The sequence below is a fragment of the Impatiens glandulifera genome, chromosome 9, assembly GCF_907164915.1.
Source record: "Impatiens glandulifera chromosome 9, dImpGla2.1, whole genome shotgun sequence".
Taxonomy (NCBI): domain Eukaryota; kingdom Viridiplantae; phylum Streptophyta; class Magnoliopsida; order Ericales; family Balsaminaceae; genus Impatiens; species Impatiens glandulifera.
Window position 1 is genome coordinate 15,256,801 of NC_061870.1, and position 72,089 is coordinate 15,328,889.

Sequence of the window (72,089 nt, forward strand, 5' to 3'; positions counted from 1 at the left end):
TCACTGCTACTTCTTCCGTTACTACACCTACATATTTTACCAAAGCTAATAAGGATCACAATGACGTCTTGCCATGACAAAAGAATATAATGCTCTTATTCAGAATAAAACATGGTATTTTATTCCTCGTACACCATCTCATAATCTTGTTGAATGTAAATGAGTTTAAAACTCAAGCATAAAGTTGATGTGTCTGTCTATTGATCGACATAAAGCACGTCTTGTGGCTAAATGATTCCATCAATAACAATATATTGATTATGAAGAGACATTTAGTCATGTAGAAAAACCCACTACTATTCATGTTATTCTTTGTTTGGAAATATCTTATCAATGGTTCATTCATCAACTTGATATTAGTAATGCATTTCTTCATGGGTCTCTACAAAAAGAAGTTTACATAACACAACCACCCGGTTTTGTCCATTCAGATTTTCCTAATCATATATGCAAACTTCATAAAGAAATTTATGGTCTTAAATAGTCTCCTCGTGCTTGGTATGCTACTCTCCGAACTACTCTACTATCTCTTGATTTCATATAATCAAAATCTGACACGGCTCTCTTCACGTATATGCACCTCAAATAACCGCATACTTTTTAGTATATGTGAACAATATTATTCTCATAGACAACTCTAAATTATTTTTAACAAAAATTATACTTCAATTAAATAAACTATTCCATATTAAAGATTTATGTCAATTACATTACTTTCTTGGAATGAAAGTCACTCGTACCAAAGATGGCTTATTTCTTTGTCAATACAAGTATTTTGATGATATTTTTACTCGAGCTGATATGCTTTAAGAAAATCCATTACACACTCCCGTCTCTACTGGCTCCTCTCTTTCTAAACATGATGGTGATCCTTTATCTGATATGTTTCTCTATAAGAGTATAGTAGGGGCTCTACAATATCTTACACTCACTCGTCCTCAGTTAGTCTTTGTTGTCATCGAGTTTGTCAATTCATGCAAACTCTCACCTCTTCTCATTGGAGAGCACTTAAACGTATTCTTTGATATTTTCGTCATACTCCTCGTCATGGGATCATTCTTCTTCCAATTTCACAATTCACTCTTGCTACCTACTTTGATGTTGACTGAGTAGGATATCCTGATGACCGTCGTTCAACAACTGAATTTTTGTATTTTTTTTAGGTGAAAACCTCATTTCTTGGATATCTAAGAAACAACAAGTAGTTGTTTGCTCTAGTACTGAATCTAAATATCGTGTTCTTACATATACAACTGTTGATCTTTGTTGGATTCAATCTCTACTTAGTGAACTTCGAGTTTCACTTTTTTCTTCCCTAGTTCTATGGTGTGTTAATATTGGTGTCACATACTTATCAGCAAACCCGGTATTTCATGCTCGCACAAAATATATTAAAATCGATTTTCACTTTGTTCGAGAAAAAGTTACTCGTAAACAACTACTTATCTAGTACATTCCTACTGAAGATCAAGTGACTAATATCTTTACCAAAGGTCTTACTTCTCATTGATTTTCTCTTTTATGTAGGAAGCTCACGGTTTGTGTCTCTCCTTTTCGCTTGAAGTGAGATGATAAAGTATTAAAAACCTCTCATTTTCGCTTGAAATGAGATGATAAAGTATTAAAAAAAAATAAAAAAATGATTGATTTATCTCATATTAATTAGGTTCAATATATTAACTAATTTACCAATTTTCTCATATTAGTTATCTTTTATATTATTATTATAAATAAATAAATTATGGTAAAAATTATTTGTTCAATCAATTATATTATTTCAAATTTTCTTTTCAAAAACTCTTTCAGAAACTCGATCAAATAATAATTTTTTTTATATTATAAATAATTAAATAAATTAAAAGAAATCTCTCTATATTATAAATTCTTAAATAAACTAAAAGAAATCTCTCTTAATCAAAAGATGTACATTAATCATGAAAGTTCAAAATTTCATTAAGATTGAAAATTCTGATTTTGAATTTTGATTATGTCAGATTTTTTTTTGTAATGTTTTTATTTATTTATCTTACCATTAATACATTTTATTATCGTTTGTTTAGATATAGTTATATTTATGGAAATGCATTTGCTTTCCTTTAAAGGGAATGCAAAATCATTTTAGAAGTTTTAAAATCTTCCAATTTTGTTTTATTTTTATTCTGCGAATGAAAAGTAAAATATATTACAATATATTGTATTCTAAGACTGTGTTAGATACAAGGTAAAAAAAAAGTGCAGGGTGTTAATTGTTTACAAAAAGATAGTATATTTATGAGTAAAATAATATTTTGTACAGGTTTGAAACTATTTTATAAAATATTGCAAAAAAATTACACAGAAAAACCTAAAAAAATTAAAACCAAGTTATAATATATTTTCTCAAAATTAATCAAATAAAATAAAACGATAAAATCATTTAATATAATAGTGCTCGTCAGAGCCGACCTGAGATTTAGGTTGCCCCATTCCCGTAAAAAAATGTCATATTATTTTTGTTGCTCTAGATCTAGTTTAAAAAATTAATGAAAAAATAATATTATGTGAGATCGATTTAAAATCATAACCAAATAAAAATTATAAATTTTATCTTAAACTATTATGTACAACATTTTATATTTAAAATTATAATATATTTGACTAAATATCTTAAACTACCACGGCACAACATTTTATATTTAAAATTATAATAGATTTGACTAAATATGTTAGTATTTTAATAAATGGGTTGCTTTAAGAAGGAATGAGCTGCCTAACCCAAGTGGCTTGTTGGGCTTACCTCAGAGTCGGGCCCGTGCTCATTTCACAAAAAATTATGGTTGGATTTGTCTAAAAACTAATCGAACATTATTTCACTTCTTTCTTCGTCTACCAAATTATTCAATTCATTAATAAAAATATTATATTATATTTTAATTTATTATTATATATTAATATTTTTTTTTATAAAAAATAAAATAAAATAATAATAATTCACATTCTCCTTAGAATCATCCCAAACCATTCACATCTCTCCTAGTATGATTCTCTCCTAATATGATGCAACACAAATATTATGGAAGATGACCTAAAATTAATGAATATATAAAATAAATAAATAAATTACACTATACCAAACTAAACAAAAGACCGAATTAAGATGATATAATTCCAAGTTCCAAAACCACAAAATCATCTGGAAGACCAACAAGGGTGACGACACATGCATGCAATATCTATATCCAATGTAATATTTGTTGAATAGCCTGACCTGACCCGGCATCTAAAAAAGGAAAAAAAAAATTACTGGACCCGCAATTTTCTGATGGATATTTGCAAATCTTGTTTTTATATTATTTAATCTTTATAGTTTGTTTTCATTCTTATTATATGAAAAAAATCTTACTATATTTTGACATTTTCTCTCATTGAAACTATTGATAGAAATTTACATTACTTCACATTCTTGTTTTAATGGTAGTTTTAATGTTATTTTATGTTGGAATATATGGAAAAAAATAGAGCCCTCTTTATTTGATAAAAGTTTTTAACTGTAGTGTATCACTAACAGCGTTGGCCGATTCTGGAGTGCAATTTAATTAAAATAATGTTTGAGACTACTTTAATGACATAAAGATGAGGATTTTTACATAAACTAATTCAAGAATTAAAATTAAGGTGGACTTGAAAAACAAAATGATTTTTTTTAGGATTGACTTTATAAAATGAAAAAAATATATATAATACTATGTAATTGGAGATAACAGAATTTAAAATTTTGTTACATTAATCAATATGCAACTAATATAATCTTCGTTAAAATTTTGTTACATAAAACTTAATTTTTTATAATACTCGAAAGTATATCTCACGTACATAAAACTATCAAAGGACAAACTCATTATAACAAAAAAGAAATGAAATATAAAAAAAATATTCTAACACTTTTAAATGTATAAATAGATAAGTTAGTTAAATATTCTACATCTAATGACAAGTATAAAATTATGGGATAAATAATTGTTTTTTGTATCTCAAATATTATATACATAACTTTTATAACAAAATATTTATCTCTTCATTAACCTCCTAATACATCCTCTATGTGACAAAAACATATTTACACAATTTATCTTTAAACCTCGTCTTAATCTAATAGACATAAAAAAATTAAATAATAACTTTATATTTTTTTTTCAAATAGGCCTTCAAAATTTCAATGATAGATTTTGACCTCAGTAGAAAAATTGAAATATAAATATCATATTTAATAAATTGATATATATTTAGAAAAAAAAGACAAAAATTGGGTATATATATATATATATGATGAGATTGGGGTGGGCTTAAGCTTAACCCATCTCTAAGCTGCATATCTGGATGTTTCGGGATTACATGGGTAATAGTCTTTGACCATAACTTTATATGTTTTAACTTGGTTGTAGCTGAGGTCAAAGCAATCATTCAAGCGATGTGGTGTGATGTCAATGACACAATCATTTTGGAATCAAACGCGAAGTGTCTTTTAACTTCTTGATACACTTTGTAGTTGTTAGAACTTCTGTTAATATACAACACTAGTAAATTAATTATGTTTTTGCTATCATCACTTTAAAATTCAATTCATCAATCACAAAACAATGTTAAATTTTTATTTTTTGCTATCATCACTTTAAAATTCAATTCACCAATCACAAAACAATGTTAAATTTTTATTTTTTACTGTCATTTTTTTCTTTCTGTTCTAGCATCACTATAAAGACAGGTAAATGATGTGACATTATATTTTGAAAAAAAACTCACTTAAACGTATGTACTTGTACAACTAGTTTCAGGGCCGGTCTATTGGCTTTGCAAGATGTACACTTGCACAGGGCAAAAAAAAAAATGTAGGGCTACCAAAAAAATTATATACATATATATATAAAAAAAATTAAATACATATAGGATATATATTAAAAAAAATGAGGCTCAACCCTAGGGCCGGCTAGCTAAACCCATCCACTCCAACACCACACACCCAAGCGGCAAGCACCCAATTTGTGAATTGTGACCAGCTTATCTTCAAAGTCCAACCCCGTCCTCTCTCCAAACTCCGACGTTCGACTATCGTCTCATCTCCTCAATTGTTGGTAATCTTTACTTCTTGGATTTTAGCTTTAATCATTGCAATTTTAAAAATAAATTCATTATTCTTCCATCATAATTTATTTTATTGTCATTGTCATTTGTCAACTATGTTTATTAATGTGATGAAATTTGAAATGTTAGAATGGCTCATATAACTATAAGAAAACATGAATCGGGTAGTTCCAAACGCAAAAGAATAAAGGAACGAGACAAATTTATTCAAACTCAATCAAGGGCTATGAATAAATTTGTTTTCAATAAAGAGAACGAAACACAATGTTCAGGGGATATAGGGGTAGATGTAGACATTAATGTTGGTGTAGAAGAAAATGTGGAGCAATCAATGGAGACTCAAACATTTTCTGAGGAAGATGTTGATATTGGCCTAGAAGAAAATATAGAGAATCAAATGGAGGAACCTTTTGAAGTAGATATTGATGTTAATATAGAAGAAACTATGGAGCCTGGTTTGGAAGGGAATGATGATATTCCCAACATCTTTGATCCTAAAATTTGGGATAATCTTGCTCCTAAATTGAGGGATTTATTGGTGAAAAAGGTCCTCTAAGAGATGTGTTGACAGGAAAAAGTCCGAAAAATGGATTAAATAACAGGCGTTTCACATCTGAATTCTATACTATGCACTTATCAAATGGGCAGAAGCATCATCGAGATTGGCTTGTGTATTGCAAGGATCTTGATAGAGTATTCTGCTTATGATGTAAAGTCTTCAAGACCAAACGACAACTTTCTCAGTTAGCACATGATGGAATTAGGGATTGGGGGCACCTTTCTCACAGTTTGATGGAACATGAACGAAATTCAGACAATATAACTTTATACTTGATTTGGGTTAAGTTACGTGAACGACTAGAAACTAGAAAAGTTTTTAAGAAAAAACATTTTGATGAGATTGACTCTGAAAATCAGTCATCTGAACCACCTATCGAAGAATCAAGTCAAGAATCCTTCAGCATTCATTACTTTTTGACCAAATGAGCTTGATTCAACCAGTGCAATCCTAAATTTCTTGAAAAGAGCTAATTGTTATCCTACTAGTTGTATTGCATATAGAATTATGTTAAGAGTTCCAGTGACAGTAGCATCAGCTGAAAGAAGCTTTTCAAAGCTAAAAATATTGAAATCTTACTTGAGTTTGACCATGTCACAAGAAAGACTAAATGCTTTGGCTTTGATTTCTATTGAACATGAGTTCTTGGAAAAGCTTGACTATGATAGGTTAATTGTTGATTTCGCATCTAAGAGTGCAAGAAGATCAATTTTCATAAAATAGTATTGCATTAGCTGATTCAAATTGGTAAAATTATAGTAGAATTGTATTACATGTCGTGTCTTTGTAATAGATTTCAGACTTTTGGTCATTCCTTTTGAAGACAATGTAACAAGAGCATTTGTTATTGAAGTAAATTCAATAAACTTTACCATAAAATTTGCCTTGATTTTTTTATCTTTTTGTTGTTGTGATCTTAATTGTTGGTATGCGTAGAAATTTATTTGTGATATTATGTTTGTAGTTTTGCTATTTTTCTTTTTTAAGAGTACTTAGGGCCGCATTTGATATCTCGCACGAGGCCTTCTAACATATTGAGCCGGCACTGACTAACTCACTTAGACGTATGTACTAATAAAAGGTCATTTAAACGTACTTACTATCAAAAAATTGGCTCATTTAGCCTCTTTTAGTAAATCATGATTAATTTTTATTTTTTAATTTATATATTTAATAATTAAATATTAATATATTTTCTCTCTCCTTCCTTTTCATTTATTACTAATAATAAATGAACTCTCTATTTTTTTTTTTATAATTTTTTATTATTTTTATATGAGTATTTATTATTGATTATTTTAATTTAATTATATATATATATAAGCGTTCATCATCGTTAATTATTTTAACTTTATATTTTTTCTTCTTTTTTATATTTTTTTCTTATATTTATATTAATTATTTTCAAATTGTTTGGTCCCAATTATTGAATATAACCATGAAATTTTTTTCAACAATAAAAATTCTTCAACACAAAAATAAATTAATTAATAATTAAGAATTGGATAATAATAAAAACTTATTCATCAAATACCAAAGGAGTAATAATCAAATATTAGACAAAATAATATACTTACTACTATTATAAGTTGAATAAAAATTAAATAAAAACTTATTATTTTCATTTTTATTTATATTAAATTAAATAAAAAAAACCTTTTAAAAAAATATTACAGTAAAATATAAAATTCATAAATAAGTTGTTAACTTTTAAAAAAAATGAGAATTTAAGAAATATGAGAAATAAAAACTAATAAAAAAAATGAAATATAAAAAAAAATTAATATTAAAATAATAAAAAATTTAAAATTAAAATAAATTATCTGATTTAATTAATGAAAAAGAAGAAAAGAGAAAATATATTAATATTTAATTAATAAATATTTAAATTTAAAAATAAAAGTTAATCATAGTTATTAAAAGAGGCTAAATGAGCCAATATTTTGATAATAGATATGTTTAAATGATTTTTTATTAATACATATGTTGTTTAAGTGAGCTAATTGTACAAACATACATGTAAAAGTGAGTTTTTTTTCTTTATATTATTTAAATTATTGAAAAATAATTTATCCAAAAATAAAATCTTATTTTTTATTAATATTTTTTTACTACACCAGTCCAGTTTTTATTCAATTTGAGCGTATTTTAGAATTTTTTATTTTTTTTCTATTTCTATTTCTATTTTTATTGGGCTAGTTTATGTGAGTTTTTTTAAATTAATTTTTTATTACATCGTTATCGTTTTAAATATCAAAATATTATTTTATTAATTAAAATATATTTATTTTATTTTTATAAATTTAAATTTTAAATACAAAACGATATAATTAAATCAATTAAAAACTTAAATAACCTATTTTATATCCAACATTAATTAATTTTGAACAAAATCTCAAACTACAAACATCAAATAAGCTCTTCAAGAAACTCCTTATATTTTGGGAATTTTTTCTTACAGTCTTCCTTACTTAATCAAACTCTTCTAAATCTACTTTTTTGTTACATATTTTTATTTATTAATATAAAAGTGAGAATTAAGCATAAGAATTGTTGGTCGGTATCTTATCCAAATGAATAACATCTTACAATAAAGAGAAAATGCCAGTTAGTAAAATAAAACGATAAAAAAATATAAAAGAGTAAATAAATATTGATGAATGAATTGTAGAACGGACCTCAGAAAACTTTAGAGTTACGAAAATTGATATCGGTCTAATGTGAGTTGATAAATTTCTTATTATACAATCATTGTTGTGAACAAATTAAAAATAAAGCAAAATTTTATCTGATTTGAATTCCAAACATACATATCTACCATTTATAAAATAAAAATAAAAAAGTAAAACTTTTCTTTTCAGATAATGGTTTTATACTTTTATAAATATAACGATACATACATACTATTTTATGCTTTATGTTTGGGATATAAAAGATACATGAAAAAATACAAACAAAATGGTGGAGAGTGAGTCAATAATTAAAAGAAAAAAGAAATAAGTGTTGGACCAGAATAAAAGGTTTGGCCTTATCCAAAATGAAAGGTGAACAATATTCAATTATACAACATTAATATCCATTTGTTTCATATACAACTTTTCAATGACCTAACCAAATCAATCAACAAAAAATAGGTAGAGACATGCCTATTTTTAAAAAAAAATAATTACAATTTATTAATACCTAATTTAACTATTATTTATATAGATTATTTTTTTTTAAAAATTTGAGCTATTTTTATTAATCTTATTATATATATAATAATGTAAATATTCTCCTTAAACAGTGACTAGACATAATAGACAAAATAACTAATTATAATTATAATTTTAAATTTGTATTTATCTCTTATATTAATTAATAATTTCTCTCTTCATTTCAATAATAATTTATTTTTTTTATCTCTTTAATCTTTATTAATAATTTATTTTAAATATTAATAGAGAAATAATAAATCAAATAAAAAATAACAAAATATATAATTTTAAATATATATTATATTTGATAAATATATATTTAAAATAATAAAAAATTAAATATAATTTTTTAAAAATTAATTATTTCTCTTCCTTTCTAATTTTGTTTTCAAATTTTATTTTCTTATAAGATGTATTATAAATTCAATTAATCAACTCAAAATGTTATATATTATCTCCTTTTATATTATCATATTAGTTCTTTTAATAGTTGATAGTTTGAGTTATATTTATTTTGAATATTAGTATGTATAATTTTAGTTATATCATTTTAAGTTATATATTTTTGATCAATTCTTATTTTTTATATTAAAATTCATTTTAAAAATAAATGAATAAATAAATTATTAATATATATATATATATATATTATTAATAGAAGAGAGAAATAATTAATTAAAAAATTAAGAATTTTTATATTTATTTTATTATTCTCTTAAATATATATTTGAATTTTTTTTTTGTTATTTATTTATTTAATTTATGATTTCCTATTATTATTTTAAATTTATTTAAAATAAATAAGTTAAATAATAAAATATATAAACATATATTTACAAATTAATAATATTAATAAATTATTAATAAAGATTTAAGAGATAAAAAAATAAATTATTAATGAAGTGATGAGAGAGAAATTATTAATGAATATGAGAGATAAATAAATATTTAAAATTATACTTCTCCTATCATTACTCTTATATTTCAAAAATAATCATTATCTTTTCAAAATCATCTTTTCATCATTAATTTTTCTCTCTCTTAATTTTTTAAAAAACTCACTTATAAACAAGGTTGAGTCTTAAAATAAATTAGTGTAAGTTACAAAATAAAAATTAAAAGTTAGATAATGTATTAGTTAATTAAAATTATAAATTAGTTTTATTATTATATAAAAAAATTAAAATATTGATAAAATTAATTTTTAAATTAAAATAAGAGAGTGATAGTGAGAGAAAAATTGTGAAGAAAAGTGAAAAGGGAATGACCTTAGTTAAGTCTTTGACAGAAAAAGTGTTGGAAGAGAAAATAGATAGATTTTTATATTTTTTAGTCAATAAGATTTGTCACCATAATATTTTTTATCTGATTTTCTCTATTAAATTCTCTCACTCTATTATTTCTCTTAAAATAATTAGTTAAGGTATTTTAGAACATTAAGATAAGAAACGATATAAAATATTTATTAAAAATATAAAATTATATTTTAAAATTTTAAAATTTTAAAATAACATATTACAAATATTTGAAAGATATTAAAATATAAGACAAAATAGTATAATAGTCTTGTTATAACAAGTTATTATTGGCATTTAATTAGTCACACATTTTTTTTAATACCATTTCAGCCCAATTTTTTTTTAGCAGGACAACATTAATAAAATAATTTTTTAAAAAATAAATAAAATTTTATAAACAAATTTTATATTATTATAAAAAAAATAAACTTATTACTCTTATAAAATATAATGAATAAATAAATATATTGGTGATTTAATATATTTAATTATATATATAGTGTTTAAGGCAGAATCGGAGTGAGATCGGGGCGGGGGACACAAATACATACTTTGTTCCATCCATGTTCAATTTTAGGGAAAAATCGTCCCAAATGGGACAATTCAGTTCGGTTTTTATAGGGCAGTTTCAAATTGTCATCCTTAGGCACAATACATCTTAGATGAACATCTTGAAAGAGCGAAAGAACTACCTGACTATCATTCTTGAAGAATACGAGCATGTGAGGAAAAATGATAGAGGCAACGAAATTGTAATGAAAGTAAGACCACAAATGTGTAGGAGAGAAAAAAAAATGAAATGAAAAAAAAATTGCACGCCTCTTCGTCTTCTCTTTTGTTTTATGAAAATTATATATTTTTTTCAAAAAACATTTCATGTTCAGCGCCAATATTTTGCATGTTCAATGCCTTTTTAGTTAAAAACTTCATGTTCAGCGTCATTGAACTGCATGTTCATCGCGAATGAACTGCATGTTCAACACATTTTTCAGTTAAAAAACTTAGTTTTTTTCAATTTTTTTAATGTTTAGCGACATTGAACTACAAGTTCAGTGCGAATTAACTGTTTGTTCAGCGCGAATGAACTGCATGTTTAACACTTTTTTCAGTTAAAAAATTTAGTTATTTTTCAAATATTTTTTCATGTTCAGCGCTAATAACTACATATTCAACGCGAATCAACTATATGTTCAACGCCTTTTTAAGTTAAAAAAATTGATTTTTTTTCAAATTTTTTCATTTCAAATTTTGTTTTTTTCTTTTCTTTTCTTTCTCTTACATATGTGGTAGACAACATAAGATTTGTGGTCTTGATTTCATTACAATTTTGTCTCATTTATCATAATGATCAAGAACTTTAAAAGACACCTCCTTAACAATAAATAAATAAATAAATTTTAATATTAATATAGTCGGGTATCGAGTTTGAGTTTGACACTGTCTCTATTCCCGACCCGAACCCAATCAGGTAACCTTTACTCTTCCCATCCCCGACATTGAACCCAATCCCGACCATCGGGTACCCATGAATATCGGGTATACATGTACCCATTATCATCATTAGTCGTATCAATCGAATTCTAAATTAATTAAATTCCAAACTATTTTAAAACTAAACCAAACCAGTATATAAATAAAAGACTAAATAAATAAGATAAATAAAAGAAATTTTAATATTGATATTGTGTTTATTTTTTAAGAAATAAATAATAAAATAAAACATACCACTATTACATACGGCACGACACGGACAAGGGCGAATTCATGATTTTTTTCTTGGGCTATCAAGATTATATGTTTTACACTATTACATATAATAAGTGAGCATATTAATCGAACTTATCCACGAATATTCCTACTAAAATAAAATAAATATACAAGATCTTAAAGGTGATGAGAATACCCAATTTAAACAACGAACTTTATATATATATATATATATAATTGTATCTCGTATTATTACAAATATTAAAATAAGACAAGAAAATCTATAAAATTTAACAAACTTTTACCTATTATTTAAGTTGCAACCTTCTATTATTTGTGGAATAAAATTCATCTATTATAAAATTTGAATCAATATTTTCAATAAACTCTCATTCAATATAAACAAAAACATAGAATCAGAATGAGAATATACACAATTTATAAAATATTATATCATAATAAAAAATCGAGAAACTAAAGGTAAAAAAAACTAACCGAGAGATTCAAGAGAGAGACAAAGAATAGTTGAAGATAAATTAAATCAAAGAAACGTAAGAAGTTAAATTAATTAAATTTTAAATAATTGAAAGTTGTAAACATAAAAATTTGACTTACCCTATTTTCAAATAATATTAAAATAATATTTTGAATTTTTATATTCAGATTAACTTAAAAAAAGAATGAAAACCTAATTAAGGGTTAATTATTGTAGTAATTAAACCCTAGTTAAGAAAATTGTTCAAACTCTAAAAATAATTTGAGGATAAAATATTGTATTTATTTTAACCAAATTAGACCAAAGAAAAGGTTAAAAACATTTAATTGTGATTTAATCATGAAATATGTTTAATTTATGACTTAAACCAATTAAGTAAAATACCTCAAAATTCCCCCAAAAAATAAAATATGAACATAATTGTCATTATGTTGATAGAAATATTTTTTTATAGAATTTTTGGTGAGAAAATGAGTAAAAAGGGATTAAAAATCGATTTTTAATAAAAATAAAATTTGATAATCTTGTGTAGTAGAAGTTATTTTTAATTTTGCAGCAGGATTCTAGACCATCAGATCAATCTGGATTTTCATCTAGTGCTCAAAAATGTGCCACACAGCCGGCTGTAGCCAAGCTCGCGTGCGCCTATCACACCAGATCAACTAACGGGATGAACTAACCCCATTAGTCAAGACCGTTGACCGCGGAAGAAACACGAACGACGTTAGACGAAACAACGTCGGTTCGGTCTTCTTCTTCGTTTGGATCGCGACGCTCGCCAAAAACGCGAATCGTCGGCGTGCGATCTTCCAAAAGGGACAACTCACTCCACATGCGTCCTTATCCCTTCAAATTTTGGCAACGTCTTCGCCTTATCTCCTCCATCAATAGCGGTAGCCCTATATCTAGAAGGGACACCTTCCTCTAGAAGTAGGCTACCACAACTAAGGATTAGGCTAGAGATAAGATCACCGAAATTCAATTTTGACTTGAATTGGTTTATCCAACTGACCTTCTTCGACTATAAATACTTCCCTTGGTTTGTAAACCAAATCATCAAACAAACATCAATCAATCACTACCTATATAAAAGGTTTGATGATTCCGGCGAATTATTTTTTTGAAAAACTACTTCGACGATCCAAGCATTGATTCGGGCCTTAGGATAACTTCCAACACACCCCAAAAGTGTTCTCTATTTGTTGGTATGCATCCATGTCATTTGTATCATGATCTGTCATTAAATAATTTGAATTATTTTTCAAATTTTATTGTTTGATCTGTTCTTGAGCTTGATTGTATGATTTATTTGTTTAGATCATTATATATATATATATATATATATATATATATATATATATTATGTATTAACTTTATGTTAAAAGAAATCAGATCAAATCACCCCAAACCCCAAACCCCAAACCCTAAACCCTAAACCCTAAACCATATTTTTTTTAAAAATCTCAAGTTCTTTAGTTTAATACAAATTTTTTGATTCAGTTAGTTGTTATACATGTTTGTTAACATGTTATAATGATTTTAAGAAACTGTAACAATGTTTTTGATTATGTTTGATCAAAATAAGGTTTCTAAAAATTAAGCTTAAAATTGGATTTTTGAAAATTTTGTATTCTTGGTTTTAATATGGATTATTTTATCCTATTAATTGTTATACATGTTTGTTGACATGTTAGAATGATTTCCAAGCAATCGTAATATCGATTTGATCATGTTTGATCAAATTGTGTTTATGAAATTTTTTGTATTTTGATTCAATCTTCAAAAACTATTTTAATGTTTGAATGATATTCTTATTTTAGTTGAGTTTAACTATATTCATCATTTTAAAGCTAATGGAATAAAAATTAGGCATTGAAATGGCCTAATTTGAAAAATCTCAAAAATTGACCTAGAAATGGTGTTTTAAAACTGAACTTTGTAAGGATCTTGAAATCGTGATTTTTGTTAGGACTTTTGTTCTTCATGATCATATGAACAAATTATAGCTTACAAATCATGATTATATGATCTGTATCAAAAGTTATGGACTTCTGAAATTTTAACCAAAATGAGAACACCTCGATCCTAAGGTTTTAGCCTAGGATCGGTTATCCTCGGTCCTATTCTTCAACCGTGACCGAGAAAACCTAACCTTTGACTAAGGACCAGGATTGGTGTTCCTCAAGTCCAACCGAGGACCAAGACCGGTGTTTTTCAACTCCGATCGAGGATTAGGACCGGTGTTCCCGAGGAAGGACCGAGCCCCACGATCGATGGTTTTAACCTATGACTGAGGAACCCGGCCGAGTTTTTTTTTAACTTAGAACCGAGTTCTCCCCTTAGCCTAGGACCGATTTTTCGAACCTAGAACCGAGGAACCCAACGGAGCTTTTAAACTTATGACCGAGCCTTAAGACCGATGTTTCTGATATATGAATGAGCATCTCCTTTAGTCTATGACCGATGTTTCTAACCCCTAGGACCGAGCCCTCTCTTAGCCTAGGATCGGTAAACCTAACCCTAACCCTAGACTTAAGACCAAGGACCACGACCGACGAACTTGACCTAGGACCAAGCCTCCTAGGTCTAGGACCGAGTAGACCGAGTTTAGGACAGTGCCTCCCGAACCCAGGACCGATCCCTAGACCCATGCGACTAAGCCCTAGTCCAAACCACTCCGGTCTTGACCGAGCCCGATGAGCCTAGATCGGCCAAACCGGACCCATACTCCAGGACTCTAGTCCTAAGGCCTGTTTGGTTCCACTTTTTTAAATCCAAAATTATTTTGTAATTTTGGAACTCGAATCCATTTTTAAATAATCTTGAAAAGTCAAAAAATGATATTTTAATATTTTCGGGATACTTAAAAAACCAATGTTTTGGCTAAGATCTTGTTTGGAATTTATTTTTAAATTCTAACACCTTTTCTGATATTTTCAGGATTTTTACTCAAATATATATCAACGCAATCGTATGTATGCCCTTCTAAATAATTTTGTACAATTATTTTTAAACCTAAGTCTATCCTCGTTTAGGACCTCAGACTACTAATTGAAGAAAATAAATATTATAAATAAATTTTTAATAATTATAGTATTTTAAAAAATAAAAAGATGTTGTCCTTTGACGGGCGCGGAGGACATAACACGAAAGCCCTTTTCTGAGCGTAATCGAAACACAAACATTTTTTTTCAAAATTTATAGTATAAATACGTTTATACAATTATCATTTTCTTGATTTTCATAAAATCACTTGGCGACTCTGATTTCAAATAAATAATTTTTTAATTAATTATGTTTTATTAATTTAAACCGGTTTTGGTTAAATTGTTATTTAGTCTCCAGATTATTAAAGTTTGAACAAAGAATTAATTATTTTTACATAATTAATTTCTTATCGTTCTAGGTATTATCAAAATCTTAAAAACTAAATGTTTCATTTTAAAATATGTTTGGCACGCAAACTAAGGTCGAAACATATCGAACTCGAGCCTCCCCGTGATATTCCCCCCATATTGCTACGCGTTCGCCTCACCTCGGCGCGTGATAAGCTATGGGATGGGAGATAGATCATGGGGTTACAAAAGTTAACTATATAAATAAAAAAATATAAAAATTTAAGTAAGAGTATATGAAAATATAATAATATATATAATAGATAAATATGTTATTATTTAATTATAGATATCATAATAATCTAGCCCGACAAGTGGCTCCTCCCTTGGACACGGAAAGGGGTGAGCAAACGGGTACACCTAATCCGTATTACTCAATCCATATTCAACTAAAATTTAATTTACCTAACCCATAACCCAACCCATATTATTTAATAATATGAGTTGGGTATGGGTTGGGTAACCCAATTTTTTTTCCTTTCATTTAACATATATTTGACTAATTTAACACATTTTTATTCGTTTAACACGTTTTTGATATATTTAATACGTTTTCCATATTTTCCCACATTTTTAGCATGTTTTGACACGTTTAACACATTTTTGATACGTTTTACACGATTTTCACATTTTGACACATTTAATACGTTTTTCACATGTTTAACACGTTTTTGGCACGTTTAACACATTTTGACACGTTGAACATGTTTTCATGTTTTTGGCATGTTTTAACACGTTTTTAACACGTTTAACATGTTTTTGACATGTTTGAAACGTTTTTCACGATTATAACACAATTAACACATTTTAACACGTTTTCACATTTTGGCACGTTTAACACGTTTTGAAACTTTTAACATGTTTTTCACGTTTTTCATATTCTTGACACGTTTAACAAGTTTTAAACACGTTTTCACACGTTTTTCCACGTTTAACACGTTTTGACACGTTTAACACATTTTCCACATTTTCCACATTTACCACGTTTTCCACATTTTCCCCATTTTTTTGCACGTTTAACACGTTTTTGACACATTACACATGTTTCTCATATTTTTGACACGTTTGATACGTTTTTCACATGTTTAACGTGATAAAATGTGAAAACATATTAAATGTGCCAAAAACGTGAAAATATGTTAAAAAGCCAAAAACGTGTTAAACATGTCAAAATCGTGTTAAAACTTGTCAAAATGTGTTATCGTGCAAAAAATATACTAAACATGTCAAAACTATGTTAAATGTGCAAAAACGTGTTAAACGTGCAAAAATATGAAAACGTGTTAAATGTGCTAAAAATGTGTTAAATGAGTCAAAAATGTGTTGAACGTGTTTAACATATCAAAACTGTGTTAAACGTGCCAAAAATGTGAAAAACGTATTAACGTTTGAAGAACATGTCAAATATGTCAAAATGTGTTGAACATGCCAAAAACGTGAAAAATATGTTAAACGTGTGAAAATGTGTTAAACATATCAAAAACGTATTAAACGTGTTAAAATGTCAAAAACATGTTAAACATGCCAAAAACGTGTTAAACACGCCAAAAACGTGAAAGATGTGTTAAACTTATCAAAAGCGTTTTAATGTGTTAAATATGTCAAAAATGTATTAAACTTGTCAAAAACGTGAAAAACATGTTAAACTTGTCAAAAACGTGTTAAACGTATTAAACATGTCAAAAATGTGTTAAACGTGAAAAAAAACGTGAAAAATATGTTATTAGTGTGAAAACATGTTAAACATGTCAAAAATGTGTTAAACATGCCAAAAACGTGTTAAACATGCCAAAAACGTGAAAACGTGTTAAATGTGTGATAAACGTGTTATAAGTGTGAAAACATGTTTAAAATGTTTAAAACGTGTTAAACGTGTGAAAAACGTGTTAAATGTGTAAAAAACTTGTTAAACATGTCTAAAATGTGTTCGACTTAAAGTTGGAAGATGATTAGTTTATATTGGATTAACAATAGAAAATTAAATTAAATTTATATAATTTGGGTAACCATATCCCAACCTAAATTAAACTCAACCCAAATTAACCAACCCAAATTAATATTTTGGGTTTCGGTTAGGGTTGAGTTTGGGTAAACCCAAATTATGTTCACCTCTAAACACGAATGACATTCACGACACAAACGACATTGACGATGTATATGACAATCCCAAAATAATGATAGGAATGACACCAACATCACAAATGAGCAGAAAATTTTTTGTAGGAAACAATAATCTAAGTTGGTGAGAAAGCTTTAAGTCTTCAACGGCATACGTAATCTATTTTGGGTTTGGAAGTTTCAACTCACCATTAAACTCATACGCATATTTTTTACTTTGTATTTTATTTTAACATATTTTTTAACCTTTTTTTATTTAATTAATTATTATAAATTTAAGATATATAAGAAAATGTATAAGTAAAAATAATTAAATATATATAAATAAATAAATAAATTATAAAAATATATATAAAAACAAAATTAATATATTAAAATATTATATAAAAAATAAAATAAATTATATAAATAAGATTAATATAAAAATAAATTATATAAAAAATAAAATCAAACCTATAACTTTAAACTTAGTTTGTAAATATTAAAATATATTAAGGATTAAAATATATATAAAATAGTTTTTTAGATGACATTACAACTACAAATTAAAAATAAAATATATTTTAGACTACATTAATATTGATAAATATTTGAAGATTAAAATAATCGATTTTAAGATTTTTAATTAAATAAAAAAATATTAGGGTTTAATTTGTAAAATTTATAAACATGTATATAATATTAAAATATTAAAAAATTGATAAGAAAAATAATTTTATATGAATATTTTTTTTAGTTTGAAAATGAGTGTTTAATTTGAAAATGAATTACAATTTGATAGAAGTTTACTGAATTTTGGGTTTGAAAATTAGATTAGGGTCAAATATGACCTTAGACCATCTCTGACAGAGCGGTAAATGCAAACTCAAAATGGGTATATGAACTTCAACCCTCCCATTCGCAAACCCATTTTGTGTATTCTACTATTTTCTCTTTCATAAAACGCATGCATTTTTACTGTCATAAAACTCAAACTTTTTTAAAAGTTATAATTTGGTCCTAATTTATATATTTAGTTAATTTTTTATATGATTTATATATTTTGTTAATTTATATATGATTTATATATTTATAAATTTAATTTTTTATATAATTTATTTATATATATAATTTTTTGAGCGTTGATAGAGGGAGGTAAAATGGTAAAGGAAAAAACAAGGAATGATCTGGTAGTCTATGTGACCATACACCTCAACAGATGACTCATCTGCTTCAGTTTAATTAAAATAATAATAATAAATGAAAAAGGAAAGAAAGAACCGAACGAAACAAATAAAAAACCAATATCTTTCTTTCAAATTTACTGTTTGTTTCTTCCTCAATAAAAACCTAAATCTTAGGGAATAAAATACTCGTCATTCGTCATTGTCGTTGTTCTTGCACATCAGATCTAGCTCAGTAATCTGATTTATATTTCTCTGATCTAGGTCGCTCAGTATCCCGGTTTATATTCCTCCAATCTAGGTCGCTTAGCTTATTCTAGGGCCATCTTCCGCCCTTTCTTCATCGCAGGTGTCGTCGCAGGTGCGTTCTATTATCATATTCCTTTCCTTTTATGTTTATGGTTATACGCATTTTCGTAGCAACACTCGGTCGTTTTCGATGATTAGGATAGGATCCCACATACAAACGCTGATATAGAGAATTTTATCTCTGAGGTTACGATACTTGTTCAAAACTATTTATTCTTTGTCACTCTCGCAAGAAATAACTGAAATGTGTGTTTCTTTTGTCAAACTGATAATGAAATTTCTACATTTTCTATATATAAGTAAATAGATATGGGATGTGGATCAGAGGATTCAAATAAAACTATTGTTGTACAATGACGAAAAGTTCAGAGTATTTTAGTGAACATAATGGACTTTTGATTGCCATTTATTTCTAAGAGGTGAGATGAGATCAACTGTAATTTCTAACCCAACTAGTTGGAAGCTTATTGAACAATATAGGTGAACCTGGTTCAGAAATCGGTTTATGTTTGCATCTATCACTTATAATGAGTTATAGAACTGTAGTGGATGAAGATGATAGTTTCTCTATTTTCAGAAACAACGATTCTGATATGTTTTGATTATTACGTCCTTCTCAAAGCTATAAATGCGAAAACGAAACTTAAAAAGTAACATTATGTAAAATTTCCAATATTTTAGTAGGTAGAAGTAAATTATTATGGGTTGAGCTGATATTTGACATATTGTGTGTATTTATTAATAGGCACCACTATCTGTTATTGATTAATCAGTGGCAGAATACTGGAACTAGCAAAGATGGAGCAGAAAAGTTTTGTTTCAAAGAGTTTAAAGATGCTATACATGAAGTGACATTTATGCTCTGAAAGCACCTAAATATGGAGCTTAAAGCTCTCATGATGATGATCGTGTAGCTAATATAATAGAATAAAACACTTTGAATGAGAAGAAGAAGAACAAACAAGAAGAATGTTATGATTATCTTACTCTTAAATGATTTCAATTCTTTCTTCTTAATGTTAAGTTGTTGTTATTTAAAGAATATTCTCAACAAAGTCAGTCTTTTTATTGTAATATTTCTCATTCATTATGTGTCTAAAATAGCACAATTAATAGTTTATTGTTTTATTATTTATGTATAGTTATGACTTATATCTTGGTAGAGTGCTATAATACAGGTCTTGAATTGGAATTCATATATTGAAGTCTTAAATTTGAGTATTAGACCAACTATCTCCTAATAGTTAGAAAGACATGTAAGATTCAGTATAATTTTGGTGAATTATTTTCATAACAAATTGACTATTAAATAATATTTAAGAGAGAATAAAGAATTGACACAGAATACTGAAAAAAATTTACACTCCAATTCATCATAGAATTTTGTAAAAAGATCAACCTTGATTTGAATTAACCCATTCTAAAATGCAGTTTTACAAATTAAAATAAAAATACTTCAAATATTGTATTTTACATGCACTATACCATCGAGGCATCAATATTAAATATGTTATAACAATGGAACAATAACTTGCATGTAAGGTCCAGAAATTATGCTTTTGTCATCAATTTTTTGAGTTTTGGAGAGGTCAAAATTATATTATACAATTACGAAGCTGCAAAACTTCCCAAAATACCTCTCACACAGACAAACAAAAGTATAGTCTTATCACACAACTACTACCCTAACAATTTCTATCAAGCATTTCTTAACTTTAATTAACAGACATAACTAGGAAATTAGGATAGATGACAACCAGGTTCTTCCTTCAAATCACTTAGACTCTCATTTCTTTGACTGAAGAATAACACACATCTTGATCCAGCAGCAACCACTATTACTATTATATACTTCTTTTAACCACAACAAACATTTCCTCAAGCACCACTCATAAATAACCCTATAAATATTAGATAAAATATCATAGAACATTCATTAAGTTATAATCTAGAGCTTTTAAAAGTTAATTGTTAGTTTTACCTTATGGACAAACAAAACGACTTCTGAGAAAACACCACAAGCATATTTCAACTACAAAAATACCAATACATCACATCAATACAACAAAATACTCCAGAAGTCATATGAGAATCACATACTTTGCTCCAAAGCGTTCAAAAGACTAGAATTTCTAACATTTGGTCGGCCAACTATTGCTATCTACAACATGAAATAATTTAACATATCAAAATTTAATGTTATATAAAGAATATGCTCAACAAAGTCAGTCTTAAAATTACAAACATTATTAAAATTGAAGCTTAAAAACTATGAAATACATATATATTTCAGAAAAGGTTGAATGGTAACCTGGTTCTGCAAACCTATCCACAACTTCTAGACAAACCTTAAGTGTGTAGCGTAGTCACACATCAGTACTGTGACATTGCAATTAACACATCAAAACTCAAAAATAGATTTCAGAATCAATTCTAACAATCAAGACTTTGGAAACTTTGGATGCTTTCGGGTATTGTTGTACGTTCCTATACACGTTATTCCTAGGAATATTTCTCAATAGTGCAGTTCGAGGTTTTGTTACTTGTAACAGAATCTTGACAAATGATATTATTATCTGTTCATGTATTTCTTTATTAGTATAGATGAGTGATTTGTGAAATCAACTAATTAACTTTAAAATTGTCTTGTTGATTGAGAGAATAAACCTTGTTGAGCAATTGCAATAGTTTTAGTTGATTGTGAATATTGCAGATAAGAACTTCCAGTTTGCATTGCCTGATGTGGTGAATGATGTAGATAAAAACCTCCAGCTTATATCGCTTGATGTGGGGATGTCATCTGTCACAAAAGTAGGTAAGTTAGATATTTAAAAACATTTTATGAAGCTTAAATACAAAATACTTATGAATATGTGTGCTATAAACATTTCAAAATATGTGTTGTTGATACATATATTGGTGATTATTGGGAAGACAGTGTTATTAACTGTCGTGGTTGAACATATGCTAGGTACATTATACTTCTTACCCTTTTTCGAGATTGTGTCGCCATTTTTTTTACAATTTTCTCAACTTTTGACTGTTTTCTTTTTGTTGGTAGACGTCCACGAGACCTTACTTTCAATGGACTATATAATTTCTTCTTCCCAGCCATTGCCTCCATATGTGCTATGTTGTAACTTTGATCATCATCCAACGATACAATAAGGTTATTATCCATTAGCCTTTGTTTTAATTCTTCCAATGTTTGTGTTACAACAAAGTAACTCTCGTCATCTTTTGACCCAAGATATGAGACTTCATGTAACAATAGTTGAAGATTGTTTTTTCTTTGTCTTTCTTCCTTATTACAACATGAGTCATCATAAATATTGGTCATTCCTTGATACCTACGCTTGATTTTTTTCTCCATCGATCTAAAATATACTTTTCAGGAACTGTATGGACATCTAATTGGAACAAAACGGAAATCAAATGTCTGCACAAGATTCCTCGAAACTCAAAGAGACGACACAAGCACTCCATCTCACATTGTGACTCACTATAGTGTACATGAAAGGTAATGTCTATGTAGAAAAATAAAGAAAAGAGAGAATATTTTATTGCTTTTGTATTTTTGTTGTCTTCTTACATAAGACTGTCTAGTGCTTAAATAGTAAGATTACATTAGCAGAAAAGGAAATAATTAAATAGTAAAATCATGTAATTGATAATCAACGGCCAATTAGCAAATCAAGCAAATCAATTAGTCTAATTGATTGCTTTACAAATCAATTAATCTAATTGCTTGATTTGCTGCTGACTTTCTCAACATTCCATTCTTGGAATTATTTTTTTCTTCAAGGATAATTCTACACTCCCCCTCAAGTTGGGTAGTAGATGTTGAGACTGCCCAACTTGCCACATGCTTCCTCGAGTCGGCTTGGTGAGTATGTCAACCACCTGATTGCGGAATGTAACGTAGAGGAGTGTAATAGAGCCTTGGCAGAGATTGAAGAGGGTGTTGTCGATGTATTGTTGATGACATTCTTTCAATTTGACTAATTCAAAAATCATTATTCACTTAGTTAGAGGAGTGGCTCTTGGCTCTTGCCTCTTGGCTCTTGGCTCTTGGCTCTTGGCTCTTGGCTCAGCTCTTTAAGTAAAAAGTGACAATTTTTGAACAGATGAAATGTTGGAAGAAATCTGTCGAGACATGAAGACGATGCTTGCCAAAAAAAAGGAGAAAAATTAAATCTATCGAGACACGAAGACGATGCTCGATACAGATTTGACTAAACTATAAAAAAACGCACTAGGATTTTTGATAAATAATTTTAGAGAAATATAAGATTATAGAATCATTTGAGTTCTCCTCCAATGGCTATTTCTACCATTGGAGGAGGCAGCGGAAAATTGTGAGTCGGTTTCTTCAAGATAAAAAAACCCGCTCTGATACCATGTAGAAAAATAAAGAAGAGAGAGAAATTTTATTGATTTGTGTTTTTGTTGTCTTCTTACATAAGACTGTTTAGTTCTTAAATAGTAAGATTACATTAGCAGAAAAGGAAATAATTAAATAGTAAAATCATGTAATTTATAATCAACGGCCAATTAGCAAATCAAGCAAATCAATTAGTCTAATTGATTGATTTACAAATCAATTAATCTAATTGCTTGATTTGCTGCTGACTTTCTCAACACTCCATTCTTGGAATTATTTTTTTCTTCAAGGATAATTCTACACTCCCCCCTCAAGTTGGGTAGTAGATGTTGAGACTGCCCAACTTGCCACATGTTTCCTCGAGTCGGCTTGGTGAGTATGTCAACCACTTGATTGCGGAATGTAACGTAGAGAGTGTAATAGAGCCTTGGCAGAGATTGAAGAGGGTGTTGTCGATGTATTGTTGATGACATTCTTTCAATTTGACTGATTCAAAAATCATTATTCACTTAGTTAGAGGAGTGGCTCTTCGCTCTTGGCTCTTGGATCAGCTCTTGAAGTGAAAAGTAATAATTTTTGAACAGATGAAATGTTGGAAGAAATCTGTCGAGACATGAAGACGATGTTTGCCAAAAAAAAGGAGAAAAATTAAATCTGTCGAGACACGAAGACGATGCTCGATACAGATTCGACTAAACTATAAAAAAAACGCACTGGGATTTTTGATAAATAATTTTAGAGAAATATAAGATTATAGAATCATCTAATTGCTTGATTTGCTGCTGACTTTCTCAATATTCCATTCTTGGAATTATTTTTTTCTTCAAGGATAATTCTACAGTCTATTTTACTAGTTTCATCTTTCCCAAATACCTTTTCTACCACATTAAACACATAAGTGGAGCCCTCTTGCTTCACTAATGAAGTGTTACAATACATCAAGCCTCTCATTTCATTCTGAAACATCTTAAAGATCTTATTTGTGTACGCAGCTTAAAACTGCTTCTCAATTAGATGAACACTAATGGTTGAAAAACAATAATTAAAAGATGCAAAATCTGAATTAGTTTTCTTTTCAATCTTTCTTTTCATGGCACTATCATATTGTTCAACAAATTGTTTTAATGTTGTCTTTGAATGCATATAATCATCAAAAAAATGAATTCATACTTTCACTTCTTTGACTAGTTGACATCCCAGCCCAAAATTTATCTTTCACAAACGCAGGCAACCACTTATGACGAATCTTATACAAATAATTCAACCAATCATTTTCCTCCAAATTAATTCATCAATAAATCTCTTCCACTTACTATCACATTCTTCAGCTGTCAATGAATTGTACACAATATTTTTCAAGTTCTTCTTTATGAGCTTATAATTAGCATAACTACTAAATTTGACTGGGATTTTTTTGTGATATGCCAAAGACATAAGCGATGATGAGAATATGAAAATACTTCACCAATTACAATTTCCATGGCTTTGCATTGATCAGTAATAATACCTTGTGGAGCTCGGCCTCCCATGCATGTCAACCAGGTTTTAAATAACCAAATAAAAGTTTCAGAATCTTCTTTAGAAATCAAACCACAACCAAGTAGCATAGACTCATCATGATGATTTACTCCAATAAACGGAGTAAATGGCATATCATAAGAATTAGTCAAATAAGTAGTATCAAATGTAACAACATCATAAAAATACTCATACGTAGCTCTACATCTTCCATCAGCCCAAAATATATTTTTTATACGACCAATGTCATCTACATCAATCATATAAAAGAAATTTTCATTTCTACTTTGCATACGACAAAAGTAATTATTTAGAGCTTCTGTATCACCATTCCCAAGTCTTAGTCGTTGTGCCTCAACCACATAGTTCCGGCATTTTCTCTCATCAAACGACAAATTTTCAAAACCACCAGCTTCAACAACAAATGATTTAAAACTTTTACTCAAAGTAATTCTAGATTGATCATTCAACTCTAATTTTCTCTTTGTTTGAGAATTCAACACTTTATAACATCTGAAATGTCGTGACTTTGTTGGACTTAATGCATGATTATGTTCAAGTTGCATACTTGTAATTTGAAAAAATCCATCGTTCTTAACTATAATATTAATCTTTGCTTTGCAATTCTTTCTACTAGAAAGTCTATGATTAAAAGAATTATTTCTTTTAGAAACAAGCTTACCTTCTTTGGCGCATCCAAAACATAAATACTTTGGCTGCCCGTCATCTCTATTTTTGGAACTCTGCTTTTTAATGCTAAAACCAAGATTTTGGGCATATGACTGATAAAAAGCACGAACTTCTTCTTCGGATGAAAAAAACATTCCCAATTGTGGTATATTAACGCTTTTGGAGGTTGACGAATCACACAACAATTGCAACCCACTTGAATTGTCATTTGTTTCCTGCGTCATAGTTTTCAGATCTTTAATTCAATCAATGTATTGTTGCTGCAAAAAAAATTGATATAATAGACATAAACTAACTACATATTCTACATGATTAGTGTACTGATATAAACTAACTCAATTTACACTCATTCAAACAAATTTTGCAAAAAAATTGACCTTACATATCAATAAACATAAATAATATATAACATTGTCACATAAGACTAAGTATTGAAAGGAACTCACCTGCGACGGATAAAGGGTGAGAGGTGGCTCTAGAGGTTTTGGAGCTTCCGCCTTATTCGCCTTCATTGACATCTACAATCTATATTCAGATAAAAGAAATAACATCCAAAACTACCATAGACATTTCAGATAAGGACTAAATATTTAATTGAAACACACCTGCTACGAAAAAATGCGAAAGATAACCCTAGAATAAACTTATACGATTCAAGATTCAGAGTGAATATCAAATCGAGATACTGAGCGAACTCGACCTAGATCTGAGGTGCAAGAACAACGACGAGAATCTCATTCACTAAGATTTAGGGTTTTCATTGAATAAGAAACCAACAGTAAAATTTAGGATTAGAAGAAGTTTCTGGGTTTCTAGTTTCTTATTTGCTTCCCTCTGTCCGGTTCTTTCTTTTTATTTTTTTATTTTTTTAATTAAACTAGAGGGAAAGAGCAAATGAGTCATCTGCTGAGATGTATGCCACCTAGACTGTCAGATCATTCCCTCATTTTTTTTCCTCACTATTTTCCCTCCCCTAATTATTTCCCTAATTTTTTTATCTTATATATTTTAGAGGACTCTATATTTTATAATATGTTTTTACCTATCATACATTTAAAATAATAAACATAATTGATAAAAATTTAAAAATTTAAAAAAAAATTTTTTGTTAAAATAAAAAAAAATAATTAATTGGTCTATAATTAATTTTATTATAATTTTCTTCAATTAATATGTGTTTAAAAAATATTAGAGTTTAATTTGTAAAGTTAATAAATATATAGATAATTATTAAAAAAAAGTTAAAAACTTAGTGTAAAGAAAAATATTATATATATATTTTTTTAAATTTGAAAATGAGTTTTTGTGTTGAAAATGAATTATTATTTTATACTTAATTTTGAATTAGAGATAGTCTTATGTTTAATTTAAATATGATTCAAATTTGTTTCTTATAAAAATAGCAAGTGCTTAGAGAGAGAATTGAGAGAATGAAGAACTCGACAGGGAAGAAAAACAAAGAAGAGTTTGCTGAATAATTTTTCAAATTTGTAAATTTTTCTAAGCTCATAGGAAGTTGCCTTGAGCTGTTAGGAACGGTTCTTGAGTCATTGTAAGTTCCAATTCAACTTGTAACCGAGGTATTGAATAAAGATTGTTTGAAATATATTTGAGTTATTAATTAGTTGTGTTATTGGTTATTTTCCAATTTGATTGTATAATGATGATTGTGTGATGATTTAGAAACTTTTTAGTGGAACATAATTTAATAATTCGCCTAATTTTAAATTAAAATTTTAAAAATATTAGATTATCATACAGATTCTAGGTAAGTCCAATAAGCCAAAAGTCTAGTGCAGCCCATTTCTAAGGCAACATATTTAATAAAAAATATTTAGTTAAATTTACTATTATTTTTTAAAAAAGGGTTTAACTTATTGATTGAAGATGTAAATTGATAACTTTTAGTTATCTCACATATATTATAAACTAGAACTTGCACATATAGTTTTTTCCCATATTTTTCTACATGCATGCTAAACATTTTAAATATGATTTTATTATTTTTCTAATGCCATAACCAAGAAAAAAAAATTAAGAATTGATCCAATAGATTCTAGGTAAGATAATGAAGATTCTTTAGATATAGGTTGATAGGATGAAGACGATCAATAAATTAAATTGTAAACATAACGTTTTCTTTAAATTGGCCAATTCATTCAAAAGCAGAGAATGTCCATTTTGAAATATGCATGTGAGACATAACATTATGTTATTTTCCATATTCTCTAAGACCGAGCTAGAATACATAATCTCTACATTTTTTCATAGCTTTTGAGGAAACAAACTAGTTAACTACTCATAATAGAAAAAAAAATTCGAACAATCCCAATATTTTGTGTTTAACTCGAATAAACAAATTTAGTTAAAATTTTTGTGTCAAATTTGTTACTGCTTTTGAAAAATTTTGCTACCTTATAATGTTTTGAAAGCTTTTTAGTCTAGAATTTGCAGAAAAAAATAGTATCACAAAACTTCTTTATTATATATAATTTTTTATTTCAATAAAAATAATGACAATCTGAGTTAAAAACATGTATATAAAAGTGTTCTCAATTTGATAGTAAAATTAAAACTAAATAATATTTTAATAGTTAACTCTATATTTTAAATTATAAAAAATTCACCACTATTTGTTAAATTTATTATTATGGGCTAATGAAATGGAAGGCTCACTAAGAACTGGATCGGTAAGACAACTAGTGGAGACTGAAAGAAGATAGGCCCAAATAATTGGTTGAAAGCCTTATATAAATATGGAAAAACCCTAATCTTTCAGTCTTCGTTATCTTATTGAAGCATTTCGCCTACGATTTTGACAGAGACTGAAAAATGAAGTACAACCCTAGAGTTACTAGCTCTCGCCGGAAGAACAGGAAGGCCCATTTCACGGCGCCTTCCAGCGTCCGAAGGGTCCTGATGAGCGCACCGCTATCATCAGACCTCAGGACGAAGTACAACGTCCGATCTATGCCCGTTCGTAAGGATGACGAGGTTCAAATCGTTAGAGGAACATTCAAGGGTCGAGAGGGAAAGATCGTGCAGGTTTACCGGAGGAAATGGGTTATCCACATCGAAAGAATCACAAGGGAGAAGGTAAACGGATCGACTGTTAACGTTGGTATCAATCCGTCCAAGGTTCTCATCACTAAGCTCCGCCTCGACAAGGACCGTAAGTCTCTTCTTGACCGCAAGGCAAAGGGTCGCGCTGCTGCTGATAAGGACAAGGGCACCAAGTTCACAGCTGAAGATGTCATGCAGAACATTGACTAAATTTGACCTTCCGGTTGAGGTTCTTTCTTCTAGCTTGTTTATTTTTTATCTCAAAATTAGCAGAAACCCTAATGAGTCTTTGATTTTATTTTTGTTATTTTGATAAGAAACGACTGTACTTTCAGATTTTGGGTTCATTTGTCTCAGAGTTTTTATATTTCATATATGTTTCTTACTTATTTCTTATTGTTTATCTGATCATGAGTCTTTACTTGAATTTGTTTTGGGTATTCATTTCACAAGAATGATTATATGATCCTGACATTTATGAAGTTGGTATGGAGCTTATCTTGAAGTAAATAGGGTGCATTCATTATTAAAAATATCAAACTGAAATCTAAGTCATTGTAATTGGATGTTGATGTAATAGTTTCAGTTCTCATTTTGTTGTGCTAGCTATCAAATAAGTCAGTATTAAAGCTTTGAGAAATATATTGAAGTAAATGATCCTTTAGAATCCTCAATTGGCATGCATTTTGAATATCTATTGTTGTGTCCCTTGAACAAGAATGTTAATCGCAACTAGAATCAACAAGAAGGAAGATTTATGGTAGGTAGAAGACAAGAAATATATTAGAGATTGATTGAATCTGAATTGGGTAGAGCAACCGACTTCTCCCCAAGAGCCTTCCAAGGAATCCCCGGGTTTCTGTTGAGCTCCTAATAGCTCTCTTTGATTCATTTTAAAACAGACTTTTCAAGTACTTAAATATTATTTAACGAACCATGATCCATGTAGTAACTTTTGAGTCCATTCAATTTGAATCGGTATTTTATCCATTACTTTTTGGACAGTTTATTTGTGAAAATTTATTTGTGAAAATGTATGTAAAGCCAAAAAATGAGTTACATTTTAAATTGGGTTAAGTTCTAATTGTTCAAGTTAGCTAAGCCCTATCTGGCCACCGCAGGAGCAACGGTTCATGGCCGTTAACTTTTTTAGGAGTTAGCATTCAGAATCTGAATTGATCTTTGAGGAACATTCTTCCTTAGAAATCAGAAATTATTACTCATATTTACCTGTCTGTTACTCTAATCATGTAAAGTTATATATGGTTATCTAATTAACCATTCACTACTACCAACTTAAATTACCAACTTGCAGAAGCTTTTATAATCCCTGTGTATATGCATTGTGGGTAGGGTTTATCTCTTCTATAAGTCAATCCAAATCCAATTTAGCAACTCATAGAGGGATTTTAAATTTTTTTTGAGTCTCTTTAATTTGATTTTATGATTGTGTTTATTTTTTTAATGCAACGACACTATATCTGTTTTGAATTGATAAAATAGATCAGAGAATGCAGTAGAGTGTTCTATTCATGGTTTTAAACACTAAATTGTTAATGATGATGAACAAGTTTGCTTAAATGTCAGAAAACAAGGTTGTAGCATTTGAAAATTAATTTGAGTTTCTATAATTCTTTCTTGCAAGGATTATTCTCTATTCTAGTAAATAGACAAGGGAAAAAAACTTTGCAGTTTGCACATATCTCGTAATCGGCCACAATCTGTTTTTTTTTAATTTTAATTTTAATTTCGATTGGGTTCATTAATTAATAGTAAAAAGGTGCCCTACTTATTTTTATTTTGGAGATCCACATTTCTGATTTGGTTATTTATTATTTTTATTACCAATTATTAGGGGTGTTTATCGGTTTTCGAGTTTTCGGTTCGAATTCTTCGAATTTTTATTTTTTTTAATTAAATTCGAAAACTGAACCGATTTGAATAAATTCGAATTCGGTCGGATATTCGGTTTAGATCAAATATAGAACATCACTTACCCATAAAAGAGTTAACAAAATAAATAAGTTGTTAAAGAGATCTTATCTACTTAAATTATAAAAAAATATATATAAATCACGCAAGCCTAGCTTAGTGACTAACGCTAATATATATTCGAGAAATGAACGACGAAAGTAAAACAGTGTCGACGACAACAATATATGACGGTTAAAAGGTGTGGACAGCTAGAGAAAGCGGAAAATGAACGAGGGATTATGGATTCAGTGTAGGGATCTAGTAAGAGACCCTGATAATTTAATATGTAATATGTTATATATTATATAATAAAAATAAATAATAAAAATGAATTCGGTTTTCGGTTTGGTTTTCGAGTTGAAACATAAACTCGAAAATTAAACCGAAAACCTTATTTGAATTCGAATCGGTTTAAAATTCGATTCGAAAACTGAAAATATAATTCGAATTCGGTGAATTTGAATTCGGTCGGATATTCGGTTCAGACCAAATAGAACACCTTATCAATTATTAATTAATCCATCTTCATCTACAATTATGATTTTCTAGCTTATTTCATGTTTTTTTTTGTTTTTTTAAGATTTTGTTTGATAAAAATATAATTTATTTGAGTTTTTAATTATTGAAATGATTTTTTAATTTAAAATTTAAATTTAATAAAAATTAAGTAAGGGTATTTTTTTTTAATACTTAAAATAAGTAATTTAATAATTATAATAATATAACAATTAATTTACAATCAGTTTTGTCCATCTAAACTTTCTTAATCAATATATGCATACATAATTAGGACAATATATGGTTTAAAAAGTGTCATCTTCTTGTTGCCATTGATTTTCACAGAAGTGAAACATGCTGCTTTACTATCTATAGATTTCGGAATTGAAATCTGATATCACCGCAACTCTAAATTATTTTTGACTAACATTATAATTCAATTAAATAAATATTTAAATGTTAAGTATTTAGATTAAATACATTAATTTAGTTTTGACAAGGAAGTCACTCACATCAAAGATGGTTTATTTTTGTCAATTCAAATACATTGATGATATTCACCCATCTTAAGTTCAAAGTAAAACTATTAAACAATATTGTCTCTTTTGACTCCTCTTCTTTAAACATTTTAAACTTGATGACCATCAATTGTCTAATCCGTTTATCTGTCGGAGTTTCTACAATGTCTCAGGTTAGTTTTTACTGTCAATTCATGCAAATGTTCTAATCGGAAGCATTTAAGGTATTCTTAGATATTTTCAACATATCCTTCATAATGGAATTTTCTTCTTCCAAATTCTCACCACTTTCGTTGCCTACTCTGAGGTTGACTAGACAAGATATTTTAATAATTGTTGTTCAACATTGTTGGTGCAATAGGGAAAGACAATAATCATCGACGGGGAGAACTGCACAACAGTGGGCATGGCCACTTCCCACGTTACTTAGGAAGTCGAGCTCAACGGCTTCTAGATCAATACCATCGAGGTTTAAGGTACTTATCTTTTAGAACCTGATTTTTGCATTTACGGGCCACCCATAATAAATTTGATGAACAAAATGCATTACAATTGGAGAATGGGCCTAGACTTATACGGGATAGGTACTAAGACCCCTATATCTCTAGGCGGTCAAAACAATACAACGGGATTAGGATATGTCCATACCCAGGGGCCAGGGAAGAGGAAATATACACAATCATTCTCGCACCCCCTTCAAAGCCACACTAGTACTAAATGGTCCATTCATTAAAACAGCCGAGAATGTATTGTTATGTGGATTTCCAAAACATTTTTCTCTGCCCAACAACCCGCAAGTGCCTCCATGGCCTTGAAATATTTTATGATTGCTCGTTTAAATCTGACGTTCCTATTTCTATTAATAGGCAAGTAGGAGAAGCAGAGTACGAGCTCACTAAAGAACTTGGAGAACTATTCCGAGAGTAGGACAAGCCCGAGCAGCTCAAGAAGCCAACATCAAGCATCCTTCGATCTTGCTCCCAGGAAGCCGTCCCAGACTTGCTAATCTTCTCGGACTCTAATAATTTGAGTGACAAAGATGACACGTTCACATCCAAACGAGTCGCTCGATCTACCAAAGCCCAAACTATTAACACGGAAAAGACTATAATCGAAGAGGTTGTGTCTGAGCGATTCACGGAAGAAGGACATCCAACTTCTTCTTCTACTGCTTCTATCAATTTTCTCATGACCATGTGAGGCATCGATTGAGAGATTGTCCAGCATCATATTCTGTTTTAGACCTGTAAGATCAGCTAATGACCGAAAGTCCTTAACACCTTGACCGAGAGGCTCCGGTACTCAGATTGAGAGCTCTCGAGACTAGGCCGAGGGTCTTTGAACCCGACCGATAAAATGAGACCCAAACCTTAGGACTACGACCCTAAGGCTTGTTTGGTTCCACTTTTCAAAATTCAAAATTATTTTTGTAATTTTGGGACTCCAAAATATTTTCTAAAAATCCCAAACAATTATAAAATGTATTTTAAATATTTTTGAGATATTTCCATAAATCTTTTTTAACAAGGGCTTGTTTGGTGTTTATTTCTATACACCAACGCCTTAAAAAATGCCTAATATTCTTTAGGTATTTCCACCCTAATTATCATCCACAACAGGTATCCGCATTTAAATATTGATGTTTCAGTTTTTTTTTTTAGGGAAAAAGGATTTAGCGTCATTTCATTAAAAATTCCCAAAAATGGGAAAAAAACTCAGGAGTTTAAGAGATCATTCTAGACAGGCCTAAAATGATTTTGAAGTCGTAACATTCTGAATAAAAGCTAAAAAGCTAAAAACGTAAATGAATTATCTAATTACATTGTTTTCAATTCTAGTGAGTTTAAAAAACGGTAAATTCCAGTTTTTACAAATATTATAGTTCTGCTCCGTGCTTGGAATTCTTGTCCACGTTCCCATGAGGGCGCTGCAATCCGATACAATATCTTTCCATAACTCTTCAACGCTCCTTTAAATAAACACTAAACATAATTTAAATAACACTAAACATAGAAGAATGACTAGGACTAAAAGAATAATTGGTTAAAACTCAAACGTTATACAACCGATTTTCAAAAATTCAATTTTATAAGTAGAGACCGTTTTCAGACGGGTACGGAGGACGAAACGCGAAAACTCTTTCCCGAGTATCACCAAACTTCGAACTAGAAACGAAACTCTGGTATAAAATACGTTTGTACATGTACATCTTTTTATTAATTTTTCTAAAATCAATTGTTGACTCTGTCTTCAAATAAATAATATTTCTTAAATTAATTAATTTAAAAAACGGATTTCAAATTAAATCGTCCTTTGATTATAACAAATCCCTAGATTATTAAAGTTTGAATAAAATTAATTATTTTTACATAATTAATTTTAAAAGCTGACAAATACTATCAAAATCTTTTCAAATAATGTTTTATTTTAAAAGATATCTAACACGCAAATCAATGTTGAAACCATCGAACCTAAGCCACCCCAGTTCTCCCGTATTGCCACGTATTACTTTTCTACTTACATAATCTTTAGTTATAGACAATAAAATTAAGATCATTATCTAGACTTGCAAACATAAAGTAATATACATCATCATCAACAAATAAGGATATTGTTGGAATTAAACTAATTCCATTATTTAAATTAAAATGATATTTTGGAAAATGAAATTCACACGAAATTCAAATGTGAATTATTGGTAAAATTTAATTTAAATGAAATTCACACCAAATTCAAATATGAAGTAATTGTGAAATTTAATCCAAATGAAATTCATACCAAATTCAAATGTAAAATAATGTGAAATTAATTCAAAAGAAATTCACACCAAATTCAAATGTGAATTAAGGTAAAATTAATTCAAATGAAATTCACATCAAATTCATTGTGAATTAAGGTAAAATTTTATTTTTTTGGGAAAATTATTTAAGGTGAAATTTAATTCAAATGTAAATGAATTTTGCGAATTGTTACGATTAACATTAATGTATTGAATGATGAAATGAACAAATGGTTTTAATTGCTATTGTAACTACAAAATACTTATTGTTGGATGTAACTTGCAAAGATGATGAAAAGGCAAACAAGGATAATCGTTGGATGGATGGATGATGGATTAGTGGTCGTTGGATTAAATAATTGATTATGAGTTTAATTTTCAACTATAAATATCCCTTCACCCTGTATTCCTCTCCACACATTATCTTATCACTTATCACTCTAGAATTCTAAACGTCTTTCCTTGTTCCTTTGAGTGTTCTTGAGTGTGTTCTTGAAGTTTCTTGACTCGACCATTTCTGTGCGAAACCCGGTGATTGTGATTCGGGTAATTATTCTAGTTCGTTGTTGTAGTAGTTTTTCTGTGCTAAATTATTGTAAGTTCCTTTGTACCCTAGAAAGCAGCCACCGACGAAACTCTCCAACACAAACGGGATACGTTAAAACTGTTTTAAGGGAACTGTGATTTCACAGGCCTCAGAGCAAACAATAAGACTTTTTCTTCACCTCATTAAATAATTTATTGTATTTATTCTATTATCAATGTATTGTATTTATATAATATTTAAGTGTAATTGTTACGAGATAAGATTACCAACAGATATAAGATAATATGTAAAGAGAGGTGATTGAAGATAATTACCGTCGTTGTAGCGCTTGACCACGTATTGCTCCATCTGTAAATCGTAGTTATTCATTCCGAGATGGACTTCAGCTGCCAACATAGAATAAGTTAGATAAAAAAGATGGGTAGGAGAATGGAGGCTTTGAAGCAAGAAGTCAAATTAGAGACTAAGAGTCTAAGTTAGGATCCCTACCTCACAACATTCCCTAAATCAAACAAATCAGTCAGATCAGAAAGTTAGACAATCTGGTCATTATTACACTACCACGATGAATACTTGAACAAATCACTGAAATTCATTTTCCTCAACTCTTTCAACTAATTAATTCTTTCAAATAAAAGAAATCACAAATCATAATATATAACATCATACTTGAATGGAAAATTTCAATCCATTGATTGTCTTTCCATTTTCATTTAGTAATGTCGTTATTGCATAAACCACTACTCATCTTGTCGCAGCCTCCCTGCCCAATGATCCCCAAATCCTAATAATAATATCATATTGGAATACCTTATTTTTGTAAGATGACAATTGAAAATAAATACAATCAAAATATTAAACATTAAAATCAAGAGATTTGTGATAAACAAAAGAATGTCGTTGTTTATCACAAATCTCTTGTCTGAAGGAGTGTATGATATCATCTAAATATTTTTGTTTGAAAAATACTCTGATGGCTACATCCTGCCAGAGAAGGATGAATCAGTTTCTGTAAGGGAGAATTTGTAGAAATTGAATGACCCGTTACTTTTAACATTGAAAAAAAGAGAGAACAATTAAACATGTATGAAGATAAAAATGAGGATTGAAATGGAGCTAGACAAACATACTAATCCATTTCACAAAGCATGGTAGACAGTGCCACAAGAACCTGCAATAATGTTTATTTTCATATTAGTACCAATAAGAATAATATATGAACAATTATCCCAACTTACTAATATGCTATATTACTATCATGTGCAACTAAAATCAATATATTGAAACCTCTAACCATTGACTCACAAATTTTGGCTTTTAGAATGAGCACATACACACATAAGTAAACTAATTTTTATTTTTATTTTATATAGTTCAACTTAGGATGTTCTTAGTGGGAATCGAACCGGTGACCTTTGGTCTTTTAGATAAGCCTCTTGATACTTGAATTACTCCAACTAATCTATATATATATATATATAATGATGCTTAATTTTTAAAGTGTCCGGATTGCCGGGTCGAGAGATGTGGTTAATTTGGATATATGTGAGAGTAAATAGATACTTGAGTCGGATTGTGGGTTGACCCGCCCATAAACTTAAAACGGTTAAAAAAATTTTAAAAATGATATAGGTATGGTTCGAACTTACAACCTAACAAAACAAGTACAACTTTTTAACAAACTAGGCTAATAACACTTTATATTTTAAATTCAACCCAAATTTTGATAAACGCGTGACATTTTAACAATATAAGTTCAACTTTTTAACTAACTAATCTATATATATATAATGATGCTTAATTTTTAAAGTGTCTATATTGCGGGTCAAGAGCTATGGTTAATTTGGATATATGTGAGAGTAAATGGATACTTGGGTCGGATTGTAGGTTGACCCGCCCATAAACTTAAAACAGTTAAAAATAAAATTAAAAATATTATAGGTATGGTTTGAACTTGCAACCTAACAAAACAAGTACAACCTTTTAACCAACTAAGCTAATAACATTTTATATTTTAAATTCAACCCAAAATTTGATAAACGCGTGACATTTTAACAATATAAGTTCAACTTTTTAACTAACTAATCTATATATATAATAATGCTTAATTTTTAAATTATCCGGAGTGCCGGGTCGAGAGCTGTGGTGAATTTGGATATATGTGAGAGTAAATGGATACTTGGGTCGGATTGTGGGTTGACCCGCCCATACAATTTTTACCGTAATATTTTTTTCACGATTTTTTATATTATTACTAGTGCAAATGCACGGGATACATGCTAGTTTAAATTATAATTGTTCTCTCGAATTTGGACTTATTTCCTACAAGTATGTTGTTTTAAGAAACCCTCCATTTCAATTGGTATTTTTTCATGAAAGGAAGACATGAGATAATAATATAGTCTTTCACTAAGATTTTGAATAGCGGTCCCGAATTCAAGTTGATTCTATTTTGCATCTTCCCCAACGAAAGACGATCAAACAATTTTCAATCATGGTCTTTGCGGATAGGAGCATCCATATGATATACAAAAAGAAACTCCAGATATTTGAGATCTTTCTGTTTGAATAAAATCTCAATTCCAACGACGGTTTCATTAGATATCTTACAACTAGAATTCCTCCTTTTTCCGATTCAATTCCTCCACCACCGCGAACCCTAGTTAGAGTCAGACATGCTACACTTTTTAGTTATTAGGAAAATCCAAGTACTCTCTTCCGGATTCAAGAAACAACTCTCGAAGATCTTTTTTCCTTTTGGGAGATACATAAGCGAAACAATCATTAACATTACAGGACGAAGACCAAGACCCGAATGCATCATTTATTGGCTGGTCTATTACCCTAATCACACTATTAAGATAATAACATGTTGTTTGGTCATTCTCTAGGTCCTTATTTAACCATGTCCATATAAAACGTGCGGTTTTATTCATTGATGAACCTTCTTACTGATTGTTCCCTTTCCACGGCCAAGAGAGTCCTTTTTTACCTATCCAACCTTTGACTCTTGATGTAATGATCTTCTGAATCCCAGATTCCCCTACAAAATATGGAACAAAATATATTTCAACTTAAAATTATGGGACAAAAATGAATATTGAAAATATGTGTTTACTAAAGTATACATACATTTACATAATAAATACATTTATATTATCAATACTTCTTTTACTAGAAAATATTATATCACCATTTATTATTATTATCATACCTTTTTTTTTAATTAAATTTTCTCTAGTTAGTTATTCCACTAGTTTTTCATTTGTAATGTTTAAATTTAATAATTAAAAAAATTAAAATGATTTAAAATAGATTTATCAATTAATATAAGTATAAAAACTTTAAAAAGACAATACTGAATAGTAAGGATGATATTTATACCATTATAAATGACTATTAAGATAATAAATGTTGTGGTAATTTATATGATTAAATTTATTTATAATAGTGGACCTTTCTTTTATTTTAAACCCATTAAAAAGTTTAAGTTTATGTAGTTTAGAGTTGGACTGGACACTTATTTTCAGATATGGGATTAATAATTTTGGGCCGGGCCAAGGAGAGTACGCTGAGAGAGAGAAGCTGACTTCTTTTGCAAGAGAAGTGTTTCTTCTTTTAGGGTTTGTTGGTAAATAGTTCATACGACGGACGAAGGTAAGTGAGCATAATGGAATTTGTTCTTGAGGAAGGCAAAACTCTCCCATGGGGGATTCTTCTTCTTCTCTGATTCTGGTTTGTTCCTTTGAAATTTCATTATTCCTCTGCTAGTTTCTTTCATTTTTTCTCGTTGTTTGCGAGTCTTTATACGGAATCAGAGGGAGGCGTTAGAACTCCGCCTCCAACACCAGATCTGAGATTCTTTAACTTCATCCCCAGCCATCTTTCATCAAAATAACCAAAATCTCTTGATTATATCTCTTTCTGTTACATGCAGGTAAATGGGTACATGGGAGAGGATCAGCTTAAGGAAGCACTAGAAGGATCTGATGTAGTTATTCCAGCTGGTGTGCCGAGAAAACCTGGAATTACTTGAGATGATCTGTTCAATATCAATGTCGGCATTGTTAAAACTCTGTGTACTGCTATTGCAAAGTACTGCCCGAATGTGAGTGTAGAGATTTGTCAGATATTGTAATAATAACTTGTTTTGAGGGTAAATCTTGATTTGTGTTATTTAGGCTATTGTGAATATGATTAGCAATCCTGTTAATTCTACTGTCTCCATTGCTGCTGTCATTGTTCTTTATTTACACTAAACTATTTACATACCATAGGACTTTTCATCTTTAAGTAAGATGAATGTTGATGTTCTATATTTTTTTTTTGTGTGTAGAACAATATAATTATGACTAGATTTTTGATTTTTGATTTGCAAAGCTTTGTATCACTAAGAATGTTGTAGATTTATATTTTATTTTTTCTACCTTAGAGCTTAGTTTATATTGTAAGGAAATATTTAACATACTACAAGAATGAAAAACTTACATATAATTGAATAAATGTGCAGATCCAACTGATAGGGAACTTGCAGCCCTAACTGGTAGGCTCATACCTTCTTCAACCTTGGGACAAGTAGTTCCAACCGGAATGATAATGGTTAGTGATCAATGGAAACGAATGCAAAACTAAAAACATGTTTTAACTATTTTTTCCTATGTTGATGGAAAGATGTGTTTTTCATTAGAAATTCTTTGATGGATCTTGATGTTAATTATATGTTAATTATATGTTAATTATATGTTAATTATCATGAATATAATGTTAAAAATTTTCTCTAGTGGTCACCATATTGGAATAATAGTGGCTTGATGGCAAGTATATATATGATATGAATGAGAGATTGATTAACCTTGTTCATTATAGGCAATATGTAATGTTCTTTTAAGATATACATGATGCTGTAGACGAGAAGCTTCTTAATAAGAAAGATTATCTTTTTCAAAAAATACTCTGTTTTAGAGACTGTAGAGTTAGAAGTATATTTATACAATATTGAAGAGGTTAGTCGACTGAAAATAAAGGGTTTCATTCGCCGAAATCTGACATTAATGATTTCTACGATTATATCAAAAAGTCATTTCATAGATGCTAACAAGAGTCAAATTCAGAAAAAATAAGGAGATTAAAAAAAGTATATAAATCTCATGAAAGATTTGTCTGATACTTTTTTTAGCCTCTTTATTTTTTCATTTATTTGACTCTGATTATGTCATTGAAAGCATTCATGTCTGCAGAAGCGGGATGAACCCCTCTATATTCGTCGTATTCGACAAATTTCTTCAATATTGTATATATATGCTCATCACTCAACAATCTTTGAAACATTGGTTTTTTTGAAATTTTTTTTTTCATTTTTATTTTCTTGCAGTCATTATTGTTGTATTATTTTTATTAAGTGCTTTTTCTACATTGATCAAGAAAATTGAATTGAATAGAGTGATGAATCTAATAATTTGACAATGAAATGAGGGTTGCATTGCTTATTAGTTGAGTTTAGAGACAGTTAGAAGAAACATGATTCTTTTGTTTTGTTTGTGTTTTGCTGCTTCCATAGTTGAAACACACTAAGGCTTTGTCATCTACATGTTGAAGTTAAAAATCTTGTTTGTCAAGGTAATAATTGTTGATTGGTGCATCATTGGGGCTTGTTTCTGATCTAGATGATTATATTGAATGCTTCAAGAATTCAACTAAGTTGATATAGTTTAGGCAATGGAAACTAATGCAAAATTATAAACATGTTTTATTTTGACATTTATTAACTATCTTTTCCTATGTTGGTGGCAAGATTTGATTTTCATTAGAAATCCTTTGATTGATCTTGAGATGAACAAAATGATGTTTGTTTCTATGTTTATTATCATGAATATAATGTTAAAGATTTTCTCTAGTGGTCACCATATTGGAATAATAGTGGCTTGATGGCAGGTATATATATATATATATGATATGAATGAGAGATTGATTAACCTCGTTCATTATAGGCAATATGTAATGTTTTTTTAAGATATACATGATGCTGTAGACGAGAAACTTCTTAATAAGTGGCTTGATGGCAGGTATATATATATATATATATATATATGATATTGGAATAATAGTGGCTTGATGGCAGGTATATATATATATATATATATATATATATATATATATATATATATGATATGAATGAGAGATTGATTAACCTCGTTCATTATAGGCAATATGTAATGTTTTTTTAAGATATACATGATGCTGTAGACGAGAAACTTCTTAATAAGAAAGACAATCTTTTTCAAAAAATACTCTGTTTTAGAGATTGTAGAGTTAGAAGTATATATATACAATATTGAAGAGATTAGTCTACTGAAAATAAAGGGTTTCATCCGCTGAAATCTGACATTAATGATTTTTACGATTATATCACAAAGTCATTTCATAGATGCTAACAAAAGTCAAATTCAGAAAAAATAAGGAGATTAAAAAAAGTGTCAGATAAATTTCATGAAAGATTCATAAGATTTGTCTTGATGCTTTTTTTAGCCTCCTTATTTTTTCATTTATTTGACTCTGATTATGTTATTGAAAGCTTTCATGTCTGCAGAAGCGGGATGAACCCCTCTATATTCGTCGTATTTGAAAAATCTCTTCAATATTGTATATATATATATATATATATATATATGCTCCACACCAAAATATTTGAAATAGAGTTTATTTTTGAAAAAAAATTGTCATTTTTATAGTATTATTTTTATTAAGTGCTTTTTCTACATTGATCAAGAAAATTTAATTGAATAGAGTGATGAATCTAATAATTTGACGATGAAGTGAGGATTTAGTAGTTGAGTTTAGAGACAGTTAGAAGAAACATGATTCTTTTGTTTTGTTTGTGTTTTCTGCTTCCATAGTTGAAACACACTAAGGCTTTGTCATCTACATGCTGCAGTTAAAAATCTTGTTTGTCAAGGTAATAATTGTTTATTGGTGCATCATTGGGGCTTGTTTCTGATCTAGATGATGATATTGAATGCTTTCAAAAATTCAATTAAGTTGATATAGTTTAGGCAAATTAGAATAAATAACTTTATTACCTTTTCATAACCCCAAACAAACAATTAGGTTATTTGAAATAATAAAGTGACCAAGGCTGTATTCTTAGGTTTTATCTGATTGCAGTTGTTATATATTTTCAAGATCTATATTGAATGCTTTAAGAATTAAACTCAGATGATATAGTTTAGGAAAATTAAAATAAATAACTTAATTACCTTTTCATAACCCCAAACAAACAATTGGGTTATTTGAAATAATAAAGTGACAAGGCTGTATTCTTAGGTTTTATCTGTTTGCAGCTGTTATATATTTTCAAGATATATATTGTTGAAACTCACATATTTTTCTTCAAATAAGTGACTAGTGTAAGATTCTATGTTTACACAGATCATGAGCAGGCCACCAAGAGATGGAATCCATAAGCATAAGGGTTTAATTTACCAGTTGTTTTTGGTGTTATAAAATGTTGGGAGCACATATCATTATAGTGTAACATCTTATTTTGTTATAAAATGATGGTGGAAGTATATAATGTCTAACTCAACATTATAATTATAATGATGTTCTTTTGTTATTTTAAGTAAAATCTTAGGATAGGTAGATAATGACTTTTTAAATGAAAAAGTATATATATATATATATATATATAACAATAACACCAACACCAACATCGCTTAAGTTTAAAAAGTTCTAGATTAACGGATCCCAACAAAAACGCTTAAGTTTAAAAAGTTTTAGATTAACAGATCCCAACCTAACGCATATGCCCATTTTATGAGACAAGATCGGATTAAATAATTTGTTAACTCGCAAATTATTTCAGCAGGTTATAAAATTATATGAATAGTTACCAAATAATAAATTAAAGGAGATGAAAAGTCTTTTTAGATTATTAGTTTCTATATTTATTAATTTTATTTTAAAATAATTTTATTTTAAAATAATTTTATTTTGATTAAAATATATATTTTTATTTTCTCTATATTAATTATATACATTGTTATTTTATCTCTTTTTTAATTTAATTTAATTATGTATTAGAATTTTAAAATATTTTTATTTTAGCCTTTAATTAAAATTTTTAAATAATTTATTAATAAAATAATTTTATACCTTATAGAGTTAATTAGTTTTTTTTATTCATAGTCTATCTATTCTTCCATTATTTAACATTTTTTTGATTAATTTAATATAATTATATATTAGATTTTAAAAATATTTTTTTGTTTAGTTTTAATTCTAATTTTTAAATAATTTATTAAAAATTTATTTTAAAATATTATTTTCATATTTTTTTTATTATATAATTAATTAATTTTCTTTTATTCAATGTATTTTTATATATTATTCATTATATATTTTATATATTATTTATTAACAATGATTAAATATATATATAATTTTAATTCTCTTCTTCTTTTAATGAGTTCGAGTCCGTCAGGTGACAAGTTCGGCGCTTAGTTAAATAATTATGTGTTTGTTGGCTACATATTTAAGTTATATTTTTTATATAAAATTTTAAATTAAATTCAACAATTATGCAAATTTATAAATAATAAATCGAAAGTGATAGTGCATTTGGGTGTGAATTGCAAATTTAAAAGATGAGAGAATAATTGTTGTTATTTGAGAGTGAAATGTATATGAGACCACATTTTAAATGCTTTATGAATTTGTGGTAGATGGAAATGAACCTCACTTTAAATATTGTTCAAATATTGTTAAATATTAACATTTAAGTATTTTAGAATTTTAATATTTAAGCATTATTTTATATATTGTATGTATTTTATTCATTTATAATTATTATTAAAAACATTATAAGCAACATAAATTTTCAAAATATATATATATATATATATAAACGCTTAAGTTTAAAAAAGCTCTAGATTAGCGGGTCTTTTCACCCAAGACTCAACTTATGAGACAAAACGGATCAAATTAAAGAATTCATTAACACACTAAGGATACCAACGAGTTATGAAATAATATGAAGAGTCATCAACTAAAAAATTAAAATAAAAGTGATGTTTTTTTTAGATTATTAGTCTCCATATTTATTAAATTTATTTTTAAAATATTTTTTATTTTGGTTTAATTTTTTTTCTCTACATATTTATTGTATACACCATTATTTTAACTCATTTTTTATTTAATATAATCATATATTAAATTCATAAATATTTTTACTTTAGACTTTTATTAAAATTTATAATAATTTATTAAAAAAATAATTTCATACATTATATAATTAATTAATTTTCTTTTATTAATTAGATCTATTCTTCTATTATTTTTTTTATTAATTTAATATAATTATATATTAGATTTTAAAAATAATTTTAGTTTAATTTTTAATTTATATTTTCAAATAATTTATTAAAAAATAATTTTTATATATTCCTTATATATTTATTATTTATACAATTAATTTATTTTATTTTATTCGTTATATATTCTATATATTATTCATTAACAATGATTATATATATATATATATATATATATATATAAATATATCATTTTAAATTAATTTCAACAATATAGTGGTTAAGTATTTACATTTTATATTTGAGACCATAATTCGAATTATACTGAAAAGTGATGGTGCATGTGGGTGTGAATTGCAAAGTTGTATGAATTTGTGGTCGATGGAAAACCAAAAGTAAGTATAAGATGAAATATGTGAGTTCTACGTAAATGTGTGTGAGAATTTGTGGTTGATGGAGAAGGTCAAAAGTAAGGATAAAATGAAATATGTGAATCCCTACACGAATGCGAATGCGTGTGTGAACTTGTGGTTGATTGGAAAAGTCAAAAGTATTTGTAAAAATTATTCGAATGAATGTCTATAATGAGAGATCAATTAGATAATTCTTAAAATAAGGTAACAATATTAGTAAGTCGAAGTATATTTTTTGGTGGAATATTTTTATTTTTTAATTAAAATTTTAAATATATTTTATTTAGTGTTAGTTATGAAATTAATAATATGAGAGGTCGATTGGGAAATGCCAAAAATAAGGGTAAGATTAGTACAAAATTATTGAAGTGAAGCCTAATGAGAGATTAATTAGAGAATGCTTATAATGTTACAATATTAATAAGTTAGAAATTTATTTCGGTAGAATATTAGTTGTTTTTAAATTAAAAATTGAACTATATTTTTATTTAACCATTATCAATATTATCTTTTTAAGATAAGATATAATAGTACGTGTGAGTCAGAATTTGAGAGATGAGAGAATTATGGTTCGAAATGAGAGAGTGAGTGTTAGTCATGAGATTAATAATACGAGAGATCGATTGGGGAATGTCAAAAATTAGGATAAAATCGGTATAAAATGCTCAAAGTGAAGTCTAATGAGAGATACTTAGAGATTGTTGTTTAAACTTTAAAGTAAGGTCACAAATAAGTCGAGGTATTTTTTTATGAATTATTATTTTTTTAAATTAAAAATTTAACTATATTTTTATTTAATCATATTATTATTATTCTTTTTTTTATAAAATGGTAAGATATTTTATAATAAAAAATTATGAATTAACTCACATTTTAAAGAACTTGGATATTAGCAATGAATGAGGGTAAAATGTCACTACAAAATACTCGAAGTGAAATAACGAGTAATATGAGATTAATTGAGAAATATTTGAAGTGATTTCACAAAATTAGTAAATCTTGAATTTATTTTGGGTGGTAAAAAAAATGAAATTATCATTTTTTAAAGTTAAATGAATATTAGTTTTTTTTACAAATTCTTTCTAATATAAAAGATTTAACTATTTTTTTTATCTAACCAATATTTATATTATTTTTTTTCATAACATGATAATATATTTATAATAAAAATTTAATAGGTAAAATAAATTTTTAAATAACTAAAAAATTATTAATGAGATATGGTAAGAGTCCTCACAAAATGTTCTAAAGTAAAAATAAGCTAACGAATGTAATAATAAGGTCAATTAGAGAATATTTGAAGTAAGATCATAAAATTAGTATGTGAAACTTAATTTTGGTGACTAAAAAATGATCAATTAATTTTTAAATACGAATGAATATTAATTATTTTTAAATAGAAATTTAACTATTTTTTTATTTAATCATTAATAATTTTTTTTTTATCATATTATAAGGTATTTTATAATAAAAATCCACTAAATAAAACGATATTATAAAGGACCCAAAGATTAATAATAAACAATGATAAAAGTTCAATATAAAATAGTCAAAAGAAAAAGAAAAAGTAACGATATTAATAATCAAAGGTCAATTGGGGATTGGTTTTAGTTATATCATACAATTATAATTAATAAGTCTAAATTTATTTCTGGTGAAAAAAAAATCAATATTAGTTAAAAAAGTATATTAGTTTTTTAATAATTAAAATTATTTATTTTTTTTATTTAAATATTATATCTTTTAGTTTTTCAAAACACAACCAAATAATATTTTTATAAAATAATTATAAGTAAAATTGCATCTTAAAGAATAATATGAATATTTTTAATGTATATATGTCCACTAGACACGTGCTAAGTTACGGAGATGGATTTCCTGGGGTTACAACTTTTTTAGCGACTCTGATAGGGAATAAAATGTTTAACTCGAAAACATAAACTTGGCTTTTAAAAATGTTTGAATCACTTTTACACACTTAATATACTTGTCTTACAAAATACAACACCTTAGATGACACATATGTTTTACCCTATTTAAAACTTTTATCCTTTATGTGTAAAGGGTATGTGGAAAAAATAAAGAGAAGAGAGAAATTTTATTACTTGTGTTTTTGTTGTGTTTCTTACATAAGAAGTCTAATGCTTAAATAGTGAAAATTATATTTATAGAAAATGAAATAATAATAAAATCATATAATTGATTTGACAATCAACGACCAATTAACAAATCAATTTGTCTAATTATTTGATTTGCAAGTCTAATTGATTGATTTGCTACTAACTTTCTCAACATTCTATTCTTGGAATTATTTTCTTCCAAGATAATTCTATACTCCCCTCAAGTTGGGTAGTAGATGTTGAGACTGCCCAACTTGCCACATACTTCCTCGAATCGACTTGGTGAATATGTCAGCCACCTAATCGCGTGATGTAACGTAGAGGGGTGTAATAGAGCCTTGGGTAGAGATTGAAGAGGATGTTGCCAATGAAATGTGAGTGACACCAAGTTGGCTTGAAACTCCGAAGTGTCGTTATATGGCAGTGAAAAGGCTTGAAACACCGGAGTTTCACTGGAATTTGATGACAACGAGTTGACTTGAAACGTCGGAGTGTCGCTGGATGGCAGTGAAAAGGCTTGAAACGCCGGAGTTTCACAGGAATTTGATGACAGCGAGTTGACTTGAAATGCCGGAGTGTCGCTGGATGGTAGTGAAAAGGCTTTGAATTGTCGAAGTGTCACTGGAATTTGATGACAGCGAGTTGGCTTGAAACGCCGAAGTTTTGCCGGATGTTGATGACATTCTTTCAATTTGTCTTATTCTAATCCATGATTCACTTAGTTAGAGGAGTAACACTTGGGTCTTGGCTCTTGGCTCTTGGCTCTTGGCACTAGGCTCTTGGCTCAGCTCTTGAAGTGAAAAGTGATAATATAAAATTCAATTTTGAAATGACGTCTCACTTGTTTAACATAGTGGGTAATAAAATAAAGAAAAATAAAAATTAAGAAATATAAAATAATATAATCATTTGAGCTCTCCTCCAATGGCTATTTCCACCATTGGAGGAGACAGCGGAAGTTGTGAACACGTTCCTTCAAGATGGAAAAACCTGTTCTGATACAAAGTAGAAATTTAAAGGAAAAAGAGAGAAATTTATTGCTAGTTTATTGGTTGTGTTTCTTACATAAGAAGTCCAATGCTTAAATAGTGAAAATTACATTTGCAGAAAAGGAAATGATTTAAACAATAAAATCATATAATTGATTTGACAATCAACGGTCAATTAGCAAATCAATTAGTCTAATTGATTGATTTGCTACTGACATCCTCAACACTCCATCTCAGTTAATTAACAACTCAATTAGTCTAGTTTATTGATTTACTATTGACTTTCCATATTTAATATAATTCTACATGTAGAATCATCTTGGAAGAAAATAATTCCAAGAATGGAATGTTGAGAAAGTCAGTAGGAAATTAATCAATTAGACTAATTGATTTGCAATCAATCAATTAGACAAATTGATTTACTAATTGGTCGTTGATTGTCAAATCAATTACATGATTTTATTATTATTTCTTTTTTTGTAAATGTAATTTTCACTATTTAAACACTAGACTCCTTATGTAAGAAACACAACAAAAACACAAGTAATAAAATTTCTCTATTCTCTTTATTTTTTGTACATAGTATTAGAGAAGGTTTTTCCATCTTGAAGAAACCTGTTCACAATTTTCCGCTGCCTCCTTCAATTGTGGAAGTAGCCATTGGAGGAGAACTCAAATGATTCTATAATCTCATATTTCTCTAAATATTATTTATCACAAATCCATGTGCGTTTTTTTTCCATAGTTCAGTCGAATATGTATCGTGCATTGTCTTCGTGTCGCGACAAATTTATTTTTTCTCCTTTTTTTGGTAAGCATCGGCTTCTTTCTCGAAAAATTTCTTCCAACATTTTATTTCTTCAAAAATTATCACTTTTCACTTCAAGAGCTGAGCCAAGAGCCAATAGTCAATAGCCAAGTGTCAAGAGCCAAAAGTCACTCCTCTAACTAAGTGAATCATGAATTTGAATCAGTCAAATTGAAATAATGTCATCAACATTTCCATCTCCTCGACAACATCCTCTCCACTCTCATAGCTGCCCAAGGCCTTTCCTATTAGGTGACTAACATTCTCATCAAATCTCTTCCAAGTCAATTTAAGGAAGTATGTGGAAAGTTGGGCAATCTCAACATCTATTACCCAACTTGAGAAGAAATATAGAATTATCTCAAATATGAAAAATCAGTAACAAATCAATCAACTAGACTAATTAAGTTGCTAATTGACCGAGAATGGAATGTTGAGAAAGTAAGTAGCAAATCAATCAATTAGACTAATGGATTTGTTAATTTGCTAATAAAATAAAGAAAAATAAAACTTAAGAAATATAAAATAATATAATCATTTGAGCTCTCCTCCAATAGCTATTTCCACCATTGGAGGAGGCAGCGGAAGTTGTGAACACGTTCCTTCAAGATGGAAAAACCTGTTCTGATACAAAGTAGAAATTTAAAGGAAAAAGAGAGAAATTTATTGCTAGTTTATTGGTTGTGTTTCTTACATAAGAAGTCCAATGCTTAAATAGTGAAAATTACATTTGCAGAAAAGGAAATGATTTAAACAATAAAATCATATAATTGACTTGACAATCAAAGGTCAATTAGCAAATCAATTAGTCTAATTGATTGATTTGCTACTGACATTCTCAACACTCCATCTCAGTTAATTAACAACTCAATTAGTCTAGTTTATTGATTTACTATTGACTTTCCATATTTAATATAATTCTACATGTAGAATTATCTTGGAAGAAAATAATTCCAAGAATGGAATGTTGAGAAAGTTAGTAAGAAATTAATCAATTAGACTAATTGATTTGCAATCAATCAAATAGACAAATTGATTTACTAATTGATCGTTGATTGTCAAATCAATTACATGATTTTATTATTATTTCTTTTTTTGCAAATGTAATTTTCACTATTTAAACACTAGACTCCTTCTGTAAGAAACACAACAAAAACACAAGTAATAAAATTTATCTATTCTCTTTATTTTTTGTACATAGTATTAGAGAAGGTTTTTCCATCTTGAAGAAACCTGTTCACAATTTTCCGCTGCCTCCTCCAATTGTGGAAGTAGCCATTGGAGGAGAACTCAAATGATTCTATAATCTCATATTTCTCTAAATATTATTTATCACAAATCCCAGTGCATTTTTTTTCCATAGTTCAGTCGAATATGTATCGAGCATTGTCTTCGTGTCTCGACAAATTTATTTTTTCTCCTTTTTTGGTAAGCATCGGCTTCTTTCTCGAAAAATTTCTTCCAACATTTTATTTCTTCAAAAATTATCACTTTTAACTTCAAGAGCTGAGCCAAGAGCCAATAGCCAATAGCCAAGTGTCAAGAGCCAAAAGTCACTCCTCTAACTAAGTGAATCATGAATTTGAATTAGTCAAATTGAAATAATGTCATCAACATTTCCATCTCCTCGACAACATCCTCTCCACTCTCATAGCTGCCCAAGGCCTTTCCTATTAGGTGACTAACATTCTCATCAAATCTCTTCCAAATCAATTTAAGGAAGTATGTGGAAAGTTGGGCAATCTCAACATCTATTACCCAACTTGAGAGGAAATGTAGAATTATCTCAAATATGAAAAATCAGTAACAAATCAATCAACTAGACTAATTAAGTTGCTAATTGACAGAGAATGGAATGTTGAGAAAGTCAGTAGCAAATCAATCAATTAGACTAATGGATTTGCTAATTTGCTAATAAAATAAAGTAAAATAAAACTTAAGAAATATAAAATAATATAATCATTTGAGCTCTCCTCCAATGTCTATTTCCACCATTGGAGGAGGCAGCGGAAGTTGTGAACATGTTCCTTCAAGATGGAAAAACCTGTTCTGATACAAAGTAGAAATTTAAAGGAAAAAGAGAGAAATTTATTGCTAGTTTATTGGTTGTGTTTCTTACATAAGAAATCCAATGCTTAAATAGTGAAAATTACATTTACAGAAAAGGAAATGATTTAAACAATAAAATCATATAATTGATTTGACAATCAACGGTCAATTAGCAAATCAATTAGTCTAATTGATTGATTTGCTACTGACATTCTCAACACTCCATCTCAGTTAATTAACAACTCAATTAGTCTAGTTTATTGATTTACTATTGACTTTCCATATTTAATATAATTCTACATGTAGAATTATCTTGGAAGAAAATAATTCCAAGAATGGAATGTTGAGAAAGTCAGTAGGAAATTAATCAATTAGACAATTGATTTGCAATCAATCAATTAGACAAATTGATTTACTAATTGGTCGTTGATTGTCAAATCAATTACATGATTTTATTATTATTTCTTTTTTTGCAAATGTAATTTTCACTATTTAAACACTAGACTCCTTATGTAAGAAACACAACAAAAACACAAGTAATAAAATTTCTCTATTCTCTTTATTTTTTGTACATAGTATTAGAGAAGGTTTTTCCATCTTGAAGAAATCTGTTCACAATTTTTCGCTGCCTCCTCCAATTGTGGAAGTATCCATTGGAGGGGAACTCAAATGATTCTATAATCTCATATTTCTCTAAATATTATTTATCATAAATCCCAGTGCGTTTTTTTTCCATAGTTCAGTCGAATATGTATCGAGCATTGTCTTCGTGTCTCGACAAATTTATTTTTTCTCCTTTTTTTGGTAAGCATCGGCTTCTTTCTCGAAAAATTTCTTCCAACATTTTATTTCTTAAAAAATTATCACTTTTCACTTCAAGAGCTGAGCCAAGAGCCAATAGCCAATAGCCAAGTGTCAAGAGCCAAAAATCACTCCTCTAACTAAGTGAATCGTGAATTTGAATCAGTCAAATTGAAATAATGTCATCAACATTTCCATCTCCTCGACAACATCCTCTCCACTCTCATAGCTGCCCAAGGCCTTTCCTATTAGGTGACTAACATTCTCATCAAATCTCTTCCAAGTCAATTTAAGGAAGTATGTGGAAAGTTGGACAATCTCAACATCTATTACCCAACTTGAGAGGAAATGTAGAATTATCTCAAATATGAAAAATCAGTAACAAATCAATCAACTAGACTAATTAAGTTGCTAATTGACCGAGAATGGAATGTTGAGAAAGTCAGTAGCAAATCAATCAATTAGACTAATGGATTTGCTAATTGGTCATTGATTGTCAAATCAATTATATGATTTTATTGTTTAAATCAATTTCTTTTCTGTAAATGTAATTTTCACTATTTAAGTACTGAACTTCTTATGTAAGAAACATAACCAAAAAAACAAATCAATAAAATATTCTCTCTTAAATTTCTACCGGGTACATCACCTTTTTCTTGCATAGAAGTACTCAATCGGGATCAACACTTCTACACTTACATACACAATTTGTCAATGTGGAATGACAACTTGTTACAAACCGAGTGATGACAAGAGGAAAAACTAAGTAACCGGGATTGACCCACCCTTTGGCGATGAGTCGTCCGATATGACACATGCATTGTGGAGGTTGGAGTAAATTCCCAATTGAGTTGTTATTCTCTAGTTTATGGCGGGGGTTTACCCTTTTCACTATCGGTGAATGAGACTCTCTTACCCATTCTACCCTTAGAACAACAAATATGGTTATTATCACCAAGCTGGTTGTTTGTCGTGCCAAACAACCAAAAGACCTCATCACTACAACCCTTATGTGACTACTCTATAGATATTATGTGTATGCATGTATAGTATAAGTGAGTATTTTTAGCATGTTCCTTCATTGTCAAAACAAACACATGTTTGTAAATGTTTTGAATATACAGTTACAAACGATGTCCATGCCGACAGATGTCGCACTGGTTCCCTTTATCGATAACTTCCACGCAAATGAATAGAATTATCGATCTTATGGGCTCATTCCTATCATGGGGTTCATAAACTTCAAACTGAACTCCACCTTCATGATGGAAATACAACGAAGGTGGAATCCTGTCAAACAAACTAACTAGCTTCCTTGGTAAAAGGTCTATGTGGACAACCATAGAGGAATTCTGGGCTATTCTTATGACGGATAATAAAACTGTTTTACATTTAAGGCCATTTGTAGACTCAATGCCCATCGAAAAACTCTTACAAGAGGAGTATGGATACTCCAAAGTCACATCCGATACTATCCCCGCAAGGACGTAACTTGGACTTAGATGGAAATAAGAAATTGAGATTTCCATCTGACGCTAGGATCATATCCATGATAACGATGTCTATGCTTTTGGCTCATTTCTTTCTAGCACTATAAAACGGTAAGCCCTCTTCGAGAATCATTGAGGTAGCACAAAGATTCCTCTTGTGTTATTCTAGCGGAAGAAGATGCTAGTATCGGAACAAGTTACAATTCGACCTAAATCCTTTGATCTCCATCATGCACTTTTTCCCTTTTAGACTCTCGTTGTAAAATATCAACATGAGAGTCTTGTCTGTAACAAACTTTGTGAGTATGTTTATATTCAACTCTATGTTTGTTTAATCAAATCATAAAAAGAGATTCTTATTCTCTAGGATTCATTTTATATGCATATGCATTTCATTTGTACTTTGTTACATCTTCAAACCCTCACCTGTTCTCTTCGCAATAGTCCACAACTACGACAAGCCGACATGGCCCCAAGAAAGAGAGATAAAAAAATCGGACGTTTTATACACCACCAGATGGCTAAAGAACCCTCCGTACCTTAATCGGTCTCAGCGACCGAGTTTAGAGAAATAAAGGAAACTCTGCAACATGTAACAAAGCAACTCACGTTGATCACAACTTCTTTAGATAATTAGCAAATTCCGTCTACATCCTAGAACATCCATCATTCTTCTCGTTTTTCTAGCTAGTCAATCCCGGTTATGTTCACTCCCATTAACCTCCGTCCCAAACAAACAACCGTCATCACAACCTCTAATTCATATTTACAATTTGACTTTGAAATTTTTATATTTCAAATTGCATAATCTTGTATGCTTGATGTTTATGATATTTTATGGTTGAGATTCATCCCTAGATGATTTAGAAACTATATGGATAAAAAAGAACCAATCAATCATATAAATAACAAAAACCCAAATTTGAATTTCAATAACCAAAAAAATGGGTTTGTTGTTCTTGGGTTAATTTGATTGAATCACAGCCCGAAAAGCTTCCCAATATGATTGTAATGATGTTGGACAAATATTTGGATCATGTTTGATCCATCCCGATAATTTTTAATCTAAATCAAAATTTTCAAAATAAAATGAAAAATTTGATTTCTTGAATGGGTCATAACGAACAACTATTGTTCTTGTTTTAGTATCAATCAAGTATATGTTATTTCATTTCAAAACAACTTTTAAATAAAAAATTCAAATTTTGATCCTAAATTGTTTTGAAAAAATTGTTCCATGGAGCTTTGTGAAGCTACCCAAGCTCTCTTAGATCAAAGAATTAGTGATAAAAAATGAATTGAAAAAAAAATCAAAACTTTGTGTTCTTGAGGACCGAGGCTAGTGATCCTAAGACCGAGAGATTCGACCGATGATCCTCGGTCCGAACTGAGATCAAGGACCAATAAAAATAAATATGGACCGAGACATATGACATGTGTTATTGAGGTGTGACCGACACCTATGAACGATGTTTGATCTAGGACCGAGGAATCCGATCGAGGATTCTCACCTAGGACCGATAAAATTCGGACCTAAGACCGAGAGGTCCAAACCTGAGATCGAGAATCTCAAACCCGGGACCAAGACTCCAGAGACCAAGGACTAAGAAATCTAGCCCCATGCTAGTCCAGGACCAATATGTTTTTTCACCTAGACCGATAAGATCATCTAAGGACTGAAAGTCCTTAGCACCTCGACCGAGAGACTCCGATATTCAGACCGAGAGCTCTCGAGCCTAAGCCGAGGGTCTCCGGACCCCGACCAATAAAATTGGACCTGAACCTTAGGACTCTTGTCCTAAGAATTGTTTGGTTCCATTTTTCAAAATTCAAAATTATTTTTGTAATTTAGGGACTCCAAATCATTTTCTAAATATCCCCAAAAATTAGAAAATGCATTTTAAATATTTTTAGAATATTTTCACAAAAATATTTTAACAAGCCGTATTTGGTATTTATTTCTAAACCTTAACGCCATCAAAAATGCCTAATATTCTTTAGGTATTTCCACCATAGTTACAATCCACAATAGGTACAAGCATTTAAATATTGATGTTTCAATATTTTAAATAACGCCAAACCTAGAAGCATGACTAGGACCAGAGGAATAATTGGTTAAAACTCAAACGTTATACAACCAATTTTCAAAAATCCAAATTTATAAATAGAGACCATTTTTGGATGGGTACAGTGGATGAAGCGCGAAAGCCCTTTCCCGAGTATCACTAAACTTTGAACCAAAAATAAAACTCTAATACAAATACGTTTGTACACGTACACCTTTTTTTATTGATTTTTCTAAAATCAATTGGCAACTTTGTTTACAAATAAATAATTTTTCTTAAATTAATTATTTTTAATTAATTTAAAAACCATATTTCAAATCAAATTGTCATTTGATAATAACAAATTACTACATTATTAAAATTTGAATAAAATTAAATATTTTCACATAATTAATTTTAAAAGCGGCCAGTAACTATCAAAATCTTTTAAAAATAATGTTTTGTTTTAAAAAATGCTTGGCACGCAAAATAAAGTTGAAACCATCGAACATCAAGCCACTCCGAGTCTCCCCGTATTGCCACGTGTTCACCAGACATGTGTTAAGCTACGAAGGGTTATATATATCAAATCTGAAGAAGACCACCTAGACGTATAAGGATTGGCATGAAAAGCTTCCTTACGCGTTATGGGGATGGACGACGTCAAGGACATCAACGTGCGAGACGCCCAATGCACTGATTTATGGTATAGAGGTTGTTCAACCTAGAGGTTTAAGAAAAACCGAAACAACCGAAAAATCGAATCGAACCGTAAAAAAACCGACCGAACCGAGTTTTGATTGGTTTATAATTTCTTGTACCGACTATGACCGGTTCGGTTCACGATTTAGATAATAAAAAACAACGGATAAATCCACTGACCATATATATATGTTTTTAGATATTTTAAGTAATGTCTTTCTAGCCTAGTGGTAAATACAAAAATGTTGCTTAATTTTTGTTAAGGATTCCAATCTTGGCAGTCACAGGTTTATTATTTTATATATTTGATGTTTTTTATTTATTTTTTAAACTCTTTTTGATTTAGATTAATATTCTAATATAATTTCTTTTAAGCTAAATAATTTTTTTGTTACTTAATTTATTAAACTTTTATTCATAAAAACTTTTTGAATCATTTTTTTATTCTTGTAGTTTATTATATTATAAATTTATTATTTTATTTATTTTCTACTCGAATATATTATATATACATTTATATATTTGTTATTTTTCAACGATTAAACTGGTAAACCGACCGAACCAATTTTGTATTCAATCATTTTATCCCCAAGTTAATCATGAACTTTTGCATCATGAAATAAAAAACCCTAGTCTCCACTAAGGGAATTTTTCAAAACATGCATCCGATCATTTTAGTCATGAGTTAACGTTTGTGTTTGGAATCTTGAATTTGCATGTGCTCTAATTTTTTTTAACTATATAATTTTTCAAGTATGTACACAATCACTTTAACCTTGAGATAGTCATTTCGTTGTTTGCATAACCAAGTGCTCTAATCGTTACTATAGATGTTTTCAAGCTTACACACTATTGTTTTAGCCCCAAACTAGTGACATATCTTTACATAACGAAATAAAATGCTCTAGTTCTTACTAATTTTTTTTTGAATTCTAAAGTGATAGCCCTAGCGTATCTCCTTAAAGGTTTTCTCAAAATTCCTGTAGTGTTAATCTAGTTCTTAAACACTAGGTCATTTTGCTAATGCAAAGTTTTCAACCCACTAATTAGGTATTATTCTCACTGGTGAAAAATGGGTAAAAAACGAGAGTAAAAACTCTCTGTTTTGACCTTATACCTTTCGGTATAGACCCAATACCAAAAGTTTAGGTAACTCTCTCCATCCCTCGGTATTGACTCTTTCGTTAAAAATAATTGGGAGTTTACCGAGAGATATCGTAGAGTTCTCGGTTTAGATACCCGAGAGTAAAACCGAAAGTTAATTGGAAAACTTTCGGTTTTACTCCAAAGGGAAAAACCGAGAGTTTTCTAATTAACTTTCGGTTTTACTCCAAAAGGAAAAACCGAAAGTTAATTAGATAACTTCTGGTTTTGCTCATAAGGGAAAAACCGAGAGTTAATTGGAAAACTCTCGGTTTTTTCCTTTGGAGTAAAACCGAAAGTTAATTGTAAAACTTTCGGGTTTTCCATTATGAGAAAAAACGAGAGTTTTCTAATTAACTTTCGGTTTTCACCTTTAGAGTAAAACCGAAAGTTAATCATAAAACTCTCGGTTTTTCCCTTATGAGCAAAACCGAAAGTTATATAATTAACTTTCGGTTTTTCCCTTTGGATGAAAACCGAAAGTTTTCCAATTAACTCTCGTTTTTTTTAGATAGAAAAACCAAAAGTTTTTCAATTAACTCTCAGTTTTTCCCTATCAAATGTACAAAATATGCGATTATTTTGCTCGATACCCGAACCTGTTCAGCCAAACCAATATATATCAATAATAAAAGAAATGACATACATGAAATGATCATTATCATTATAAAATTCGCAACCAAACTAATCATCCGAACAATCTGTTTTAAATTCAAATCGGAACAACCAATGAAACCTATTTTCAATCGAAACAACCAATCAAAACGTACTAGAACTAGCTTGTGGGGGGAGGAGGTGGTGGTTGTTGTTGCCTCATAAACAATTCGATTCTCTCCATTCTTGCATTCATTTCTAACTTCTCTCTCTCCATTATTGTCACAATTTCTTCTTTTTCCGTTTGCATTTCTTGAATTATGCGCATTCTTTCTTCATCCCTCTTCTCCAGTTCCTCCAACTTGAGCGCCATTCTTTGATTCTCTTCATACAATCGCTCATTGTTTCGTTGTGAACTATTTCCACTTCGACGATCCTCACGAAAGCTTGTGGATCGGATGTCTGATCCTATTCCGAACACTCCCCCGTGTTTTTGTTGTCCGAACACACTCTCCGTCAATTCGAAATTAGATATTTCAGGTTCGTTATTAAGAACTTCCTCCATCTCAACCTGCACAATTGAAATAAAGTATCATTTCTATAATAAAAAGTAACCATATTCAATTCATTTACAATTTTCTGTTGCACGTGTTCGTCCGGGACGGGGGTTGGGTTTTCTTTTATCGGTTTTGGGGTACGGGTCTTCTTGAATACTTCAATGACAGACGGTGCCCGTCCCATTTCAAGCGCGTCCCATTTCAAGCGCCTGTTGAAAAAATGATTTAAATAATTAATAAAAATCTTTATATTATTAAGTTATTACAAATAACTTACCAACTCTTCTTTTACTTGAGCAAACGGTCTACTTCCCGTATGATGTGGGAATTTGAGTTTCTTCCTGTTAACAATATTTGTACTACTATTTTTCTGAAATTTAAATAAAAAATGAAGTTAGAATAATTAATATCATCTTTTATTTGAATTATGAAACTGTACCTTAAATTTTTCCGTGAAGAAATGGTTGCGACACACAAACTCCCAATCATCTCGATCGTAGTCTGGTGGAGGATTGGCAAGTACCGCTGCCTCGTCTCCTTTATGGATGCGAATATATCTCGTGTTCAAATCTGAGCGCCATCTATCCCATATCTGCTTGGCGTGTTCCAATCCGGTCTTTCGATAATTGTCAATAGAACCATTAGTAGCCTCGAACGGATCCTGAAAATAAAAACATTCAAATGTTATAAACAATTATTTAATAATTAATGTATAATTAAGTAATAATTATTACCGTCACAACAGTCCAAATGTAATCCAATTGGTCAGCACTTAATGCCTTCCACTTCAGAAGACGGTGTGAGACGACTGAGGGGTACCGCACAACCGACCCCACATGTCTAGACCACAGTGTTCTTCCTGCACCACCAGGCCTCCCATCTACGTCTCTAAAAGTTAGAGGCATCCTTGTCCCCACTGGCCTCTTAGATAGCGCAATATTCTTGTTCTTCCCCCGTCTCTTGCGGGCACAAGATTCTTCAAAATTATTAAAATAATAATTAGATATGTGAATCAATTCAAACAATAACTAATTGTAAACAAGTTACCTGTCGATGATGGGTCGGGAGTGGAACCATGCTCCTCCTCGTCATCCTCCTCATGAGGCTGCTCGTGACCCTCGTCGTCAGCCTCATCGTCATCCCCCATATCAGCAAAAGTACTCTCTACAAACTCTTCAGCCTCAACAGCATCATTATCTCCGTCTACGGGGGGGAGCAATAGCTATCGGCTCCACAACAATAGGTGCTTGATCTCTAGAAGACAATCATCGGAGCCTTAAGTTTTCTGATTGGGCAAGTAAGTTCTGGTATGTCTTAGACAGTTTGCTGGGTATTTTCCTCATACTCAACCAAGCTTCTTTACTACCTTTAGACATTCTTAAGGCATTCCATTAATAAATGAGAGAATAATTGAAATAAAGTAGTAATAAGAATGAATCTGAACATAAATCTACCTAATTAATTAATCTGAACTATATGTTTGTAAACCGCAGTTTTATTTTTGTCACAATTTTCCAACCGGGTCGGGCTGACATATCAGGGGCGTAGAATACTTGTTTTGCTTGACTCGCCAATATATACGGGTTTTGACTTTGGGTTTTCAAAATTTGGTTTACATTTATACTTACGAAGCCATATTTATCCACTTTCACTCCTAGTTCCCCGAGTGTGTATCAAACTACTTAAACTTGAATAAAACAACTCGTTTATGAGAAAAGTATTGTACTTCGATTATATCCATTAAAACTCCATAGTATGACATAGTTTCAGACCCGTTGTACCCTTCAACAACCACCCCACTATTTTGAGTGGTCAAACATTCGTCGTGTTTTTCTGTACAGAATTTGTATCCGTTTATTTTACACCAAACATACGTAGACGAGTACATACTTGGACCTTCTCCTAAGATATTGAGGTCTCTTGACATGTCGTTAAATTCTGCAAATTGAGCGACCTATATATACCCAAAATTTAAAATAAATATAAAGAGTCAGGATATATATGATTTATAATTTACTCACTCTATGCTTGAAATAGGGCGGCAAACGTTTCTCCATGTGACTCGTTGTTATTGCAATACTACATATAATCTCTACAAATAGATCGAATATTAAATAACATACTCGTTAATGCTAATTAATAACAGCAACATAGAATCTTACATGTAAAAAGATTCTTCTTCGGGGCAATTTTTCAAAATGTATGAATGAGCCGTCACTCGATCGATATAATCCAAGTTGTATATTTTTCCGTTAGATAGGTCTTCCAACGATGAAAATATTGAAATGCCCGAGATTTCAGTTTGTGCATTTTCTTGCTCTTCTTCCTCCATATACCTGGAACATAAACTAATACTCTCATTTACAAGATAGCTCTCGCTTATAGAGGCTTCAGGGTGGTTATTATTCTGCAAATATCTTTTCATTGTACCCATATAATGTTCAAACGGATACATCCATCGATATTGAACAGGTCCCCCAAGCAAAGCCTCAAATGACAAGTGAATCGGGAGATGCATCATGATGTCGAAGATTGACGGTGGAAAAATCATTTCAAATTTGCAAAGTGTCAATGTAATATCCATGTACAATTGTTCGAGGTCCGCTTGAATCAACTCTTTGAAACACAACAATCCATGTAACATTGTTTGGAACCTTGAACCAATCGAAAAGATACTGTGTCGTTGTTACAACAGGAACAAGCGAATTTACCTTTCGTACTCCAGCCTGATAAATTCGCGTAGGCGGGAAAGTCGTTAATGGTCCACAAGAATGCCGTTCGCATGTTAAAGTATTGCGAGGTGTGTGCATCAAACGTTTTCACACCAGTTTGCCACAATTCAGTCAACTCGTCGATCAATGGCTGGAGAAATATGTCAATTGCATCTCCCGGACTCTTTGGACCCGGAATTAACATAGATAAAATAAAATTGCTAGAATCCATGCAAGTAGTGGGTGACACATTATAAAGAATGAGAATAAACGGCCAAACACTGTATGACTTTTTCCCATTTGCAAATGGTTGAAACCCATCGCTTGATAAACCGAGTCTTACGTTTCGAGAATCCGACGCAAAATCTTTATAATTTTCATCAAACATTTTCCAAGTTAATGAATCAGCGGGATGTCTCAACGTATCACTATCAACTCTTCCTTCCTTATGCTATCTCATCACTGGAGCCGTTTTTGAGGACATGTATAGTCTTTGCAATCTTGGTATTAGAGGGAAATATCTCAACACCTTTTTTGGAATGAATTTCCCATTTTGCTTCTCTCGAACTGCGCCACTTGTTTGGTCGACTTTCCATCTTTAAAGACCGTAAACTCTGCAAGAATCTTCATTTTTGCCGTCCTTCCAAAATAACATACAATTGTTCTTACATGCGTCTATCTTGTCATACTTAAGCCGATATCAGTAATGAATTTTTTACTTTCGTAGTAGGAGTTTGGCAATTGAGCGTCAATCGGTAATATGTAGTCTTTAAGCAGACGCAATAACATATCGAACGAAGAATTTGTCCATTGACAGACATTCTTTATGTGAAGTAGTTTCAGTAGTGCCGATGCTTTCGTTATTCGAGCACCTTCATAAAATGGTCGTTTGAAATCATCAAGTAATTTATAAAATTTATGCGCATCTTTGACTGGTTCATGGTTGTTCGGAACATCATTAACGTTGGAGAACATATCGTTTATAAAATTGTGCATATAACGTTCTTCATTGACCTCTTCATAAACTGTATTATTCGTCTTCGTTCTCGGATCGTTGAATTCTGGCACGACATCCTTTGACTGATCATCGTCGTCATCATCATCATCTAAGTCATCGGCATCTTCATCGACATCGTCATTAACCACTTGAGTAGTACGTCTCTTTTCTTCATGACAATACCAGTACTCATAATGAACATTTATTCCAAAAATGATGAGGTGGGTCTTCACTTCGTCTATTTCCATAAACGACGTGTTCAAGCATTTCACGCAAGGACATTTCACTGTTGGTCGGGATGTACTCCTAACAGCAAACTCGAGGAATTTGTCAACACCTTCCTCCTAATCTGGATGATCTCGACGTAAGGTTATCCAACTTTTATCGGGTACTTCCATGTTTCTAATAAAATGGAAAACAACCCGCATTATCATTTACTTAACTTTGTCTAAATTAATTAGGATTACATAATTGTAACACAATCTCTACCTAATCTATCATTATCCAACCAAATTTCAACATAATCTAACATTATCCAAGCCAAATTCCACCTAAACAAACAATATTTCATTCATATACATTTCAAACCTAATCTAACATTATTTCATTCATACACATTTCAACATAATCTAACATTATCCAAGCCAAATTCCACCTAAACAAACAATATTTCATTCATATACATTTCAAACCTAATCTAACATTATCCAAGCCAAATTCCACCTAAACAAACAATATTTCATCATACACATTTCAAACATAATCTAACATTATTTCATTCATACACATTTCAAACCTAATATAACATAAATCAAACCTAATATAACTTAATCTAACATAAATCTAACATTCAACTAACCTAACCATATAATAAACCAACAATAACTAACCTTGCAGGAAAAGAGCGACGAAGAAGAGCGACTGTAGGTAGATCGAACAATAATAAACCTATTAATCAAACAAAAACAACATAAACATATACCAAATCAATCCAATAATATAATCAATCCAAAACCAAATCCAAATACTTAATCCAACAAAATAAAACACTAAAATAAACCAAATCCAACGACCAATTCCAAAAAATAAATTCAATAACATAATCCAATACATAATCTAAACTAATCTAACAATAATATAAAACTAATCTAACAATTCAACATAATTAATCCAAAACAAAATCCAACAATCCATTCCAAAAACAAAATCCAAATCATACATATATCAAATTAAAAAACCTAAACTAACCAAAATCAAACATAGTTTCAACCTAATCTAACATTATCTAACCAAATCATACAACAAAACTCAATATAACCTAAAATCAAACAAATATAACCTAAAATCAAACTAATATAACCTAAAATCAAACTACAAAATCATCAATTAAACTAATATAACATGATAAAACCTTAAATCAAACTACAAAATCATCAATCAAACTAAAATCAAACTAATATAACCTAAAATCAAACAAATAACTTAAAATCAAACAAATAACCTAAAATCAAACAAATAACCTAATATCAAACAAATAACCTAAAATCAAACTACAAAATCATCAATCAAACTAAAATCAAACTAATATAACCTAAAATCAAACAAATATAACCTAAAATCCAAAAAAAAACTAACCTTTGTAGGGCGGCACCAGGCGACGGCAGCAGGAGGCGGAAGCAGCAGGCGGAAGCAGCAGGCGGAAGCAGGAGTCGGCTGTAGGGCGGCAGTAGGAGGCATAACTTCAATCTGGCACGACAGTCTTCAATCTGGAACTTCAACAACATTAATTTAACGCATTTGATATCCTTATAATATTACACAAAATTTATATGATCAAACATTACACACATTGATAGGATAATCAAACATAAACATTCATATACACTTCTCTATATAATTAAACACAATCATAAACATTTTAACATTAAACACAATCTTAAATTTTAAAACACAACACACTTGATTATATTAGTTAGGACTCTAGATTGTAAAGTAAAAAGCCCATGAATTTTACAAATTATGAAATGGCAATTCCGAAAGTTAATGGTATAACTTTCGGTTTTAACAACTATTTCCGAAAGTTATAGCATTAACCTTCGGTATTACCATTTCATAAATTGTTGAATTAATTTGTTTTTAATCTTCTAATGACCTTGAACAACATTAATTTAATACATTTGGTAATTTTAAAACATTACACAATTCATATGATCAAACTTTATACACATGTGATCATCAAACACAAACATACATACATATACACTTCTTTATATAATCAAACACAATCATAAACATTTTAACATTAAACACAATCTTAATTTTTAAGAAACAACACACACTTGATTATATTAGTTAGGAGTATAGATTGGAAAGTAAAAAACCAAAGAATTTTACAAATTATAAAATGGTATAACCGACAGTTGTGCATATAACTTTTGGTTTTGATTATTATTTCCGAAAGTTATACCTAAAACCTTCGGTCCTGACCTTAAACATAATTTTTTGGGAAGGGACACCCTTCGGTTTTGTCCATTTCCAACACTTAGAAAACTTTCTTTTTTTTATACAAGGGTCAAAACCGAAGGTTTATTTGAAATCCTTCGGTTTTGACCCTTCCCAACACTTAGAAAATTTTATGTTTTTTTAAACAAGGGTCAGAACCGAATGTTTTCAAATAAACCTTCAGTTTTGACCCTTCCCCAACACTTAGAAAAATTTCTGTTTTTTTAAACAAGGGTCAAAACCGAAGGTTTATTTGAAATCCTTCGGTTTTGACCCTTCCCAACACTTAGAAAATTTTCTGGTTTTTTTAAATAAGGGTCAAAACCGAAGGTTTTCAAATAAACCTTCGATTTTCACCCTTCCCCAACACTTAGAATTTTTTATGTTTTTTTAAACAAGGGTCAAAAGTGAAGGTTTATTTGAAAACCTTCGGTTTTGACCATTCCCAACACTTAGAATTTTTTCTGTTTTTTTAAACAAGGGTCAAAACCGAAGGTTTTCAAATAAACCTTCAGTTTTGTCCCTCCCCAACACTTAGAAAATTTTCTGTTTTTTTAACAACGGTTAAAAGCGAAGGTTTATTTGAAAACCTTCGGTTTTGAGCCTTCCCAACACTTAGAATTTTTTATGTTTTTTTAAACTAGGGTCAAAACCGAAGGTTTTCAAATAAACCTTCGGTTTTGTCCCTCCCCAACACTTAGAAAATTTTATGTTTTTTAACAAAAGTCAAAACCGAAGGTTTTCAAATAAACCTTCGGTTTTGTCCCTCCCCAACACTTAGAAAATTTTATGTTTTTTTTAAACAAGGGTCAAAACCGAAGGTTTATTTGAAAACCTTCGGTTTTTGACCCTTCCCAACACTTAGAATTTTTTCTGTTTTTTTAAACATGGGTCAACACCGAAGGTTTTCAAATAAATCTTCGGTTTTCACCCTTCCTCAACACTTAGAATTTAGTCTGTTTTTTTTAAACAAGGGTCAAAACCAAAGGTTTATCTGAAAACCTTCGGTTTTGACCCTTCCCAACACTTAGAATTTTTTCTGTTTTTTTAAACAAGGTTCAAAACCGAAGGTTTTCAAATAAACCATCGATTTTGACCATTAGGATTTTTTTTAACAATGGTCAAAACCGAAGGTTTATTTGAAAACCTTCGAAATTACCCCTATTTTTTTTAAAAGATACTATGTTATATAATTTTATCAAATAAAGGAAATATAATAAATAAAGGAAAAGAAACCCTAAACAATATGATGGGATCGGCTTTATCGATAGAGACGAGGTCTGGCTAAGGATGAAGGCTTATGAAAAACAGTTTGATAGAAATCCTGTTAGGGATTAATATCTCTTTCTATTCTACGCAAATTTGTGTAAACACTTGAAACAGATTCAAGGCGGAATTGTTTACTTGGGTTTGAAGCACAAGATGAAATATGAAAAGATGATAGAAATGAAGAACACAACAGTTTGTTTATGGATGTTCGGAGAAACTCTCCTACGTCACCCCTTCTTCCAACCACCGGAAGGATTCACTATAATATGATAAGAATCAAATACAGTTTACACACACTTAACTCACTATTGAACAGAACACTTTCTGTTCAATTACAAGATGAAGAATATCACTCAGCTAAAGGTGTTTTGATTCTAGCTCTCTCTCTCGATTCACACACAGTACAATTAGAAAGAAGCTTCACAGAATAAGTTCAGTAAGCAAGATAATTGAGTAGTTTCTCTCTCTGCAAAATCAGATTGCTTGTTCGTTAGACTTTGTAATGCTTGAAAAACCGATGCTTCGTCCATTGTCCTTAAGATTGGTTAAATACTGAGCAGGAGCTAATGGTCGAATCTTCAAGAATGTTACGTGGCACTCTTCCATTGAAAAGACTCCATTGTACACAGCAGGTTCTGAGCACAAGGATCGTGGCCGTACCGTACTAGTAGTGCGCCGGATATTCCATCAGGGATGTACCTGCAAAACAAGTAATGTGAGGAAAATTCTCTTATGTGGCATTCCTTGATTGGATGCATATAGCTGTTATACTAATATTCACTGGAAAGTGGAGCAGGAGTAGGGTACAACTATATCACGTGGGTAGGAGAAATGCTAGATTCAAGCGTACTGCTTAAACTGAGCATTAGACGTATTTCAGTTAGACGGATTTGTGAAAATCAGTCTAATGAAATAAGTCATCTCCTTCTAATAGGAAAAACATCTATTAGACCACCTAGTGTAATAAAATTAAACTCACGTCTAATTTCAATAACCATTAGACCAGCACGTCTAACTCCAATGAGTTAGACTGCACGTCTAATTCCGGTTCTACCTCAAACTTGACTGAAGGAGTTAGACTCACGTCTAACTTTCACTAATTAGACCACACGTCTAATTATTTAATAACCATTAGACCAGCACGTCTAACTCCACTGAGTTAGACTGCACGTCTAACTCCACTGAGTTAGACTGCACGTCTAATTCCGGTTCTACCTTAGACTTGTCTGAAGGAGTTAGACTCACGTCTAACTTTCACTAATTAGACCACACGTCAATAACCATTAGACCAGCACGTCTAACTCCACTGAGTTAGACTGCACTTCTAATTCCGGTTCTACCTCAGACTTGTCTGAAGGAGTTAGACTCACGTCTAACTTTCACTAATTAGACAACCCGTCTAATTATTAAATAACTATTAGACCGATACGTCTAACTCCACTGAGTTAGACTACACGTCTAATTCCGCATCAATTAGACTGCCTGTCTAATTACAAATATGTTAGACTACACGTCTAACTGCGATGAGTTAGATTGTACGTCTAATTCCGAATATATTAGACTTACGTCTAATTCCATTAGACTCACGTCTAATTCCACGTATTCATTAGACTTGCGTCTAATTCTTTACATCTATTAGACTACACGTCTAACTCCGCTGAGTTAGACTGTACGTCTAATTCTATTAGACTTGCGTCTAATTCCGTGTATTTATTAGACCGTCCGTCTAATTCTATACATCTATTAGACTACACGTCTAACTCCGATGAGTTAGACTGTACGTCTAATTTCATTAGACTTGCGTCTAATTCCGTGTATTCATTAGACCGTTCGTCTAATTCTTTACATCTATTAGACTACACGTCTAACTCCGATGAGTTAGACTGTATGTCTAATTTTATGCGAATGAAAATCAAAATCGGTCTAATGACCCTCATTAGATCCAAGTCTTATGACATATTGTCTTAATACACCTGTATCAAAACTCATAAGTTATTTCATCATCAAAATATCAGAGGGTAAATTATTTCAACACTCAGTCAAAATAATTTGACCCAACACAATATTAATAAATCAAAACCAAATTAAAAGATAATAATAATATATAATTATGAAAGCTAAACACACCAAAATGTCATCATTCGTACGGAAACGATATTACATAATTAATCAACAATATAATTGAGAAATTAATTAGTAGATGTGGAGGGAGGAGGGGGTGGTTGATTCTACCTCTTCAACAATTCAATTTGCTGTTCGAGATTCTCCAATTTTTGGGCCATTTCAGCCTTGTCCGCTTTAATTTCATTAAGCATTTGGCCTCTTTACGCATCCCTCAATCGGATTTCCTCCATTTTCAGCGTCATTTTTTTCACCTCTTCCTCACGTGCCCCAGTTTCTGTTTGTGCTAGCAAATTCTGGTAATGTCGAGCTAGACAGTTTCTCTGGTGTACGCCGAATACTCATCCATGACTCACCCATCCTAAATGCATTTCATATATATATATATTTATATAAATATATATATATATATATATATATATATATATATATATATATATATATCAAACACAATAACCAAAATATATCATTCATTTAACAAAATCTAACAGAATCATATATATTTAACAAACTAACCTAAATCTAATCTAAACAATAACAAATCTAAATCAAACTACCAAACAAATAATCTAAACTAGCATAAATCTAGATAATATAAACTAAATGATAACAAATCTAAATCTAAAAACAAAAAACAAATAAAAAACTAACTTTTAACGGAGAAGAAGAAGAGGAGCGTCGGAGGCGGCTGCGGCGCGGGAGAGAGAAAGGAGAAAGAGGCGAATGAAAAAGAGAAGGCTAGAGTCTCTATTTATAAAGGTATTTATCGAAGGTTTTTCAATAAACCTTCGGTTTTGACTATTCTCAAAACCGAAGGTTTATTGAAAAACCTTCGGTAATAAGAATCACGATATTTAATTTTTTTTTGTTTTTTTTGGATGAGTCAAAACCGAAGGTTTATAGGATAAACCTTCGCAATTAACAATTTCAAGAAAAGGTGAAACCGAAAGTTCTTTAAAGAACCTTCGCAATTAATCATTCTCCAACTTAGAATATTTTTTCAATTTTTTGGGATGAGTCAAATCCGACGGTTTAATGGAAAACTTTCGTATTTAAACATTTCAGGAAAGGTAAAACCAAAAGTTTTTGGAATAACCTTCGTAATTAACCAAACTCCAAACACTTAGAATTTTTTTGAAATTTTGGGAATGTCAAAACCGAAAGTTCTTTGTAGAACTTTCGGTACTAATTAGTAAAATCGAAAGTTTTTGACCCCTCTCGTAATCTATTTTCAATAACGAAAGATTTGTTTCTCTCGGGATCAATTAGGAGAGTTTTATAAAACTCTCGGTAATATCTGTCGGTAAATGTCATTTTTTACTAGTGTCTTTTGGTTTTTAATCACAAACATTGTTTGTTTCGTCCAAATTTAAAATCAAATGAATATATGTCTTTGGACCTCAACAATCCATCATAGGATTGACGAGGTACTCATCTTCGTCATAAACACCATTGTTTAGGTATTCACATTGAAGATTCGTCTGAAGATTCTAACTACTTCAATCTTTCGAGGATTGTAGCATAGTATCTTATCATCTAAAAAAATCCCGACTTCGATTGCTTTGGCGATCAAGAGGCGGTTCTTTATTCATCTTATTTGTGAAGACCATCGTTTAAGTATTTATACGAAAGACACGTATGAAGATTCTAGCTACTTCAGTCCTTTGAGGATTGTAACATGGTATGTTCTCATCTAAGCAAACCCTGAATTCGATTGCTTTAGCGATCATGAAGCAGTTCTTTATCCATCTTCATCATGAACACCATTATTGGTTGTTCACATGGAAGATTTGTTTGAAGATATTCGCTACTTCAATTCTCTGAAGATTGTAGCATCGTATTTTCTCATCGAAAACACCCTTGTTTTTATATCTTTGAGAAATCGAAAGGCAATTCATTTTTTCATTTACGTTGTAAACATCATTGTTTGGGTGTTCACACAAAAGATTCGTTTGAAGATTCTTGCTACTTCAATCCTCTAAGGATTGTAGTATGGTGTTTTCTCATCGAAAAAAATTCTTATTTTGATCGCTCTAGGTGATCGAAAGACAGTTCCTTTGACACCTTCTCCGTAAACACCATCATTTGGGAGTTCGCATGGAAGATTTGTTTTAAGATTCTTGCTACTTCACTTCTCTAAGGATTGTGGCATGATATCTTCTCATCTAAAGAATCCCGAATTTGATCTCCTTTGTACTCAAGAGGCGGTTCATTATGCATTCAAAGAACCCTTGCTTTGATTGCTTTGGTGACAAGGAGGCGATTTTTTATTCATCCTTGTTGCGGATACCTTTGATGGGTATCCACACTAGAAACATGTCACTTTGAAGGCTCTACCGTGCGACCAATTTTTGATATGTAGGTTCCTCTAACTTGATCTTCCAGGTTGTAAGAATTCTCGAGTAGAATTTTCAACGAAAACCTGATAAGTGATTGTTGAACTAACATGCCACGAGCTCAATTATTGTATTTCATTTTGTCTTGTACGTAATTACTTCTTGTAAAATTCCACCGAATGGGAATCCACACGCTGACGATTTTGGAAAGCATCACATGGTGATCCTTCTCTAGATCAAAACGTAACAGGATGTCCATTCAATTTTATATTTTTTAAATTAATGAATGATATATTTATAGATGATTTTCTCTCACAGGTATCTCACAGTAATCATTACACAGAATATAACTCAGATTCCTCGAACATGCGATCGTCCACTAAGAAAATTCTTTGGAAAGTACATGTTGTCAAGTTATATCTTTATTCTTCTTGAATTTAATCAATTTGAGTTCATAAACATAGTGCCTATTTATTCCAGCTTGGACACTTGTTTTTCCAACAAGACTTTTGTATCCAAACTCTGTTCAAGAAAGAATTTTGTAGACACCCTATTTTTATACTCAAATAATTAAAATAAATATAGTTGGTCTAGTATAATATTTATACACGAATACAAAACTAGAACATTTAAAATAAATAAAAATTCGCAAACCAATATATTGGGCCTATTTCGAGCTTATTCAAACATTACTTTTCAAAATACTCAAAATTTAGGAAAACACTCTTCCTCGAAGACCGATTTTGTAAATTGTGAAATTTTAATATAATATATCTTTTAAATTTATGAAAAAAATGTCATCCCTAGCTTATTCTTTGAATTCAAATGCAACTCTTTGTAAATACTCAAAATTCAGGCAATGGACACCTCCATAACGATAGGCTCGAAAATCATGTAGTTATAGTTTAATATTGATTTTTGCATTTTTTTAGGAAAACACTCTAAAAACCAAGTGAAGAATAAAAATAAAAATTTATTCTGAAGGACCGCTGGAAATAAATTGTGCATGGCCGTGCATTGCTCCCACTCACCGGGAGCAGCGACGGTCAACTACTTGAGTCAACCAAAGTTAAAACTGTGTTAACCCGAGCGTGTTAAGGTTGGTCCATGCGGGTCAACTTAGAGTCAATTCACCTTGCTTTGTCAAATGCGCGGAGGTTATGTCAGCATATGTCTTGGTCAAAAGAGATTTAGAATCTTCATCGAACTTTTGGTGATGTTCTTCATTTGGTAAGAATTACCTAGAAGAAATCATCATTCATCTATCAACTTCAAAAAATTGCTCGGGCTTCGTCCTTTGATCATTTTAAGTGATTTAGCATGTTTTAGAAATCTAGAAGAGTTCTCTACAAAATCTCTTAGTCCGATTTTGGATTAAGGCGTTTGAATTTAATGATGTTTTGAAAAAGAGGGAGGTGCTAAAATGAATATATATTTTGATATACCTTCATTCAAAAAATCATAATTCGAGTTGCAGTGCTCCAATCAAGGTAATTTAAGTTCTCATGTTTAGCTTAGACACATCCCGATTGAATGCAACCGGCCTCATGTCAAAATTCAAATTCTAAGGGAATTTTCAGATCGACTAAAGTAGACCTATGTGTAATGGTCAAGCTTTAGGAGCTAAGGCGTGATACACTCAAATTAAAATTTCATAACTCGAGTTCTACTCAACCATTTAGGATGAGTGAGCTACCATTGGAAATATTTGGATTTCAATTTTCAATTGATACTAAGAAAGACTTGTGGATCGACCTCTAACCCACGTTAGGTTTCCTATAAACCGAGGTAGTCAATTTTGGT

General features: G+C 29.9%; 1 protein-coding gene and 1 long non-coding RNA gene across 2 annotated transcripts; both read left to right on the forward strand.

Moving 5' to 3' along the window:
- The first annotated feature begins 28,725 nt into the window (after positions 1 to 28,725).
- Positions 28,726 to 29,402, forward strand: LOC124914628 (60S ribosomal protein L26-1-like). The gene has a single exon (XM_047455219.1). The coding sequence runs from the start codon at positions 28,785 to 28,787 to the stop codon at positions 29,223 to 29,225; it is 441 nt and encodes a 146-aa protein (XP_047311175.1). The 5' UTR covers positions 28,726 to 28,784; the 3' UTR covers positions 29,226 to 29,402.
- A 9,586-nt stretch (positions 29,403 to 38,988) lies between these two features.
- LOC124913877 lies at positions 38,989 to 39,955 on the forward strand. Its single transcript, XR_007096787.1, has 3 exons — positions 38,989 to 39,066; positions 39,269 to 39,439; positions 39,842 to 39,955. It is a non-coding gene; the product is annotated as an uncharacterized LOC124913877 (long non-coding RNA).
- Positions 39,956 to 72,089: the final 32,134 nt, after the last annotated feature.

Bases quoted from the DNA above. Each gene is read 5' to 3' on its own strand.
- LOC124914628 (XM_047455219.1), top strand. From the start codon at position 28,785: ATGAAGTACAACCCTAGAGTTACTAGCTCTCGCCGGAAGAACAGGAAG.